This window comes from Durio zibethinus, chromosome 6, assembly GCF_047325235.1.
Source record: "Durio zibethinus cultivar Kanyao isolate XHJ-2024 chromosome 6, ASM4732523v1, whole genome shotgun sequence".
Classification (NCBI taxonomy): Eukaryota; Viridiplantae; Streptophyta; class Magnoliopsida; order Malvales; family Malvaceae; genus Durio; species Durio zibethinus.
Genome location: NC_143167.1, coordinates 8684002 through 8755326, shown reverse-complemented (window position 1 = coordinate 8755326; position 71325 = coordinate 8684002). Strand labels below are relative to the sequence as shown.

Genomic DNA, 71325 nt, shown 5'->3' with positions numbered 1-71325 from the left:
AAAAATAAGATTTTGATATTCGGACGAGGATAATAATCAAATAAAAGATTTCGAGAGAAAAATTTACTTGTTTAGTGATGAGAACTCAATTTAGAGAACAAATGAGATTTTTAAAGTTATTGAGCATCTACTTAGAGGAACCTTTTTCAAGATAAATTTTTAAAGTTGTTGAACCTCTGCTGAGAGGAAATTTTTCAAGATGAATTTTTAAAGTTGTTGGGCCTCTGTTGAGAGGAGCTTTTTCAAGATAAATTTTTAAAGTTGTTGAACTTCTGCTGAGAGGAGCTTTTTCAAGATGAATTTTTAAAGTTGTTAAGCCTTTATTTAGAGGAGCTTTTCCCAAGATGATTTTTTTAAAATTGTGGAGCCTTTGCTTAGAGAAGTTTTTTTTCAAAATAAATTTTTAAAGTTGTTGAGCCTCTGCTTAGAGAAGCTTTTTCTCAAGATGAATTTTTTTAAAGTTGTTAAATCTTTGCTTATGTGAGCTTTTTTCAAGATGATTCTTTAAAGTTATTGAGCATCTGCTTAGAGGAGCCATTTTAAGTTTTCAAAAGTCCTTGAGCCTTTATTAAAAGGAGCCCTTTTAAATTTTCAAAAAAAAAATCAAATCAAAAATTGAATCTCTGATTAAATTAGCTTTTTCTTCTTTCCAAATAAAATGGTTGTCAATTTATCTTTACTTTATTTTTTATTCTCAAAAATAGGCAAAGAGGGGTAACTGTAGACATCATTTAATTAATTATTAATTATTTAATTATTTTTCTTTTTTTTTTCTTTTTTCTTTTTTTTTCTTTTTTCCTCTTTTTGCCAGCTTTTCTATCTACCATCGACGGTCGCACTGCCAGTGACTCTAATAACTACCTACAGCTACCAACTGCTCTGATAGCTAACGATAGCCGTTCTGACAGCTGGTGGCTACCCTAATCATAGGCAATCAAAATCTTAAAAAATTTAACATTTTGATATTCTTTTTGCTCTATAAATAGAGCTGTAAAAATACTTACAAGAAGAAAAGCCTAGAAACCCTAAAAAAAAACATAAAAAATAGATAAAAAAACACACTACTAGATTCCAAAAAATCTCTATGAAAAAAAAAAAGAGAAATCAAACACAAAAAAAAACACGATCCCTGGAACGGGATCTCATTGCCAAAACAAAAATAAATAAAAAATCCTTTGGCCGAATCTTTCAATCCAAATCAACATAGTTCAAGGTCTTTTTTTGCAAAACTAAGCTCGAATTCGTGTTTAAGGGTGTAAAGAAAAGATTCTTAAAGATTTTAGATTTTTTCGACGATCGATAAACGACGGCTAACGACCATCGACAACAGTCAACGCAACGGAGCAGTTGTCAGATTTTGGATTGTTAGAGAGAGAAAGAAAGAGTTTGAGAGAAAGAAAGAGAAAAAAAAAGAAGAAAACAAAAAAGAAACTGATTTGGCCTTTAAATAGGCCTTCAAAATGATGCCATTTAGGAAAGTAGCAAAACGACATCATTTTGACCCCAAAGGTTTCGTGCGTCGACCCACAACTCAACCAGGGATCCACACATCCGATCCGATGACTCGTTCTCCCTTTGCCTCTACTGGTCCAATTGAACAGGCCCAGATCGGTGTTAACCTGCTGAACCTAAACCAACCAGATTAGACTGAATCGAACCATTGAACTGACCTAAACTCGCGTTGATCGAACCGTTAATGGATCCGATTCGGGTAAATTTTTTTATATATATTATTATAAATTTTATTATTAATATTCATTCATATTAAAATGTTTATAACTGTTAGAATATTTTTTGTTGAAATAAATAAAAATAAATGATAAAGTATATAATAAAGTTTTTTTTTTGATAATTTTGTTAATTTTAGAATATACCTTATAAATTAATAAAAAAATGTAAGGAAAATGGGAAATTTTTATTCGATGATGAGATTCAAAGGTACTCCAAGTAGTGATACCTACGAAATCTCTAGGTGAGAAGATTTTTTCTAAAATACTACCAGTATATTGGAGTATTTATAAAAATTTTTTGATATAATAAAAATTTTCTTTTTATAAAAACTAGTAAAATAAAATTAACTAATTTATAAAAAAACTAAAATAAAGTGATAAAAAATGAGAAAAAAGAAATTTTATCCAATGATGAGATTCTAAAAGTATTTCGAATAGCGATGCTTCACGAAATCCCTAGGTAAAAAGATTTTTTTTAAAATATTACCAGTGTATTGAAATATTTATAAAAAAACTTCAATATAATAAAATTTTTTTCTTCAAATTTTAAATTAAAAATAAAAAATCAAATAAAACGATTAATAAAATTTCTAAAAAAACAGAATAAAATGTGTGCATCAACATGGTAACATTTTGCATTGCATACATGACATAGTTTTTTTTTTTTTACGAAAAGTAAATTTGAGCCTCTAAGGATGGGATTCTAAGGTATTCCAAAAAGTTATGCTTAAGAAATCTCTAAGTGAGAAAAGGTTTTTCTAATGTTACCAATGTACTGAAACATTTTAAGAATCATTTTGATAAAAGGGTTCTAATTTATTTTTTTCCAAATAAAATTTGAATAATAAACTTTTTTAAAAAAATCAGTTTCCAATAAATGAAAAAACAAGAAAATTATTTTTCAAACACCGAAAATAAGACTGTTTTCTATCAAAATAAAAAGATAACATGTAGTTAAGTCGTATCGTTTTAAACGGGCGTTGTGGGGTTACTAATCCTTCCTCACGTGTAACCGACTTTTGAATCAAGACTGTTTTGCACACCATAAAATTATATTTTTAATAAATTTTAATAAATTTTAATATTTTATTAAAAGGATAAATTTTAATAGGTGGCCAGTCGCACCTAGCCAAAAAAGATTGGTGGCGACTTTGTTTCTATTATTTTATTTAGTATCCAAATTTGTCAGACGGATACAAAATCGTTACGACAACTGTCATAACGGTTTTGGGATTGCTAGACGTAAAATATTTTAAAATTAGAAAAAAAAAAAAGTCACCACTAATCTTTTTTAGGATGTGATTGGCCATCCAAAAACTTTATCTTTTAATAAATCGATAAAAAGGGTTTAAAGTTTATCAAAAAGATAATTTTTGGTCTATGAAAATCGAATTATATTCAGGAGTCGATATGCGTAGAGAAGTATTAGCACCCCTATAATGCCCATGAAAATTGGTACCCAATAATCATGCATTATTTTTAGTGTTAGATAAAATGGTTTTGATTTCAAATTTAATAATAATTTCCTTCATTTTTTTTTTGAAAAAAAATAATTTTATTAAAATTCTTTATGTAAGAATATCAAGAAAATTTTTAAATTAAAATATTATCTTAAAATTCTCAAATGTCTAGGTAGAATTTACAGATGACTATTTTCACTTAAGATTTACCATAATAGACTTCAAAATGAAAATAATATTCTTTGTTGATGACAATTGTTGGTGACTTTTTAACATCTAGATAGAGTACTAAGAATTATTTTTTTTTAAATGTTAATTTGGTTTTATTTAAAAATCTATTTTTTTGAATAATACTTTTCATAAAAACATCTTATGCAAAAAATTGAGGATGCTATAATTAACTAAAAAACAATAATAAAAAACATAAACATATGGAATGAATGCAAGTAATAATAAATAAATGCATATATACCAATAGATGATATGTATGGTGATGAGATGCCATTTTGAAATTAGGTTCTTAAATATAAAGTGACCACCCAGACTTCCCAACCTATAGGCAGAGTTTATGTGTGACCATTTATGTTTAAGATTCTATTTTTTATTTTTTTCTTTTATTTAATCTTAATATTATTATGGGTTAAGGACTTATACAAAAAAAAAATTATTGAAATAAAGTTTCCTAAATAATCTATCCTTTAGGTGACATTCGGGAACAAATTATTTCATATGAGATTTTCATATGTATCCTTAGAATTTTGAAATGGTTTTATGTGTGGGCTTAGGTCGAGATTTTTAAGGTTTGGATGAATTTTTTTTAGGTAATGATTTAGGGTTGCGAGTTGAATTTAGAGTTTGGGTTAAATTTAAGGTATTGGTGGATTTTTAAGATTTTGGGTCTCATTTTAGTGTTTCAAGATTTTTGAGGTTTTAGAGTTTAGGGTTTTGGCTTTAGAATTTAGGGTTTTAGGGTCTTAAGTTTTAACGTTTAAGGTTTTGGGATTTAGGGTTTCGAGTATTTAAGATATTAGGGTTTCATGCTTTTATAGTTTTAGGGTTTTAAGTTTTATGGTTTAGAGTTTAGAAAGTTTCAGGGTTTTGAGTATCAAGGGTTTCAAGGTTTTAAGGTTTAGGGTTTCAAGGTTTTTACGATTTAAGGGTTTAAGGTTTTGAGATTTCAGGGTTTTGTGATTTTGAAGGTTTTAGGGTTTGACAAAATTTTATTTATTTATATTTAATGAGAGAAATGAGAATTATCGATAACTTGAACTTTATTAATTATTTTTAACATTTAGGCTGACTTTTGAAACAAGTTTGATTTTTATAATTCTCTTTTTTGCTTACAATTCTATATTAATGGGACATGGAGGAAATAAATTATGCAAATAAACACTAAAAATTAGAATAATTGATCTAATCAATTTTATACATATTTGATTCTTATTTACTTTTTACCATTTTCTTTCCAAAATTAAAAGTGAAATAAATTTTATTTATTATTTAATTTACTTGTGAAAATTTTTACTTCATATTTTAAATTCAAATTTAATCTAACTTAATTAATTTTTTTCATATATTTTTTATTCTTTAATTTCTCAATATTTAGGTGAAATTAAAATTTTAAAACACAATTTAAATTTTCCATAACCTCTAGGCAGGGTTTTCAAGATCCTTTTTTTTTTAAATATCATTTTATCCTTATTCCTATAAAATAGTTTTTCTAAAGAAAATTATTTTAAACCATAAAATTACCATCTTTCACCTTTTATTCAATATTCGTTTTTTTATTTTATCAATCATCCACCAATTAGCTTTCTAAAATATACCTACATGCATGTTTTCACAATTTCTAGGATAATACAAGCATAAAAATATTATAACATAATAGAATGAATAGCAAAAAAAGAAAGAAATATACCTAATCAAGACTTTAATAATAAAGTCCAAAATCCGAAATCAACTAAGTCCAAAAAACTAATTTGCTAGGCTAAAAAAGATCTAAATCTTGTCCAAAAGGAATTTAAAAGCTCATTGGGCTTAGGCCAAGCTGGGTAAGGCATGGATCTGGTCTGCAGTGACTGGGCTAGTTGGGTCTAGTTGGCGGTTTGACTTTGTGGGCACGGGTCGGTTTGATGCCTTTTTTTTTTTTAAACCACTATAAATATCAAGATTTTATTTTTTAAATTCATTTAATCTTCTTTTTCTAAAAAAAAAAAAAAAAAACTTCTTCTCCATTCAAAGAGAAAAAAACCAAATAGCCGACCATCTAAAAAACGATCACCGCTCTCATTGCCAGCATTGATACAGGTGGTCGATCGCCACCACCGGCCAGTCCCCTTTCAAGCCTAAATTTCACCCAAAGCTTCTTTTTCACCCAATTTTCACGAATCTAGCTCCATTTTTCACAAATCAACCTTCATGCTTCTAAATCTAAAGACCAAGCTGGAGGCTTCAACCCCTAAAAGCACCAACTTTCGTCATTCCAAATAACCCCAAATTTTAGTATGTTGTTTTCCTCATTGCGGTCTTCCTTTTCATCGGTTTAGATTAGCTAAAATCTCCTAATTGTTGTTGACCTCTGTGCATTGCCACACCTTGTGGTATCGTTCACACCATGCCACACCGCTACACCGTTGACCTTTTCTCCCTTTTTTTGACAATCAAGGCTTATGCCTGTCGTAATTTGCCCAAACCGAAACCCCAAAGTTCATCTTTTTTTCATGCAGTTTGCTTCTAATTCTTTTGAATTTTTTGTTGCTTTCAGCGTTACTTCTCCTCGCACCCAGGGGATGCGTTTTTATTGTGTTATTTTTTTTATTCAGGTTGTCAAGGCAGTAGGGGGCTATCGATGGTTCCGCTTTGGTTAGGATGGTGGTTTGGGGATGGTGATGAGGGGCTGATGGTTGTTTGTGCTGGTGGCTTGGTGTTTCAGGCAGTGTTTGGGTGGTGGTGGGTAGTTTAGGTTGGATTCTGGTTGAGGTGAAAGAGCTAGGTTTTGGGCACGTGCAAGAGCGATTTTTACTGATGGAGGTAGTGAGATGTGGGACAGTGGTGGCACTTGTGGAAGGGGATTGGGTTCGAGGCTATAGGTTCTCGAAGGAGGCCTCGGTGTTGTGTTTTCTGCTAGTTGTGTTTTGGTGGCTCAGGTGTGGAGGCAAGGGTAGTTGGAGGCCATGGGTCTGGTTGGTCTTTAAATAATTCTCTGCTCTATGAAATCCTTTCTGTAATTATGTTCCTTTCCATTTTTATTACAAATTTCAGACTAGAAAAGGCTAGGTCCCTGGAAAGTAGAATCATTCCGAAAAAAAAATTGGAATTTTTGGAATGTAGCTACAACGGCCAATAATGGACACGAAGGCAAAAATATCCGAAATCGATGGTTTCGATTCAATCTGATCCTTTAAGGTTGATTTTTTTTTTTTTGAAATCGAGTATCGGGTCGAATAAGGTCGAGTGTCATAAAAAAAATTTTGGGTTCGGGTCAGGTCGGGTTTTAAGCAAATCCGACCTTACCTGACTTGATATATATAAAAAAATTATTTTTTTAATTTTATATTTAATTTTATATATTTATATATATATTTAATTTTATATTTATATTTAAAATAATATTTTATTAATTTCGAGTCGGATTCGGGTATTAAAAATAAAAAAAATTATCGGATTGGGTACGGGTACGGGTTTTATATGTTTAAAGTCGGATCGAGTTCAAGACGAGCAAAAATTCGTCTCGATCCGATCCGTTGCCATCACTAATATAGATGCTGATTTTGGGAGATTGGAATGATAAGTTTTAGGGTTATGGGTTTGTTTGATCAATTCATGCTAAGAGTAAAATTAGGATAAAATTATGGTGAAAGTAAAAAATGGTGTATGTCATTGGGAGCAGAGAAAACTAGTTGCCACGGCAGACCAACTTCAAGCTTTTCTTTTTTTTTGTTTTTGTTTTTGTTTTTGTTTTTGTTTTTGTTTTTGTGTTTTTTTTTTTAATTTATCAATTAATAAAAATAATTAAATCTAAAAAAATATATAAATAAATAAATAAATTTGGCCCTTACAATCAAATATTGAATTTTCAAGTTTTGGGCTTTAAATTCAATCTTGGACTTTGGGCTTTCGAGCTTATATAGCCTAATTTCAAATTGATCAAAATTAAATTATACTAAGCTTGGCCTATACAAAATCGACTTGAAAATGAATAATCTGGATCATAATTCAAATGAGTCTAATTAAAACACTTGAACTAGTTTAAATTGAAATGTTCAAATCATATGTGAAAATTAAACAAACTTGAATTGATCGAATAAAATTAAATGTCTAAATTCACTACAATGAGTCAACGTGAACTTTACAATGAAATCTGTCAACATTTAGGATTTTAAGACTGACCTGGGGACTATATATAGGTTGAATTCACTAAACTCTACTATCCGTTAACTTATTCTTCTTTATAGTTCTAGCTTAACTTATTCTTCCTTATAGTTCTAGCTTCTGTAAGACCTTCCTCAGTAGTTGGTTAGTCAATGCATGAATCGTGTAAGCTTGAAAATATGACATGAGTTTTTAGACTGATGTAACAACCACATAGGCTAATTTTTCTATCTTGGTATAGTTTATCTTTAACCTTGCCAGTACCTTACTCACAAAGTATACCAACCTCTACCCCCCTTCTTCTTCGTGGTTCAAGATCAAGTTAATGGCCTGATTCATGGTGGCTAGATATAAATATAAGTTCTCGTCGGATCTTGGCTTGGAAAGAATGGGTGGAAAATATAGAAAACTTTTTAAATTCATCAAATGCTTTTTTATATTGTAGGGTCTATATAAAATCAGAGATATTTCTAAAAATTTTAAAAAATGGTAGACATCGCTTTGTCGACCTTGACATAAACTTGCTTAGGACAGCTATTCTTCCAATTAGCCTCTACACTTCTTTCATCAAGGTCGATGCTTTCATGTCCAAGATTGTTTAAACCTACTCTAGGTTCACCTTTATCCCCTCCTCATTGATTATACAGTTTAGGAATTTACCCGATGTGACTCTAAAAGCACACTTGCTTGGATTAAGACTTATGTTGTATTTTTTAAAAGTGTCAAAGGTCTCCTCAAGGTTTTTCAAGTGCTCGACCAGGCTCATGCTTTATACTATCATGTTGTCCACATATACCTCCATGTTATGATCAATCTAATTTTTGAAAACCTTGTTGACCAATCTTTGATAGGTTGCCTTTACATTTTTCAAACCAAAGGACATTACCTTGTAGGCATAAAAACCCTTCTCGATGATTAAAGCTATTTTTTCCTCATCTTTCTTCAACATTTTAATTTAGTCATAGTCGAAATAGGTGTCTGTAAAACTGAAGAGGTCGTGCTCGGCTCTGTTGTCTACTAGTCAATTTATGCTGGGGAGAAAAAAAATCATCTTTTAGGCATGCTTTATTAAGGTTGGTAAAGTCAATGTAAATATTTCATATTTCACTATATTTTTTTATCATGACAAGATTGGTTATCAACTTGAGGTAGTAGACCTCCCTGATGAAACCTACTTGCAGTAGTTTGCCGACCTCTTCCTTACTAGTTTTTTTTATCTTTTTGGGGTAAAGGTTCTCTTGTTTTGCTAAATTGGTTTCATGTTCGGGTTGGTGTGCAACCTATGGACCATTACCTCAATGTCAATCCCAGGCATGTTAGATGGTGTCCAGGTGAAATAAGTTGGCATTATTCCTTAAAAGTTGGATTAACTACTCTTTATGTTCGAGTTTAATTCCAATATGCATGTATTTTTCAAGGGTGTTTTCTTAGAATAGGATGGATGCAAGGTCTTCTACCAACTTAGGTTAGTTTTTATCTGCCTCGAGTTTTTGATCAATTATTTTTTTTTGTTTAGTTAGGTTGGTACTGCTTCTTATGGAGACAAATATGATGTAACATTTAATATATTATTAATAAAATGAGCAAAATGTATAACTAAACAAAATATGTGTATATTTCATTTCAATTTGTCAATTTTATTTCTTTAGCAAGAGTGTTAGCTCAGTCAATTAACACATAAATATTCGTGTCGACTTAAGAGCACAGTCACTTTTAAGATCTATTCAAAAATTGTAAAAAATTATTGTGTATCTTTCATTGGAGTGGAGCTTAAGGGCTCATAACAGCTTAAAAGTGTACTTTTATCAGGTCGATTCTTTATTGTTGTGGTTGTTTACTCTTATTTTCCTTTTTTCTTCAATTTATGTTACTTCTTTTTTTTAACTTTCTCAGCCTTAGTCGAACTACTCGTTTGCTTCCTAGTCCTTCCCCTCATTACCATGACGTAACATTGTTGTGCCATGTATTGGTTTCCCCTCATCTTTCCAACCCTATAAGGCATTAGAAACTTTACTTTCAAATGGGAAACTGAGCCTATGAACTGTTTAATAGATTGGCTAGGTAGCCTAATATCATATTATAGGTAGATGAGATGTCTACAACCATGAATTCGATGACCGATGTGATTGTCCTCAGTTTTATTTTCAAAGAGATTAGTAATTTGATAGCCCTTTTTACTGGTACATGTTCATCCCTAAATTTGATCAGGGTTGTAGTGATCGATTACAATTGATCTTCCTTAATTCTAATCTTTTGTATGGTGGAATGGTCCATGGTGTCGGTTGAGCTCTCGTTATCAAACTAAATCCTTTTGACCACGTAATTGTACATTATTTGTGTTATCACGATAGCATTGTCATGGGGGCATTGGATTCATTCAAAGTCTTTTGAACTAAAAGAGATCGGTTCATTTTTCTAGTCTTTTTTTTTCTTTGTTGAAAATCCAATGGTTATGACCATTCCTTGGACAAACTTCTTTTGATCGAGATAAAGCTTCCCCTAGTGATCACGTTAATTACCTTGACAATTGGTCTATTATCGCCAACTCAACCCTCTTTTTGCCTTTGCTCATATTTTCAAACCTTTCTTCTCCTATTTTTTTCTAGCTTGTCATTCTTGTCCCTTGTAGGTTTTCTTCAATCTTTTTTATAGTCTAGCCTATTCTGCCTTTACCTTTGTCAGTCTATAAACCTCCCTAGTTGACCTCTTCTAAATAGAGCTTCAATCTCATTTTTCAGGTTGACATAGTCGTCAGTATTGTGGCTTATGTCTCTATGAAAAGTATATATTTTGGTTGGATCCCTCTTTGTGTTTTGCCTTAATGGTTGTGGCCATCTAAGCTTTAGATTTCTTTTAATTTGCATCAAAATCCTTTCTTGGGAGGTATTCAATGGTGTGTAGTTTTTTTCTCCATTAAGGCTCCTAGTCATATGGTCTCCCTTTTGGAGGAGGATCATATAAATCCTTACCTTTTTTACGATCGAGGAGGGGGGATGAGCCTCTCTCACCTCGGCTATTTATCATTGTAGCTTCAGCATTTATGTATTTCTTAACTACAAGTAGGACGTTGGCCAAAGTTTTGGGTGGCTCTAAGGACAAGGTCAGCTTGAAGTGATACTCTTTATCATTTAGTCCACTTGTTAGGGTAGCTATAACGACCATTTGTTCTAGGTCTTTTACCTATAGGGCTTTCGTGTTAAAACACATGATATAATCCTTTAGAGATTCATTTTGGCCTTGATGAATCGATAACAGGCTTAACATTATCTCTTTCATTCTTCAGCTACTCACAAATTGGGATAATAAATAGTGGCTAAGTTTTTTAAACGTTACGGTCGACCTCAGTTTTAAGCTGTTGTACCAGGATCGAGTTGCGCACTTGAGGGTATTAGCAAGGCCTTTACATAAAAGAACTTTGTCTGCACCCTGTATCATTATATTAGTTCCATACAGTTTCAAGTGATCAGAGGGATGAGAAGTATTGTCATAGGTTTCTAAGGTCAGCATTTTGAACCCTTTTGAACGTATAGCTCTGTCAATTTTTTTAGTGAAAGGGAATGTCTCAAAAAATTTAAGCTCATTCTCAAAAGGTACCACCTTTGCTTTATGCTCTTTCTCTATAACTTGCATCCGAGCTTCTAGGTCTTTGTTTGGTTAGGGTTCCAAATTGGTTTGTTTTGATATTTGGATTGTCACGTGTGTTGAGTTGTGACTAAGGTAATGGTGAGTGGCAGGAATATCATATTCTTTTTCCTTGACAACCAATAGACTTCTACCTCTTCAAAACTTGGTTGCTTTTCCATGGCCTGTTAGCCAGGGGTAACCAGGTCAAGTACCTTTAAGGCTTATGGTGGGGTTATAGTTTATAACATTTGCTTAAAGGCTTATATTTGTTTGACTAGAGCTTGGAACTACTTCATGGTCGGACTAGCCTATTGTGAGCAGGTCAATTTAAGTGCTGACTATTGTGTGTTTTGTTCCGACCAGGACGGTCGTCTCTTTTTCCTCCAAAATTTTCTTCCTAGATGGCATTGTCTTATGCTAGGCTAATAAATAGAAAATTCCTTACCTAACGCACTAAATATTTGTGCTGAGCTCCAACACAAGGGTATTCTTGGAAGGGCAAGAAAGGAAAGAAAGCTGTTAGGTGCAAAAGCATGGAGTGTTCTCTGTGTTTGTACTCCAATGCACAAATTAGATATCAAAATAAAAGAGGTCAGAAGGAGAAAAAAAATATAGGATTGGGGCAAGATGGAACCTGAGATGATAATGATTGGATGTTTATATTTATAGATGAGAGACAGGAGACCGACGAAAGACAATAATAACATGACCGAACTGATATGACACTGAACATATTAGATTGACTTAACATGCTCAAAGGTCTGAAATACCCTTGGTTATGTGTCAAGAATCTCTAATGGAGAGAAAAACAATCATGTCCTTTGGATCACTAAATCCCCCCAGTGGTATCATTGGATGTTACGATAATGTATAATGTTGGAGGCATCTACAAGTATTTTGCACACTTTGAAATTTCTACTAAGAACAATGAGATCTTTTTTATATCTGTTTATTATATCTGGTTTGCAAAGTGCCGATTGATACAATAGTAGTATAGTTTCTGCTCTCCACCGGTATTGCTAGAGAGCACCATAAAGAAAGCATTCTTGGGTCAATGGGCATCCCTCTTGCCATTAATGCTAGAACAATATGCAGATATGAGAAGAGAAAGGAATGTCAATGAAGAAGCGCTTGAAAAATAAGGCTGATATAGCTAATTTGTAAGTAATGTTACTATCATCCTTTCCCTTGTTTCTGTAATGGAATTATAATAAGAGCATTACTAGAATACTTATGATCTGTTGATTCTTCTAGTTGATTGGAGAATTTAGACCCTCTTGAGAAGACAGTGAATGGAGAACTTGGTGCCTCTTGGAAGGAAAGGCCGATGTTTTCCTGAAAGAAGGTCTTTCTTTTAGATGCTGTAAAGTTCGCTTCACATAAAGAGTTCGAAACAAAGGTGAGACGCTTTCCTTGAACTTGATAATGACAAAGAAAAGAAGTCTGTAAGCTATCAAAATCATTATAACAGCTGCTAAATCCCACCACTTTGAATGATCCAGCCGAATGCCAAGCATGGTTGTGAGGACAACATCACCTTTCAGTTTTGGACCACCAGGGATGAATCCATCAAACTCCAGCCCTACCATATCGTTTTTGTATGCTCCCTGCATTCTCCATTTTACAGAAAGTCAACTCAAATAGTTTGATTGGGACATTGTTGCGTTCAGGCTTTAAGTGCTATGCTTCATTTCCTATGCATAATTTAACTCTTGCCCTGTTGCTTTAGATTACAAGGTAAAATTTTCAAATAGAAGACTCATTTTGGGGTTTAGGAGGAAAATTACTTGCAACATCCAAATAATTTTCCGGAATGTTTTCTCCTTTAAAGTGGTTAAATAAGCTCCAAGAAAAAAAATGATTTTTGTTATTTCTCATTTAAGGTATTGTATCAGCAGATAATCCAATTAGGTTTCCTTTGAGTCCACAAAAATATCAAATTAGCAGACATTTCAGGCCCTAGACATAGAGCAAATGAAACATCGAGAAGTATAGCCTTTTCTTTTTATTTTTTCAGGATGCATCGAGTAGTATAATCTTGGTTTGTGCTGTTGAGTAAGCATCCTTTTTCTCATGTTTTCATTATAAACTGCTGTAATGTTGCTTGTCAGTTAATCTCTGCTCAGTGAAGTTTATTTCTTGGTTATTTGAATTAAATATCTATTGAGGTTTTCCTAGATTTAGTTTATAAGACATGTTCTAAAGCATGGCACTCCAATAAAAATTACCTGTAATGCCCATGCACCATAGTTGATATATGAAACAGGGTAACGCCAGAATATCTTAGGGAGATCAGGCAGCAATCGGAAATACCCGGCCGTCATCATCATTAAACCCTGTTGTACAAACATAAATTACTGATGATTATAAACAAGTATGAAATAGTTTTAAGACATTAATGGAGGAGCTCTTAAAAAATTTCTGAAATTACAGTTCTTACAATATATCCAGCTCCAATGATGACTCCCATCATGAAGTTAGGAACTAATGATGCGATCATCATCATGCAGCTCTCTACAGTTGCAATGGAGATAATAAGATCAAGGGAGGCATACATATAATGTGAAATTCCTGGACGAAATTTCACCATGTAATAAGTAATTGATGATGTAGCAAGGGACATCACAGTCAAGTATGGAAATGAAGATAGGAAATTTGAGAGTATATAAACAGCAATCCCATAATGTCCATTGCGTCTTTCTCGATGAAAAACCTATGTTAGAACACCAAAAACAGAAAAAAGAATTATTGAAAGCTTAGTAACATTAGTGTCATGTTTGCCTAGTAAATCTTTGGTTACTTTCATCATCCCTTAACCCTCAATGAGATTACTTACCTTAAGTTCTTCAATGAAGGATGGGAAACCTCCTATAGACATGAATGTCATGAAACCTGATATGAAACCGCCACAGGCCCCACGAGCTAAAATTGCATTGTAGCTTGTTCCAATATTGAAAAAAATCGTGCCAACACAAATAGATAAGGCCACATAGATGGCTATCCTTAACCAGTAATACCCCAAATCTCTAGACATGTTTACAAAGGACCTCTGTGTCAATGTTGATAGTTGCTTCAACCATGTTGCTTCGCTGCTGTGCCTTTTTTCAATCTTGAGTCCCTCCTGAAATGCAAGTAAGTAAAGGCTTAGGAACTATTCATGGTATATTCTATCTACTTGACATATTTAAGCCAGTTCTGAGTAAATCATAGGCCTTGTGAGGAAGGAAACTCATGTTTATCTATTTTATTTTTTTGGTAAAATGTTTCAGTTTGTTTAACCAAGGCCGTTGAAGCTTGTATAGAAATGCCTTTCAACTATAAATCATATTAATTCACTAAAATCAGTGGCATGGGTAAAAGAAGTGAAAAGAGTGAGATAACTTGCATTTTAAATAAACTAAATTTTAGAAGTCTTGCTTGCCAACAAATCCAAAGGACATAGGTAGATGGTAAAAACTAGTGCATCTTAGAAGATGTTTCATGACTAAGTTTGAAATGCTTACAATGGTTGAGATTTCTTGAATTCTTGCTCTTGCCTTTGCCACATAATCTGAGCTTCTGTATTTCTTAACAAGCAATGCTTTAATCTGTGCTGTCGCTAAGTTTGTCAAAGGATCCGAGGTATTTTGAAATTCCTGCAGTTCATAAATGAGAAACATTTTTAACCATGACAAAATTGAGATTTATCAATTGCAGGATCAAAAACAAAAATTCTAATTGGACTTTGCTGCATAATGTAAGTTCCTATGGTTTCACTTTGAAATGATTAGAACTATGTTGTATTATGAAAATCTATTTGGCTCATAATGAAGAATATTGATTGAAAAAAAAAAGGTTTCTAAGACCAATAACAGTTAGTTATAGGGTTTTTGTTTGGCCTGGGACATTGGTTTATCATTCTTGTTCCTTATTTAAAATATGAAACTGTCTTATAAAATTGTGATACTGTACTGCATTTTTTTGGTTGCATGTTAAAAATACAGGGAAAAATAAATTTCATAAAAGCGCAAGGAAACTAAGGGACTGCTAAATGGGTAGATTACTATGTTGATATCTCTAGATAAATATGAAACTGTCTTTCAACATTGTGATACTATACTGCATAGTTTATTTGTTGTATGTTAAATCCAGGGAAAAAGTTCATAAAAATGCAATGAAACCAAAGTGCGTGCTAAATGGGAAAATTACTATGTTGCTATCTCTTTGAATAAAGAAAAATGAAAAGCAAAGAAAATGCTACCGCATGCATACAGATATTCTATGAGATCCCTTCAGAGCCTCTGCAACAACATCAAAATCTGAATTTATGCAACGAAGGAAGTGATCTGAAGGATTTCTCCGACTTGGACATGGAAATCCTTCTTCAGCAAAGAACTGCAAAATCAATTCTATAAGTAGAAATGAACAAATTTATTTTCATTTATATATTTTTAAAGTGATGAAACACTATTATATAGGAACAAGTTTGATGAGATTGTCGAGATATTTAGAGTTCAATCTTGCATATAGGAAAATATGTATTATCTCATACCTTTGCAGCCATTTTTGCCTCTCCAAAATAAACTTGTTCTCCACCGGAGAGTAAAAACAGGTCATCAAAAAGTGAGAATACTTCACTACTTGGCTGATGGATTGAAGAGATGACAGTTCTGCCATCACGGCTAACATTCCTAAGAGTTTGTATCACAAAAAAGGCCGAGGCACTGTCTAGGCCACTAGTAGGTTCATCAAGAAACAAGAGATGGGGCCTTGTGAGGATTTCAAGTGCAATGCTTAGTCTTTTTTTCTCCCCACCGCTTACACCCCGTAGGTGCCAGTTTCCAAGAAGCCTATCAGCGCACTCTTGAAGACCCATTTCTATGATTGTTCCCTCCACAATGCCATCAATATCTTTTCTGGTCATTGATGATGGGAGCCTCAAATGAGCAGAGTAAGTTATGGTTTCTCTCACAGTTAGAGTTCCCAAAAGTATGTCCTCTTGAGTCACATAAGCCTGAATTTTCAGAATAGACAACTCTTTAGTGAAGAGCAATGCCTTATGGTTATATAGTTGGATTCATTGCTATATTGTTCTTGCCACATGGAATCCCAAATTTTTCGAGGCCATTCAATTTCTCATATTTATAATTGCTATTAGGATTTTCATATCAAGTTAAAATGGTGTGTTTGGTACTTACAACACTACCGTAGTCTAGCCTCTTCTTCCCGTTAAGAAGAACATTTCCCATCATGACAACATTTCCAGAGAGTCTACCTGCATAAATTTCAAAGATTACCTTGATGTTCAACACTAGAATGCAAATGTCTGCGCACTCATACAAATGCATGTAAATGTAGGTCACTAAGTCACGCTCTGTTTGTGTTCTCATCATTCTTCTCAATGTAAAGACAGAATAAAGGGTAAAATTCAGTTTTATAGTTGCATAATAACCATCGGAGCTTTAAAAATGCTGAGACCATTCTAGTAATCAAACTTTGGTACCACAGGACCTGGATCATATATATACTCATTCAGCTTATTCAATCCTAGTGGGCTAGGCTAGACCATTTGTTATGAGACATATGAATGAATTTGTCTTGGCTCTTTAGGAAACAATGTTGGAAGGTGGAACCTCTTTTAATACGAGCACTCTCTAGTAGTATATATGGATTGTACTCTCTCTTTATTGTACTTAAACAAATTCATCCCAATCTATTGTGGGTGGAGAAAGGGAAATGGCGAGAGCGAATTGAATTGATGAGTGATAAATCATTATTCATTTACCCTATATACTTTAATTTTAAATTCTTAAAAAGATTTAACATTAACGGTAAGGATGAAGATTGAAGACTGGTGTTAAGATTAGTGTGTGGATCACTGCTAAGTTCATGCCTCAAATGATTGGATAGATGCTTGTATAGTCATTTGGAGTCCAAATGAATATGATTAGGGTTGCAATCATACGCACAGTTATCTGAAGGTGTGTTTAGCATAGTCTTAACATGTACTTACTAAGCGATACCTATTTGCATCTCAACCACATATAATAAGCCAAGATATTTACTAGGAGATCGAGCATGGAATAGGATGGGGAATGATGTTTTCTCTTGATACTGACATTACAGGTTGTAGTGGCCTAGGCATTGGATGCAGCTGCAGCCTACAGCACCCTAAGCCTTTCTTTTTTCTTGAATCAGTAAATTCTGTGTTACCCAAATTTATTGCTGCAGTTGAAGCAAGAATTTAAGGGGGTAGCGGGATTAACAGTATTAGCCGTTTTAATGGCTCATCTTTGGGTGGTTAGATCAGATATAAAATTTCGCAGCTGTTCCATGTCGTTCAACCAGCAGTAAATTAAAATAGTACAATCCAATCAGACTAGGGAACCGGAATCCCTTGTCAGTAAAAAATGGGCGTAGCAGCAGAAGAAGCATTTTGGTTTAAATTTAGCCAAGTGCCTAGTTTGAAGTATATTGCAAACTACATTTAGGCTCTATTTTCATTCTAGTTAAAGATTCTTAGAAACTCTGAAAATATTTTTGTTGTGGAGCATTTAGCTCAATGGTTTGTGCTTGTATTCTCTACTCACAAGAGTGAAGTTGGAATCCCATTTTCTCCGAAATGGAAAAAAAAATGCTTATAGTGTCATGAATGTGTATTAAGAAGCTAGGGGCACAATAGCCTAGCGTGATCAATCCCCGACTGTGACAAGGTCATTGATCTCCTATTTTTTAATATATAAATAAAAAAAGAGATTGTAAATATTGAAATTTAAATGTCAAATTTATTAGTTATTATTTCTCACGGTAGTGTTTGATATCTTTTACAAAATTATCATGATAATATAATTACTGAAGTGATTTTATTATCAAGATGATCTTAACACTCATGATTTGAAATCACTTTGTTTGATTAATAATGATTAATTTTTAAAAATTAAAAATAATCATATTTGTTGTTACTAAAAATCAAACATTAGTTTGTTTAAAAGTACGAAAATAATAATACATATTGTAATAGGTACATAAAATAATAATTTTATAGTTATTTAAAGATAATAATTTGTAAAATATTAATAATATTTATTTATTTTATAATAAAATATAATAAAAAACTTAAATTAATAAATATATTAGTGATAGGTAATTTATTTTTATAATATAAATTATGAAAAAATATTTAAATTAGAAAATGAAACCAATTTATTAACTTCATAATAAAAGAAAAATAAAAAATTATATTATATAAAATATTAAAAAAAAATCTGATCATTTTCAGTGATTCAAAATTATCGTCATATAAGATCATAAAATGCTTATCAAGTACAATAATCTAATTACTATGTGCAGATCGCTTTAGTTTTTAAAGTAATCACTTTTTATCAAATACTACTTAAAAATAATTATACGAATCAAATGAATTAAATTTCATATATATATATATATATATATATATATATTTTTTGTTTTATATGCTATAGTTAATTCAACTTTAGGACACCAATTACAATTATGATAACATATACTGGCTTCCCTGTTAGTTTGATTTGAATGAATGCCGCCCTAATTACCATGTTTATATTCAAGTTTCATACCATTTAGGGAATGAAGTAAAGAGCATCCCGAGAAGGATGTCCCAATAATAGCCTTTTCTCAACGACCCAAAGAATGGATTTATTAAGACAGAAGACTGCAGTACTCAAGCATTTGGCTGAATGTTCGTTGCTTGTATTTCCTTGCTCAAAGAGCTAACCTCAAATCCATCCTCAAATCCGAAAAGAAAAAAAAAATTGCAGCATAAAAGATTGCATGAAGTTTACTTACCATAATACGTGCATGCTTCAACACAGGCTAATGAATGAATGAAAGAAAAAAAATGGTAATCTGAAAAAGCTATTATTATAAATCTATAATCAATATTCTTGATCTGTGTTCACGTGTGGGTGCATATGCATCAATGCCTGATAGATGCATAGGGAGAGAGAGCGAGAGAGAGAAGCCAAACCTGCTAATGCATCAAGTAGAGTAGATTTTCCAGACCCAGATGGACCCATGATTGCCATGATCCTACCTGATTCAGCAGACCCAGTTAGTCCATTAAGCAATCTCCTGGTAGGTCCATTGCCAAAGTTTGGCAGCACCACCGTCAGATCTTCCCAAACCAAGAACATATTTCCTTCACCTCTGCCTCTTGGCAACCCTTCCTCATGAGGTTGTGCTCCACCATTAACGGCGTCGGATCCAACGCATGGACCGACATGTACCTCCTCTATCTCCTCCTCAGCCATAAAATATCTATCAAAAGGAAAAAAGCAAAGAAACAATGCAGCATGTATAGCGGAAGAAATGAACAAGCAAAGCAGCAACAATAAATATTTCTTTCTCTACTTTCAGGTCACAGAGTGTCAGAAACAGATATTTGGCGCTGGTGAGGAATTTAGTTCGGAGAGTAAATTTGTCACCAAACCTTAATGAAGAAAAGAAGAGAGATAACTAAATACAAAGAACAAATGGTGTGCTAATCTGCTAGGTTGCTACCATATGGTTGATCCGTGAGTGCAGTGAAACGCATCAACCATGATCATCAAAACCTTCACCAATGTGCTTCCTTAAATAGAGAGATGTGGCAACGAAGAAATTAAGTGAGTAGGTAGTAAATAATATTATTCGTTGAAAAGGGAATACCTTCACTTTTAACACGCTTCTCAGACAACCATAAAGATTTATTTTTTATTATTTATTATTTTTTATAATAGAGTTAAAGGTGTCCTTAAATTTTGCTTCAACTTAATTAATATTTCCTAATGTATTTCACACTTTCGATTAAAGCAATGAAAATCTTTATTACTTTTCAAGTAATAATGGAAAATAGTGAATCATCTCCACTATTTTTTAGTTTTTAAGTGGTGAAAAAGATTTTTTTTTTCTTTTTATGAAGATAAATATATAAAAATATTAAGTAAAAAATTTATTAAAACGAATATTAAATTTATATTTAATTGAAAGTGCATAACATTATTTTAGATAAAATAATAAAAACTTTCACTATTTTTAAATAATAAAAAAATTTGGCCGAAAAGAAGCAATAAAAAAGTATTTGAGGGAGATGTTTTCCTTAAGGTGCTCTATTTTACATCAGTGTCATATATTCAAAATTTTATTTTTAAAATACTCAAAATGAGTCACTAGTTAACAAGAAAAGAGAATTCATTTCTCAACAGTATTACTTGTGGTAATCATAAAAATTTATAATTGCATAGTAAATTTCATAGAATATATTTTTCGGGTTTTATTAATAGATGTCAGCAGTGTCTTATGGTCACTTACTTCAAAATTTTAAGAAGCAACAATTTATTTATTAAATATAATGTTGACATTTTTTAAAAAAAAATAAAGAAGATAATGGTTAAGATGATATTCAAGAAAAAGAAAAAAAATAATTGTATTAGTTTTTTGAATTTGATGAAAACAATATATTAAATATAATTTTTTAAATAATATTTCAGCTAATATATGTACCTGTAGACATATATTTACAAATATATAATAAAATGTCGAGTCAAAATCCTTGTTTTTCGTTGTTTAAAGGTAAAGGGGTGATATTAAATGTAATATTAACAAACAGAGGTCAATTTTGTTGGAGTTAGTAATTGATACAGCTGCAGGTGAACTAAATACAAAGGTAAATTTAATATTAAAAAATGCAGCAACGAGGAGTTCTTCCTGCCAACTAAACCTCTGCCATGTCGAACCAGTGTTTTCTTTGGGCTGCCTCCACGGCACATTAAAAGCATACGCGTTTTCTATTTTTATTTGAGAAAAAATTATATGAAAATTATTATGTTATGTTAATAAATATTTTTTATTTAAATTATATCATATAATTATATTATTAAAAAAATTAATTAATTATTATAAAATAATTAATTAATTTATTAAAATAAATGTTTCTAATTTAATTATTAGATATTATATATAATAAATAAATATTTTTTTATTAATATAATTACATGATTTGAATAAAAAAATATTTAATATAATGTAAGTGTTTTATACAATATTTTTTCTATTCAAAGAACACCATAAGTCGGTGATGGTGCCATAAAACACACACAAATTATTTTTTTTCCTAATTTTCTTTCACTTTTTTCTTTTATCTAAAAATTATAAAAAAGTTTCTATACCTAAGATAATATTTGATATATAAAATAATAGATATGATAATATGATAATTATTTTATATTATATTTTTTTATCTAACTGAAAGAGATAAAATTATAAGAAGAGTTGGTGGTGATGTCATAAAACACACATTATTTTTTTCCTAATTTTCTTTTGCTTTTATTATTTTATCTAAAAATTATAAAAAAGCTTCTATACCTAAGGTAATGTTTGATACGTACGATGATGAATAAGATAATATAACAATAATTTTATATTATGTTTGATTTGTATTTAGTTGAAATGGATAAAATTATAAGGAAGATTATTATCCTTTTGGTACAAGATAATTCAATTTTTTCAAAGTTGAGATAGTTATTTTTAATCTATAGGATTAAATTTACATATTATACTATACCTTTAAAATTACATTAATAATTTAAATTATATAAACTATGATAAGGTATAATTTTGACCAATAAATAAATTATCCTATGTTAATTTTTGCACATATTAAATATAAAATAGAATGATATTATTTAACCTAATTCTATTCATAATATCATCTTATTTTATTTTATCATAATTTTGTGTAACAAACATGACCTAAATACCTAAGATATTGATTGGGATTCTTTCCTATATTGAATCAAGCTCAAGTAACGTGTTTAAAAGTTTATTTAAAATATAAGTTTATTTAAATTTATTAATACAATATTAAAAATATTTTATGTCAATAATTTATTATTTTAAAATTTATTTCAAAATTAAATTTAAATTAAACATAAATATTTAATAATAAAATATTTTCACCAATAAAGTCAAATTAAATTTGAAAATTTTTGTTTAAAATTCAATTCTGGTCAAATCAAGTCTCACAAGTAATTTGACTCTTGAACAAATATAAATGACATGTATATTGGATAGACTTTTGAAAATTATGTGTTTAAGAATATTTAAGTCTATAATCTCATCCTAAATGAGTTAAAGTCAATAGATATGGTGGGTTATGAATAAATTAAAATTTCTAAAAAATAATTTTGTAGTAAATAACTAATAGTTGATATGATAATGTAAAATCTTATGGATAGACATTTTCAAAAGAAATATGAATAGACAATAGATTAATTATAATTCTTTTTATAAATATCACTTCAACTAGTGTATAGTGACAATGCTTAATAACTGTCAGCTTAATATAGTGAAGTCTAAAAATTTCCATTAATTTGATAAAGTTATATTAATTAGATGAAATTGTTTATCTAGGTAATCCATTGCGTTAACTGTTTTGGAGCAAGAAAGTTTTATGGATTTTAGTGATTAAAATTTAATTTTTTATAATCTTAAGTAAAAAAATAAATATTTTCAATATATTATTAATATAAATATAAATTATTTCAAGCGCAACAAAATTTTATTTATATTTATTTTGGGTAGAATATTACTTTTATCTTTACATTATGGATATTAAAAAACTCCGCATAATCAAACGTTGATAATTGACAAGAAAAAAAATTTTCTTTTTTATCTCTTGAACTAATTTTAGTAAGGTATTATTTTTAATATTTAAATCACAACTCTCAATTAGTTTAATAAAATATGAAGACATTTTTTTCGCTGAAATCTATATTTAAATGTTGATTTCTACTTTTTAAAATATGAATAAATTTTTTGCTGTACGGAAAAAATCCTAAAATGAGTTCCCACTGTGGCTGCAAATGATAAAACCCTAAGTCCCATATCCCTCTAGTTATTTAGTCTTCTCAGTCCCATATCCCTCTGATTGGTAAAAGTTTTTTGTTTTGTTTTTTTTTTTTTTTTGGCAAAAAAATTAGTGGAAAGGTAAAAAAATTGAAAACAAATAGCAAAAAACAAACTACCAAAAAAACGGAAGGTTTCATTCAACCTATGGATCATGGGTCTGAAACTTTGATGTTACATTGAACAAAATCTCATATGCCAATATTGCTTTTAATTGATCTGTTTTAACACCCCTAAATTCACCTGCATACTTCTTTTTCTTGTGTTTCTTCGTTGAGATTTCAATGACGGGAACTCCCCATTCCCTCGAGTTAAATTAATAAAAAATAGGAGTAGTTCAGTGCAAAACAAGAGAATTTGGAAGAGAAGGGAAGATAAAATTTTATGTATTTAATGTAAATATTATGTAACGTAATAATTGGACAAAGAAATAGTGAATTTTTAGTAACGAAGAAGATCCTCTCCCATTAATTTTAGTCACTATGTCAAAGTTCATTCAGGTTCTAATTAATTATTTTCACCAAACTCTCATCAATACAATCATGTGTGATGTTCCGCCCATGGAGGAATTGAGAGTGAAGTTTGACAATGAAGGCTTCCCTATGTTAATTTCTATCTGCATTTTAAGTTACGATGATATTATTGGGTTGAATGAGTCGGTAAATATCTAATACTTTATTTATAAAATTTAAATTTAAATTTTATTGTTAATAATCTTTTTTTGGATGATGTGTAAATTTAATTTAAATTTTTTTAAGCTTGAGGTCTATTTGATTTTAGAATAAAAAATCTCCTCTCACCTTATTTTTTATTATTTTTTTAAAACTAAGTTTAACTAGAAGCCAAAGAAGGAAAAAATGAAATTTCATTTTCCCTATGTTAATACATTTGATATCTTGGTAAGGGACAAGGCACGTTGGTTTTTGTTTCCACATTTATAAATAATTAATTGTTAACAATGCTCCATTTTCAAGTCGAAGTTGCATCTGGTCGAACATTTGGTAATTTAATGGAAGATGCAAATTATCTCTTGATAAAAAAATAAGTTCGGATGGATTTTTTATTTAACAAATCTAAATGAAAGGCATGTAGTTATGTAGATATGGAGCTTACAAAAGAACCATTGTGATGTCCTTTGAAGACGAACTAGGGTTAAGTTACACAAGACATCATAATAATTCTATGTACTAAAAAAGGAGAATTTATTAATTAATATACCTAGCTTCATCCATGTGTCTAATAGAGTATTACCTAACGTTTGTAAAGATGCTATTTATCCAATTTGATAATGTTGGAGCTAAGCTCAAACTGAAGGATAAAAATCTAAAAGTATAAGTATAAAGTCAGTTAGGAGCAAAAGTTGGAATTGTTTCTAATATTTGTGCTTCGATATTCAAGTCAGTGAAGTAAATGAGAAGAAAAAAACCTCAGAGTTAAAAATGAGAGAGTTAAGAGAAAAATTGGCTCTCACTTGAAGGGAGTGAAATGTATTTATACTTGAAGGATTTGTGACTTGCCAGACTATCATTGATGAGACGTGCTCAAATCAGTTTATCATGTTAGCTCAAACCAAATTACCAAAATAGCACCAATCTAATTGTGAGTAATTCTCTTATGGTAAAAGATAATTATATCCTTATGATAAAAAAAATGCTTTAATAATTTGTCCTTCTAACAAATAGTTTGAAGATTCAGACGATGGTTGAGCCGAGGTGCTCGACCTACTATAGGTTTAGTCAATCTGTTGAACTTTAAGGTTACATCCAAGTTAAGACTTTGAGTGTCAGTTTTGTTGTCAAACTTTTAGTGACAAAGCGGTCTAAGGTACCGATGTGATGAGTTGTCATTTTATGATTCATCTAACATGGATGACTATTAGGATTGTTATAACGTATAGATCAATGGATCTATCACTAGATATTAACTTAGGAGTCGTTACCTATCTTTTTTGTTTAGGTGAAATTGACCACCTAATTGAATTTATCTCATATTAAAAAGGAATCTTAAGCTTGACTTGAGTATCTTTAAAATATAGATTCTAGTTTTCAAAATCGAGCTAGGTCCAAAAGTACATAATCATTATCATCATTGTCTAAACATGCATCATTTGGATTTTGATAATGGGAATAAAAAGGGTATAGAAAATAACAAAGTATAGAATGGTGGTTTGGATGAAAGAGAAAATGTAATGAAATACATCGTACTTGCCCATTTTATTAAAATGATAAAAAAATGAAATCTTAGTACATAAAAAGAAATCCTAACATTATTCCAAAAGAAATCTAAAAATGATAAAGAGCTTTCAACTAGCCTTTCATATCTTTTCCATAATTATGCCCTTGGGTGATCGGGTAGAGGGTCTTTATTGATATTCAACCTCCCTAATTTGTCGAAACTCACCAAGCCAATTCGAATCAAACTTTGCACCTTATGTTTGAAAGTAAGATAGGTTTCTATAGAATGACCCACATTCCCATTATGATAATTGCTTATAGCATTAACATTAAACTATTTGGGATATGGTGGCTTCAATAGTTCTAAATGGATTGGAGATACCAAGTCATTTTTGACTAGTTTTGGGCATAGTTCAATATAAGTTATAGGGATAAGATTAAAGTGAGCTCTCTCTTGATTATTTCGAGATCTTTTCAAATCATTTGCTTGGTTGTTATGCCTTAAAGTTAGTGTAATGATATGACTAGGCTCATATACAGGTACTTGAAAGGCCAACTGGTAAATTGGTTAATAAGTTGGTAGAAGAATAGTTGGTAAAGGGCTTACACAATACTATTAACTATGGGTTAGTAAGTAAGATAAACAAATGGTGGATATAAAGCATAACTTATGAATTATTGCCCTTGAAAACTCATAGCTTAGGCTTCGGCTTCTTTTCATTTAGGCATCCATATTTTCTTTGTACTTGTGGTCTCTTTTTCCTGAAACTTGCCACTTTTGATGACATTTTCAATAATTTCTCCTAAGATCACTATGTCGGTGAAGTTTTTTGTCATAGTCCTTATCATCTTCTCATAGTATGGTGTCTTTAAAGTACTAACAAACAATATCATGGTCTTCGTCTTAGTCAGAAGTGGTTAGACTTAAACAGCCATGTCCTTCCACCTTTGGGCATATTCTTTAAATGACTTTGTTGCTTTTTTTTTCATATTCTGTAGAAAAAGACGATCAGAAGCCAAGTCTATGATGTACCGATATTATATAATGAATGCCCAAGCAAGCTCCAGGAGTGGATATAGGTTTTTATCTAATGAAACATAGTACATTACAGTCGAGCCAATAAGGTTATCTTAGAACACATGCATCAATAACTTTTCATCACTTGTATAAGCAACCATTTTTTAGTAGTACAAAGTAACGTAAGTTATTGAACATTTCATACCATCATACTTTTCAAACTTTAGGATCTTAAATTTTGATGGGATTACAATATCTGAGACTAAGCAAAGGTCAACTGCATTTATAGAGCCATAAAAGTCTACCCTTTGATTGCTCATAACCTTTCATCTAATAGGTTCATTTTCCCTTTGACTTTTGAGTCCTCTAAACTTTCAACTATTTTCCACTTCAAGTTCTCTTTCTTTTTTAGATCATCTAGGTTATGGATTGGCTCGACTACTTTTTTTGTGAAAACAAGATTAACGAAGCTTTGGAACTACCCTTCAATTGATGTAGCAGGTATCCCATAATTAGTATATCTAGCAAGGAATGCAAATTGTTATGGATGAGTTCTTTAAAAGGACTACACTTGATACAAGCCATACTCAATAAGGCACAAAAGATCAACAATGTCATGTGATGGATGGTCTATGAGTTGGCATCTTTCTTTATATCTTTCCCTTTATTTAGCTTATTCAAAGCTTTTAAAATTGTATTCAACCTTCTTTTGAGTTCTTCTTAGGCTTTTTCTACCTTCTCAAAGTAGTTTACGTTCTCTTATTCCATTTGTCTGGTTTAGGCCCTACTATTATATTGATGGTGAGTAAGCTAAATTAGATTCTTAGATGATAGAGTTATCCTAAAACTTTGTATACCATAATTAACTTACTCATATTATTAAGTGTTTCAAGATAAACCTAACTTGTTTAAGAATCTTTTATGCATAATGAATAAATACATTGAATGCTTGACATAACAAATTATGATACATAAATATATGAAAGTATGCACAATAATGTATGAATGGGTAAATGAATGCATGTACTGATATTTATCATATTATGATACATGGATGAATATATATGTTAGTGCTACTGCAATAAAATACAACACACAATATAAAATAACTTGACAATAAATAAGAGATCAAATAAAATAAAAACTAAAAAAATTCACTCATATGTCCTAACTAAGGTTACATTCTAATGATTGGTAGATATAGCTCTAACCTAAAGTTAACTTCTTATGTTTTACTACATGTTTGGTTTAACAATCTAGAGGTTCTCAAATTGTTTCTCTCATCCTTGTCCATCATAGACTAGTAAGGCAATCCTCGCCTATTATAGGCTACAAGTGGAAAGAGTTCAATTTGAATAAGAGTATTTTGCTACTCATTACAAGTGAAAAGGGTTCAATTTGAGTAGGAATATTTCGTTAGCCATTGTGAAGACATTAAAACATCACGAAAGCATATGTACTTTACTCCTTCCTAGTGAGATGAAGCTTGACTATAAAACTAATGTTATGTACATGCAGGTAGATGACAATATGAAAAAGTAAATAAAACATTCAAATAAAAATTTTTAATTTTATTAAGTTAGGCTTGGATAACATGTTTTTACTAGCCTAACTTTCGGTTGTTCCCTAGTGCAGTCGCCAAACTATCATAACATATAGATCAGTGGACCTATCTCTAAATATTGACTTAGGAGTCACCACCAATCTCTTTTGTTTATATGCAATTTGGCACCTAATTGAATCTATCCCATTTTAAAGAGGAATCCCAAACTTGACTCATATATTTTTAAAATATAGATTCTAGTCTTTAAAACTAAGCTAGGCTGGGAATACAGTTATATATAAAGAAGATTATAACACCCTCATAACGTCTATCAAAAGATGGTACCATTATTTTGAGTTGTCCATTGAGCCTTAAAAAATCTTATTAGATAATTAATTATTATGACTGTTCTTAATTGACTCAAATACTTTAGCAAAAAATTAAAAGAATTCTCTCACTTCAAGAGTATAAAAGAAAGCTATTGTTTCTCTTGTAAAGGTTCCGTTCATTGGATTATTTAATATTTTAAAAATTAAATTTCAAGAAAAAATTGATACTTTAACTTTTTCCTAAGAATTCCCTTTTTATTTTATTTTTAAAAAATTATGCTTTATTTAAAGAAAAATTGATATTTTTAATTTTTTTCTAAATATTTTTGAACTATTTTATTTTAGGAAAACTAATATTTAACTTTTTTTCAAAAACTTTTTTTTTTAGATTTTTTTATTTAAGAAAAATTGATACTTCAATTTTTTTCTCAAAATTTTTTTAAAAATTTTTAAAAAAGATTGACCCTTAACTTTTCTTCAAAACCTTTTTTTTTAATTTTTATTTTTAAGAAAAATTAATTTTTAAAATTTTTTTTCAAAATTTTAAAATTATTTTATTATTATTATTATTATTATTATTTAGAACAAAGATTCAATAAAATAATTAAGTAAATAAGTAAAATAACATAAAAAAATACCCAAAAAAAAAATTCTCAGCTTGGCTTGGCTCAAAAAGGCTCAACTACAGGAATAAAATGAGGTTCGATGACTTGGTCTTTAGCTTAGCTCGGTTTACAGTTAGCTTATAATTTGAAATAGGTCACGATCGGGTCAGGTCATCTGTGGAGCAGTGTGTGAATCCATTTAAACAAATCAACATCATTTTATCTTACTTATAAAATAACAAAATTTCGGCTTCTTCTCATTTGTTTCAATTTTTTTCTTTTTCTTTTTCTTTTTCTAATTTTTATTCTCTCCCTCTCTCTTTACAAAATTCTTTCAAAAACCCAAACAAATTAGGGAGACTATGGATTTTTTCTAGATTCTAGCAAAATACCATTGTTGTTGCCACCGCTTGGTGCCTTAGCCACCGTTCACCAATGCTAAACTTTCTCTAAAACTTTCAAGAAAAAATCTTTGACACGTTCTCATTTCATTTTTGGCCTTGGTTTCCCTGAAAACAACCTTTAAACTTGTAAATCTATAGAGATATCTCACTGTTTTAAAGGCTTGAAACACCTTATCCCACAACTCCAATAAAAATAAATTTTCACTATGTTGTTCACCTTTCCTCACTCTATATTTCCATTGTTCCAGATATTCCAAAACTTACACTATCACTACTATCAGTGGCCCCACTACTTTTCTTTTGCTTTCTACTTTTTTACTAAACCTTACTACACCTCAAAGATCCAAAATGCAACCGTAATCTTCCTCTTCTTTTCCTCAAACCAAACACCAAAATAACATAAAAGCTCAAAGTAAAACAAACACTGCTAGTAGGGCTATCTCTGCATATTTTTGTTCTTTATTTTTGTGTTGTTGCTAATTTTTTTTCTAGGTATTATGGTCACCTTGTTATCTGACTGTGCCTGCCTTGTGAATGGAATATGTATTCTAAAAAATATGAGATGTTTTTATGTTGAATTTCTGTTGCTAATTTGTGATCTTTCTGATTATTGGGTGAGTGAATTGTTAATGGTTGTGGTGATGTGGATCAATCTCGACTCAAAGAGTTAGTAATGGCAAGTTTCAAATTGGTGAGGCTATTGGGTTGGTGTTGGATTTTTGATACTATGCGTGTATGGTATTTGTGTTTCTTGCAATGGATAATGGGATGTGAAAACTTGGTAAAGAGATTTGCTGATATTTTGGCTGATAGTTGGTTTTGAGGAATAAAAGACTAGCTAAGAATTAGAGCCGATTGTCAAGTGTTGCTCGATTATTCTATGTGTATATTTTTTTTTTTGTTTTCTATGGCTTTTACTATTTTTTTTTTTTATCTCTTTGAATATCAATCCATTTATAGTGCAAATTTAAAAAAGTTTTAGATCAGATCCAATTCAATTTAAGAAGCTAAGGATAATCTCATACTTTCTCAATAATAATTATTATTAAACTTCCAACCTTTTCTTTGAATGCTTGACACAACAAATTATGATACAAAAACATATGAATGTATACACAATAATGTAAGAATGTGTAAATAAATACATGTATTGATATTTGTCATATTATGATGCATGAATGAATATATATGTTAGTGATGTTAGATTAAAATACAACATATAACATATAAGAACTTAACAATAAATAAGAGATCAAATAAAACAAAGCTCAAAAAGTTCATTCATATATCCTAACTAGGGTTATATTCTAATGATGAACAAATATGGCTCTAACCTAAGGTTGGCTTTTTATGTTTTACTATTGTAGTTTGGTTTAACAATCTAAAGGTTCTCAAATTGTTTCTCATATCATTGTCCATTATAGACTAGTAAGACACCATATCCTTGTCCATTATAGGCTACAAGTGGAAAGGGTTTAATTTGAGTGGAAGCATTTCACTAATTACTGCGAAGGCATTAAAACCTCACAAAAGCATAGGTACTTTATTCCTCCTTAGAGGGATAAAGCTTTTATTATAAAGCTCATGTTATGCACATGTAGGTAGATGACAATATGAAAAAGTATATAAAACATTTAAATAAAAATTTTTAATTTTATCAAGTTAAGCTTGGATAACAAGTTTTTATTGGTTTGACTCTCAATTATTCTCAATGGAGTTGCCAAACTGTCATAATGTATAGATCAGTAAACTTATCGCTAGACATTGACTTAGGAGACATCACCATTCTTTTTTATTTAGGTGCGATTGATCTCCTAATTGAATTTGTCCCATTTTAAAAAGGAATCTCAAGTTTGACTCGGGTATCTTTAAAAGGTAGATTCTAGTTTTCGAAATCAAACTAGGTCCAAGAGTACGATTATTTATGAGAAAGGTTATAGCACACTCATAATGCCCATCAAATGATGGTACTAGCTATTTTATGTTATCCATTGAGCCTTTAAAAAACCTTACTAGATAATTAATTATTATGAATTATTCTTAATTGACTCCAATACATTGACAGAACATTAAGAGAGTTCCTTCACCTTAGGAGTGTAAAAGAAAACTATTATTTTTCTTATAGACGCTCCATCATTAGATTTTTTAACATTTTAAAAATTAAATTCTAAGAAAAAATTAATGCTTCAACTTTTTCCTAAGAGTTCTTTTTTTTATTTTATTTTAAGAAAAAATTAATACTTTCAACTTTTTAAAAAAATATTTTTGAAATATTTTTATTTTAGGAATATTGATATTTTAACTTTTTCTTAAAAATTTCTTTCTTTGAGATATTTTTATTTAAGGAAAATTGATGATTCAACTTTTTCTTAGAATATATTTTTTAACTTTTTAAAAAAGATTGACTCTTAACTTTTCCTCAAAATAATTTTTTTTGAAAATTTTTATTTTTAAGAAAAAATTGATACTTTAACTTTTCTTTAAAACCTTTTTTTTTATTTTTAAAAAAAAAATTGATTCTTTATTTTTTTTTCTTAAATTTTGAAATTATTTTTATTTCTTATTATTTTTTAGAACAAAGATTCACCAAAAAAATAATTAAGTAAATAAGGAAAATAACACAAAGAAAATACTCAAAAAAAAATCTCGACTACAGGAATGAAATGAGGCTCAACGGCTCATTCTTTCACTTAGCTCGACTCGCAGTTGGTTTGAAGTCTAAAACCAGTCACGACTAGGTCAGGTCACCCGTGGAGTAGTACACGAATCATTTTAAGCAAAACAATGCCATTTTAACTTGCTTATAAAATGCTCAAATTTTAGCTTCTTCTCATTCGTTCCAATCCCTTTCTGTCTCTATTTTTTATTCTTTCCCTTACTATAAAAAATTCTTTTAGAAACCCAAACAAATCAGGAAAATTGTGAATTTTTTCCATATTTTGATGAAGTACCACTGCCACCACCACCATTTGCTACTCCAACTACCATTCGTCGGTGCCAAACTTTCTTCAAAATTAAAAAAAAAAAAAAAAAAACTCTTTGACATGTCTTCCTTTTGTTTCTAGCATTGGTTTCCCTTAAATGGAGTTAATTACTGTCCAAGCATAAATGAAAATTGTTCAAAGTAGTTTTCAATTGATTCTATTTTCTATTTACCATAAAGTGGAGCTAATTATGTCCAAACTTAAATAAAAAATTTCATTGATTCTATTTTCATTACCTTTATAATTTTAGGAGTGTTTATATATTAAATAAGCATTATTACTAATTGAAATATTTTGGGTGTAATTACTCTTAATTCTAATGTTATTGTTAGTCAACCATTAGCATTTTATATTTATATTTTACTTTATTTCAAAAAAAAAAAAAAGAAAAAAAATCTACATTTTACATTATCTCTATAAAAAAGATTCTTGGATTGCCTTACATTATCAATGGAAAAGGATGACCACTAGAAATAACATGTTTTATAAAATCAACTAGAATTTTGAACCCATCTTTTACATAATTCACTACATGTTTTATAAAATCAACTAGAATTTTGAACCCATCTTTTACATAATTCACTACATGTTTAAGGCCTTCTCTTGCTATAGAAATCTTAGCCAACGTACTATTATGTTTGCCTTAAAGTTACCCACCTCCACCTTTGCGTCAAAGGCAAAAGCTTTACATCACAAGTAGACCCTCCCTACCTAAGTATTGTTATTCCTATCACCCAATAACTCTGCCAACTATTTTTTTTAACCTAAATTTTCAAATTCCTATTGATATTTTCATAGTTATCATTTCTCTTAATCCATTACTTTTATTCTTATTTGATTTATACAATGCATGTTTGTCAGTACATTCATACAATACAACTATCACATTTACTATATTTAAATAAATAGTTTTCTTTCATTAAATTATGTTAATCGATTGAAATGTTGTTGTTCCTTATGTTACATAAATATTTGTTTTGATTAATTAATTTTTTTATTTTAGAATCAATTAACAAATCCAATTTTTAATGGATTAACAATTTCTCTGTCTTAGTTTTTTAGTAAATTTGTTTCAAGTCTTTTGTGGTATTGATAAATTTAGTTATTCCCCAAAATGTGTTTTTTTATAATGATTATTTTATGTTGAACGCAATTTTTTTATGCATTTTTTTAATCAACTTTTAATTTTAAAATTTTAACAAAAATTCAACTAATAAAAAAAATATTGGATTGTAAATTTTCAATTTTTAACTCTAATTGCAAAGTTGTAAAAGTATTTCTTATAAGGCGTGAGGTTTTCCATTTACTAACATATGTGGGTTTTGTTTTATTGATTAAAAAAAGAACATAAATTTTGAAGAATAATAAGGTTTATGACATTTACTTTTTTCCTAGGGTAATTTAATGATAAAACTCCATTTAAAATGTTTCTTATAATTCTTTTTTATTAATAGATTATTTTTTTCTTCATTACATCGAATTTTTTTAAAGTTGAATTTCATATTAGCTTTTTAGTATGAATGAATTGTTATTACATTTTAATAGTTCAACTATTTATTTTTTATTTTTCTTTAATTAGTTGTTTTATAGCGTTGATAATTATTAAACTTTCATTAGAATTATTTATTTTTTCGGTTATCAAAATTTTAAATTTATTGTTTAATATGCATACAATTTTAATTTTTTTCAAACTCTTTTTATATGACTACTTTTATTTTATTTTAAAAAATTATTATAAATTGAAATTATCAACTCATGCATTGGACGGACTTAAATCTTATAAATGATAAACAATACAATCAAAATTATTAAAGTTCTGATGAGATAAGTTTGAATGTAAAGCATATATATTCTAACCTTATTACATGCTGCATGTCGAGATCCAATCACTGTAGATGGTGGTCTCTCGTACCAATATTATGTTATGAAAAAAATTGAGAAAGAAATGAAGATTGGCAACCTTTGTGCCGAAGGGTTAGAGTGAGAGAAAGGGAAAAAGAGAAATTAAGCTTTTATTCTATAAGTGTTCTCTCTAAGATCAATATTTGAAGTCTAATTCGAATCAAAGGTGAGTAAAATTCATCTTATAATTTGAGCATAATTATTGGGTAATTTACTTGGAATTGGAGAAAATTAAGATTACATGAGAGTAAGATAAAAATCTATCTCGCAACAAGTGATTTAGTATGATGCATAGTTTGGACTAAATCGTGTATTAATCCACAAAATATTTAGTCTCTAAAAACATTTTGAATGGATTTTTTATTTATTAAACTCAACTTGCCATGATAGTGGCTTACCGAATTTTCAATTGTTTTATAAATGTATAAGTAAATATATATATATATATATATTTGAAATAATTCAATATGATTCTACTTTTTATATGAAATTGGATTTTCGTTTGTATTATTTTATATTTTATAAATTTGAAAATGATTTCTAAGGGGTAAATCACTTAGGACCTAATAAATATTGGTAAGATTGTTGAATTGGTAATCAAACATTCCCAAATTAGTATTGTTGAATTAATAAGATTCAAATACTTCGTTTATAAAGTTTATAATTAAATTTTGAGTCAACAATCTTTACTGACAAATTATTTGTAAATTTAATATAAATTCTTTCTGAAATTTACAACATGCTTTAAACTTAAATTGAAAAAGCTTGTCCTAACCTTAAAAAATTTTTTTGTATATAAAACAAAATACCTTACTTTTACTGCAACATTATAGTGTTTATGATTGATAACAATTTGGATTAAATTGAATTTAGTTTAATTTTTTTAATAATGTATACTATTATAAATTTTTAAAATTTTATCTGAATTGAATTCAATTGATTAAGTTCGATTATCTATTTTTGAATTTTTATTTTTATATATTATTTTAATATATTTTTTAATATATAAATAAATTTATATATAAATAATTATTTTTACTTTATAAAAATTTAAAATATAAATAAAAGTTGATAAAAATATATAATTTGATTCATTTTTTTTTAATTTTTGATTTCAAATCTAATCCAAATTTAGTTATATATTTAATATTTAAAGAACTAAATAAAAAAATTAATCTAAAATATTATAATTTTAAATCAATTTTTAATTTTTTCGAATCGTTAACGATGTTACGGTGTAATGTAAAAATAGTCTAATTTTTTTTTTCAACTTTTTGATCTAGTGGCCGAAAAAACCTTAAGAAAATATCAAATTGAGATTCGACTTCAGTTTTCTCCCTCTCCTTTTAACGTAAGACTCTGCCCCTCTTAAAAAAAAAAAAATAATAATCTAGTTTTTTCAAGCATCATGATGCAGCTAAGCATATAGGAAAATTATTTAGGCACGCGAGTCGAGTAGGTCCAAAACTCACGTTCAGTCAGAAAGAACCTTTTGTTTTCCATTTCTTCAATCGAAATATATATAGGCTTTTTTCCCCTTACACTTTAATTCCACTTAATAACTGCTGTTATATTCTCAAAAGTTAAAGAGGTAGAGTTGGGGGCCTTGGAGGTATAGAGGGTTTGAACCAAATGAACTTTGATTCTGAGCAACTTGACGGTCAAGCATCTGTTCAAGATTTCTCAGCAACTGTACTTGCTTTATGAGAGTGGAGGCAAAGCTGAGAGAAAAGCACAAAAATACATCTATGCTTCAATTTAGCAGAACAGAGAAAAACTAATTTCATAAATTAAAAGTATTCTAAGATACTTGGAAACCAACTAACTATAACCAGGGTCCATAACAAAAACTAACTACAAACCATGCAACCAACTTGGACCCCAAATTGAGAAAACCTAAATTCCTAGAATAATGAAACTTTTGGGGGGTGCAGAATTTTCAGAAATTATGATTCTGCACTGAACAATAAAATACAGAAAATTCTAAATTTCAAAATTTGAAATTACACAAGAAAGAAGTAATGAATAAGGATCTTCAAAGGCTGCATCTACATCTTTCCCCTGATTCCGCATTTAAACTCTTACTTACCAATAGACTGGTTTTGTTTCTCTCTAACATTAACACTAGTAGAAGTAGGGTGGCGCTTGATCTTTCGTAATGCTCTTTCTGTGTTGTACACTTCAACCTACATTGATGCATAATGAAACTCAAGTGTGCAACGAATAGTAGAAACTTAATAGGTAAAGTATTATTTGTAAAAAGCAACTTGACAGAAAAAATAACGGATAGTAGAAATTTTACATCAAGAAATGAAATAAGACATACCATCCAGTTTCTATAGTTATTCCTAAGCAAATAATACCTCAAAATGTCATACAGCTGCACATCAACAGCTAAATTTTACAGAAGGGGACAAGATTTGTTCGAGGTTGAATATCAATAGAAGCTTTGATCTAGGGAAGAAGTAGGATTTGGTTAACCACATAATACAAGACTCCTTTCTTGTCCTTTTTTTATTTAATTAGTCAGGTTTACAACATAGTTTTCTTTTTCTTTCTGTTTAGTAGTTGGAGACAGGCAGCAAAGTATTCATGTAATTTATACAGAGTTCTCTACTTTCAATGGTTATCTTAAGTGATTTACTTTCATAGAGCATTGCTGCATGTTAACAAAATTTCAAAGTTTTCTTCCTCCCTTCACGTTTTGCACTTTAGTACAACCAATTATAATTTCAAACATCCCAACCATAGATTTGTAGAGAAATTTTTATAAGATGACAAGACAAAAAATTAAGTAGCTAAGAAGAAGTTAGACGAGTTTCAGAAAACTATTTTGAGGAAAACATTCTTACTGCTTCTTTTATTTGCTTTGTTATACCCACAGCCTTTGCTGTAGCAAGCTGCAAGCATTGCATTATAACTCTTGGAGGGACACCTTCTCCACCAGCTTTTTGAATTGCACAAATATCACCATTTGCATTAACTGTTGTAGTCATTCTTCCACTCATAACAGCTTCCTCATTGTGGGTTGGATCTATTACCTGAATTTCGTCACATTGAAGGAGAGCATGACTTCAGCTGTGAACAAGAGGTGTTAATAAAATATAGTTAGAATATCCTGATCACAAAAATTTACTTACCAGGATGCTCTCATTACTAAAAAATCCAAAGGTTATTGCAATTGGAAGATGATGCACTGTCAAAGGAAGAGGCTCCCTTATCTGTCAAAAGAGAACATATTTTCAACTACCATAATTAGACAGTCAATGGAGTCAGAATGAAAAGTGTGATCAAAATGATGGGAGAGGAGAGGAAGAAAAATGATAACAAATAAGTGAAGTAATTAAAGTGATATTCAAGTTCTCACTAGTTCCAAGAGAAGGTTAATGAGAAAAAATAAGATGAGTATACCATGTTTCAAATCTATTTATTTTACAAGTAATCATGACTATTTTGATTCATCGCATCAGGCATACAGTTTTATGTCACATAGTAATCATGGAAGATTGTAGTCAAACTTTAAAACATTGAGTTGGATAAGGAACTTTTTTTTTTTTTTAATTCTCTAAGAGTTGGATAAGGAATTTAAATGAAGGTTTTCAGTACCATACTAGTGAGTGTCTTGGTCTTCCTCCTAAAATGGTACATGCTATTACTAGTATGTTTTGGTGTACCCTTTCAGATTTATCAGTATTCTAATATATTTAGATATATACATATATATATATTCATAAAGTATATTTTACGTATGTAAATATATGTATAAATCACTATAAATAAAATTCAAATTAATAAAAACAACATCTACATTTGTTTGTGTTGATATTGAAATAAAAACATAGAATTAACACAATTATAAATTTATATAGAAATATAATATCTTTTAATACAATTAAATTGTTAAATTGGATAGCATATCAAACAAAAAATCAATGGGTGAAGCTCAAGCTAGGCCAAATTTCTTTGCATCAATTGATCGCCAAGCCCACTAAAGTGAGTCAAAGGGTAAAGATCAAATTTTGTAACAAGGAATGATAGAAACAAGATGCAGCGACACAACCCTTTTTTCTTCTTTTTGCTTAGCTTCTCAGGAACATCTACAGACCCATTTTACGCAATAACATAAGAATCCACCAACTTATCTTCTTAGTTTTCGGTAGTAGCATCAAAAGAAGCTGCTAAAGGAGGATGAAAGAAAGAAGGAAGAGGATTCACATAAAAAATATTTATTCACCAAAGATCTGACATTAGTTTTGAGTTTCTCTGAATGTGGTCAGTACTGGCAGAAAAGCCTTTTTCAACTGAAATGGCCTAAATGGACTGGTACAACCAGTGCAAGCTGGCACAGCTCGGTATTAGAGCTGGAAAGGATTTGGGGAGATGTGTACTGGTTTAGGTGAAAAAGGGCATGTTCCGGCCACTACCACCATTATGGGAATGGTACTAATAACACTGACTTAAATGCCTATATAGCATCTATCACGAAGCCTGCATCAACAGCCCACAAGTCAACTGACTCCAAAACATTATAGAATTGATTCTCTCCACTTTATGCAGATTTGATGAACATATTTCCTTTTTTAAAGTAGCAAACATGTAAAGGAAGCAAGAAAATTTTCTTCATAATCATGCTCAGGACTCATATTCTTAAGTATGAAATTCACCTAGTTGAAAAAGCATCAAATTTAGGTTTCAACACTCACTAAATTCTTCCCATCTTCACAGTAATTCTTTTTTAAGAAGCAAAGTAATATATACGAAAACAAAAACACTAATATTAAAAGCCCAAACAGTTAAGTATCTGACCTCAGGTGGATGCACTATTACTTCCTGACCATCTTCTCCTCCTAATGAGCATTCAGGCCTCCGGAATGTCAGTAGAGCAGCCAAAGCAGCAATATTAGCAGCATCAACAAGGTTTCTGTTTCCACAAAATATATTAAGTTGAACCGAACATGAACATCTAATATTAGCAGAGAAACAAGTTATGAAATGATATTCAGTTTAGGCCTTAGGGTAATAAAATCATAGAAAGATTGCAGTAGTACCCTCCATTATCTAGAATGTGGAGATCAATCCGAATAGCCCACACAAACTTGCCAGCTAGAACACACAGTGATTCAGTATCCACAGACCTGCTTTCCCTGTGAGATGACTATAAACATTCAATTACCATTATTTCAATAAGAACAGCACAGTGACAAACCAGTAAGTAAGTTCCGCCACATTCCACAAAAGCTTAGTAAAGGTCACTCTAACCAAGAAGAAATATGCATCGTTAGCAAAACACCATTCGTAAAAGAAAATACATGCTCATTAGGTGACATCTAATTCTATAGAACACGAAAATATTAGTGAAGAATCAAACTTATAACAACATAAGAAAACTAACACTCTATAAGCCTAATACATTCAAAGGAACAAAGAAGACAAATCTGACAAAATCAAGCTTCAATCAAGTCTTTTAAAATATAACAGTACCTTAGACCACGATCGATTATGCGTCCCAACTCCACAGCCAATTCTCCTGGACGGCCAGGCTCGAATGAAGGATCAGCCATAGGAGAAAATTCCGTATAGATTGAAAGTATCCCTTCCTTAGGTCGGTCTCTATAAGGCTGAACCAGTTGAGCAGTAACAATGCCCATAACATGGGTCTGGCCTAGCTGCACCTCTGATGACCCATCCTCTCTGTAAATCACCATGATAATTAAACACTCAATTTACCAACAATATCCACCAAACAAGCTACTCACATTAACCGAAAAGAGGAAATCAAAAGAATATAATATTAAAATTTGATATCATCTGATTATGCAACAAAAAAAAAGTAGTATGCATCTACCTGTTTCAACTAGAAGAATAGAATCAAACAAGACATGATCCTTCGATTAGTAAAAGAAAAATCACAGATAGAAATCTCTCCTAAATATGAACAAACATTTATCAAATTATTCTCATAAACATACACTTCATACATGCATGCCTGTAAACATAGATAAATACTATTAAGGGATGTTAACCCACATCAATTAAGTTTAGAATTTGTTGTGGCCTTGTCTTCAGGTTGAGCATCTCCACCTATTGTATATAGGTTTTAGCTTAACATGGTATTACAGGCTAGTTTGTTTGTCCTTGTTTCTTATCTATTATGTTATTCGTTGCATGTATTTTCCACAAAATTACGCTCCTTTACTTCAGTTACCGTATTAAGCATAAAGCGTGAAACAGAGTAATTATAAGCAGAAAAGAAAGAAACCCATTACCGTAAATATCCAAATACATAAAAGCTAATTCTTATCTACATACATCAATAAATGATGCTAGAACTTGCCTGCCAAACTTGATTGCAATCTTACGGTATTCATAGGGCTTTCGACCATCGATTCGAATTTCTGAAAGCAAAGCAGTTTTGATGAAATTCTTGTCGTTCGCTGTCAACCGCCACGAATTCGCCAGTCTACCTTCCATTGTTTCTCAGTTTCTCTGCAACAATTGCTCAGAAAATTGTTGTTTTCAATTAGCCATTTCATCAAACAGTTTCATCCTTCTACTTGAACTAAACTAAGTAATTATTAAAAAAAAAAATTTTTAAAAACCCAGAAACTAGAAAGCATTGAAACTTACAGCTTCTATCGTGTTCTGTTTTCTTTTTATTAATGTATTGGTTTTGAAAGGTTGAATTTTGGATATAGAGAAGAAGAACTAAATGGTTAAATCCCTAGGGTTTTTGTTTTATTTCCTCCCCCCCCCCCCCCCCAACCCAAATTTTTCTTTATTAAAAAACCAAAATTACAAATCAGGTGAGTGATTTAAAATTGAAAATTTTGTTTAGGTTACGGAAACACCCATTCACACAAGCCCAGTTTATCATAATGCAATAAAATGAAGGCAAGGATGATGAGTTTTAAACAGGTACAACAAGCCCAGCAAACAAGGCAGGGTCATAATTCGGAATTGGGCCCATATTCAATAACTCCATGGACAGAGCACATAACCATGTAAAAAGAAACTTGGCCATTTCCACTCACCAGTGCTCGTCATATTAATCGAAACCCAACTGCCTACTCACTTTAGAATACTGAAAAGCTAAAGAAGAAAAGAACTATCACCCTCTCTAAACAACCCTATCTCCAACCTGGTACTATAATGCAATAGGGATGACTTGTTTTATGTTTCATCCATCTATCCATACGTTTAATTTTACCAATTTTAACCAAAATATTCACCATTATTTAGCTTCTCCATGTGTCGTCATTTTATCACTTTTTCATTTTTTTATTTTTTTATTATCTTTAAACATAAAGATGATGATATCACCAAATAGTCTCCGAAAAAAATTTATAAAATAAGGTATTAAAATAAAATTATTTATTAATTAATGTTATAATAAAAAATAATTAATTAAACATATCAGTTTTTCTAAAAAGTAAATTTTTTAAATAATGAAAAATATAATTATTTTTTGTCCTTATACTCAATTAAATATAAAATTATAATATATCAAAAAATATATTATATGCATGCTTAATAAAAAATATAAAAATATACAAATTTCAATAATTTTATGAAATTAAAGTAAATATATATTTAAAAATTATGTTTTAGGGTTTAAAATACTTTACTTCGTCTCACCTTCGAAAAGATATAAGAATATATATTTATTATTTATTTTATTTTATATTTATATATATTATATTAATAAAGCTATTATTTAATATTTTAATTTATTAAAATATTATATTTATATATAATTAAAATATAATTTATAATAAAAATAATATTTTCATAAATTTTATACTATTAAATTTATTTTTTTATTTTAATTTGGATCAACTTTTATTTATATATATATATTTTATCTAAGACTTTTCGATATTTAATAATCACTTTAAATCTTGAATAATTTAAAATCGAGTTGAATAAAATCTCATAAAAAAAATAAACTTTTTATCTCTCAAATTAAGGGATATTAATAATCCATTTACATATTTATATATGTGTTGAGTTGGAATCAGCGTAAAAAATAAACAACCTTGTCTCAAATCAATGTCAAGATAAACATAAACCACCGTCTATCTGACTGTTTGTCATTCTTAAGTGGAAGTCCTACTTGGCACTCTTATTTGACTCCTTTTCTTTTTTTTTTTTTTTTTGGGTCTTTTTTTTTTAGTTTTTATTTTTTTTAATTGTTTATTTTAATTTTTTTTAATTATATTTATAAAGATAAATTTGAAATAGTAAATATGGATTTGATTTGTTATATAAATTATGAGAATGAAATGCATATATTAATAAAAAATTAATTGATAATTTTTCATTAATTATTATTTTTATCAAAAAATTATAAACAAAACTATACTTTATTAATTTATTAAATTTATTTTAAAAATTATTAATTACAAATAAAAACTTTGAACCTGTAGCAACGTGCGAATATATTACTAGTAATTTTATTAAGATAAGAAACTTTTTTCACAGGGAAGGCAAATAGCTTTTCCTTTTCATCAAAGTGAGGTCACTAGTTTAGAGGTCTTTGTCATACAAATTCTTTCTATTTCGTCCGTGGATGGTCAAAAAGGCCTCCTTTCTTCAAGGGCTCTTCTCTTTACAGTTTCCCACCCAAATTCCATGTCTCCATCCACAAATTTGAGAACAAAAACATTCTTAAAAAAAAAAAAAAAAATGTAATATTTTTTTTTTGAAAATGATTGAAATTAGAAATCAATTCATTAAAAATAAAAAACACAAATATTTATTTTGGGTGTTTTAACTGAAAGAAAGGAGATGAAGTTGAAGAAGATGATAGCTATGACCTACAACCAGAAAATATAATCAAAAGGCGTCGAAGTTGTTACTCTAATATACATTCTAACATTTAAGTCAATAAGATGCCTGAAATAAGATAAAAGAAGGAAGAAAACAAATGAAAATTGTGAAGTGAGTGAAGTAAACTTCAATAGGGGAGAAGCTCTAAGTGTATGGTAGGTTTAAGTGTTTTTAACGTGCTTCCCTACCGGATCTTCAAATTATCTTATACACGAGATCAAGAAGTGATCATCTAAGTAAGACAATTGATAGCAAATGAAACGTCTGGATGGAGCTTGAGATGGTTTTTTTTGGATAAATATGAGTCGTATTTAATAATAAGTAAATATCAATTGCATTTAATAATTTTCAACATGTTAAATGTCAAACGATTAATTCTGAAATGATTGTCGTAATAGGTTGTAAGTGGGTTAAACGAATCCTTCTTTTGGTGAAGGGCAAGCCTTTTCTCTAGAGCTAATGATGTGGGCGTGACTCATCTAGACAACCCCAAAATATGAATATGTTAATCAAATTTTAACAAAATTAATAATTAATCAGTTGATTTAAGCGTAATAATATTCATATTCATAATTAATATATTATCTAATAAATGAACACGCATGAATTACATAAATTCCTATTGTTTGTGTATAAATTCCTATTTTTTTCATAATCATAAATGTAATTAACATTCATTATTTTTCAAGTTGTTGAAATTATCTTCAACCACATTAAATCAACCGAGTCTGCTAGCTAATTTTGAATACAAATTAGCAAAATTTGAGATGTGACCTTGATGATTTTTATCCTTTGAAGCAAAACAATCAATAAAAACTATGTCAAAGGACATTGAATTGAAAACGGACAAAGCGTTGTTAGCTCGAGAAGGAAGATCAAGCTTTATGAGTCCATTTGAAATTGCAAACAGATCACTTAACTCGTAAAAATATAGAACAAAAATTGTAATTAACCACTAAGTAGAATTCGATAAAAATTGAACTTAAACACGATAAACAAGAAAATACGAAAACTTATTGATTTAAAGCTCTCTGTCAAAATTGTAATAAAATAAATGCTGATTGCTTGAATGGTTTGAGTGTTTACAGATCACCAATATTGAACAAAATAAAGGCTGATTAGAAAGGAAATACTCCACTGGTTATGGCTCAAGCAATGGCTGATTGAAGTTGGTTGCTCTTCGCTAAGTATTAGGAAGTTGGTCACCAGTCGTTTTCCTTGACTAAATACACCAGGATCAAACAAGCACTTGATACGACTGACTTGGCATTATTAATACTAATAACCGTTTTAACAAATTTCTAGTGGCTGACATATATAAAATCCCCCACATTAAAAACGACATAATTCAAAATCATCGAATTAATTAATCTTTTAATCAAAATATTAATTGGCTGACTTGGATTTAATCAAACCACATGTATCTTGATGATTGGCCTCTGAGAACGCAAAATCATCTTTGTTTTGCCACATGCCCTTTCATTATTGGCAGGTATATATTTGGTGCAAACACAAGTTACAACTAAAATTATTGATTTCATGATTCCAAAATGAGGAATAAAAATAGGTGTGAGTGAGAGAGGATGAAGGGTAAAGTTACATATAATCATGAATGCATGATATATAGTTAAAGCTGTCATTTCTTATAATCGAACCACTACCACTTCCACAACCCATGCCCCCAATCACTTCTTTACGTGGTAACTTATTTTCTAATATATATTTTAATAAAATATTAATTTTTTAAATGTATTTCAAGTTCAATAAAATAAAAATAAAACAAAACAATGTTTCAAAAACATTAAATATAAAACTATAAATATATCAAACGATTCATAAGGTGCCTTTGAGTATATTAATATGACTTTCAAAAATTTTACTCCTCAGGAAAATTTAGTGGTTGACTTTTATTTGATAAAAATTTAAAATTTAATTTGATTTTTTATTTAATATTATAAAATTTGTTCGACTACGTCTGGGATCAATTTTTTTATTTTAAAACAATATTAATTATTTAAATTTAAGTGTATATATTTTTTATATATGTAAGAAGATATAAAAAAATCATAAGTTTTAAAATTTTTTAAAATTTCATTTTAAGATTTTTGTAAAGAAATATATTCAACTATTCAATTTAATTTAGTAACAAATAGGTAAATTGATATATTTTAGTAGGTTTTTTTTCTAAAAGATCTCAATTTCCATTTTTTTATTGAGTTATTATTTTTTTTATTTTTTAAAGCAAATTTCAAGATAAACAAAAGGCAAAACCTAAACGAATGAAAATTGTCTTTCCATGATATCTTTAATTTTTAAAACAATATAAATTATTTGAATTTAAGTGTATATATTTTCTTATTTATGTATGAAGATATAAATAAATATAGACTACAACAAATTAAAAAGGAAAAGTAGTCTCCTAAGAGACCAATTACTTGACAATCGTCAAGCGATTATTGATATTTAATAATTCGTTTGTAATTTTTTTTTCATAAAAATATTTATCAAAAATATTTTTATTATTTTTAAAAGTTTTCACAATTTTTTTTGTCATTTTTTTCAAAAGCTTCTTTATCTTTAAGTTTCTCACTTTTTTTTCATAGTTGACACTTTTCGATAAATTATTGATATTATGTAATTTTTATTATAAAAAATTTTATTAATAAATATTTTTATTAATTTTTTATAATAATTTTTTGTAATTTATTATCCAAAAACTTCTTTATCTAAAAGCTTCTCAATTCTTTTTTTTTTTTCAATTTTAAACAATTTAGTTTTACATTTATTTTTAATTAATATAAAAAATTATTGAACATATAATCATAAGATGACTTTTATCACTTTTAATATTATTTTTATCACTTTCCTATTCTTTTTATCTTTTTCGTTGTTTGCTTCTTTGTTTGTTTAAAAGCAATTGCAAATCTTCTACTATAATTGCAGTAAAAAGGAATGTCTTTGGAGCAGGATTGAAAGTTGAACCGATAGGATTTTCAGTTTACTATTCAATCGGTTCAACCAACCGATCCAATTTTAAAAAAATAATATTAAATGCATGATTTTTTTTCTTTAATAAAAGTGATCTCTGAAAATAAAAAAAAAATTGCATGTATATCTTCAATTTCTTAACCTAAATTATTAAGAAAATTTAGAAAAACATATAAAGTAGAAATTTAATTTTATCGTTACATCGCTTATTTTTTATTTAATGAATAAAAAAAAATTACATGTGTTAGGATTTAAACTTCAAATCCTTTTTAAAATAATTACATGGAGCAAAACTCTTAGTTCATTACTTTTGATATTAAATAAATATTAAATATAATAAACACTTAACAAAAATATATTTTTTATTTAATGATATGCTTTTTAACATAAAAGTAGAAGATTAGGAGCTTTAAAAATTCGAAGTCCACTGCTCATAAAAAAATTATACAAAATTAACCCTAAATTAGATTTAAATACCAAGTCAAATCCGGTTCAATTCGTGAAGTCGGATTTTTTAAACCTTGGTTAAATTGGTTAAAAGCATAAAAGTCTAATTACTTGTTCAATAATTTGTCTTTTTTCACTACCTATCCGTAAAAGTCAATCCACGCAGGTTCCATGTAATTGGTCACTATTTGATTAATCAATAACATCTTCATGTATATTGGTGAAAACATTATCAAATACAAAGGGATGAGATGTAAAATTATTATTATACTTACTATCAATTGTTTAATTAATGTAATTTGACTATCATACTTTAAATTTTGAAACAATTAAAGAATATTCCAAAGTAAATTTATGTTAGCAACTGTTTTATAATTTGAAAAATAATTTTTTCTTCAACTGTTTGATCTAATGATCAAGATAACATTAAAGAAAACATCTAGGTCAAAATTCGAATCCCAACTTTTTCTCTTCCTCTTTAATGTAGGATTCTGTCTCCTTGATAAAAAAAAAAAATTTTTTTAATAATTTGATAAAAAAAATTATAAAACTAAAAACATAATTTTTTTTATTTTTTTTATTTTATTTTATCATGGTATTTTCTATTAAATATAATGTTACATAATTCAAAATTTTCTTTTTTTTACTATGCATAATATCATTTCATGCTTTTTAAATTGATCTTGGTCTTTTTCCCTATCGTGCTTTTTTTCAAAACCTTTTTAAATTATAAAAAAGTTTCTAATAGAAACTTTCTGTTGAATATTCTTAAATTGCTCTAAAGTTTAAGGTATAATGGTAATATACTAATATAGGAATAGCAAAAGAGGAAAACAAAGAAGTAACCCATTTCTTTCATTTTTAAGAGATTAGAAATCTTCAAATTCTTTGTAGCCAATTTCTAGTGGCCGACCCAAGATTCCAATGCTCAAGGATGGCACAGGTTTAGGAGCAAAATGCAAGGCCATAATAACTCCTGTAGACCCCACTTTTAGCGCCCTCGAAAATCAATGATGAATGAATGCATGCTTTTAGATTCCTCCAATGGAATCCAATTGATGATTTGGGGATTCACATCACATCTATCCAAATTGAAAAGGCCAATGATCATCCAAACATGAAACTCCTTTGAAAGAATTGCCCTAAGAAAATTTGTCATTAAATTAAGTAAAACCTGTGTCTGTTTCATTTACTACCAATGATCATAGAATATTAGTAACACATGATACCTCAGCTGACACAGTCACATCACATGACCATCTCTTGCATCCTACAAATTAAATGAAAAAAAAAAATAGAAGAATTCTACTGAAATTCCATGATTCCATGCTTGGAACCAAGTAACCAAGTACCCTTAAGGACCCCAAAAGTTTGATCTAGAGACTGTAGTTGTAATTTGATCATTGGCAGAATAACTCTCCTGAATGCAACATATAATACAATGAATCTATACCATGATGTGGAAAGTGAAGTTAGTAGAGTAATTTCAAGAAATGGATTTACATTATAAAAGCAAGCAAGGATTTTTTTTCCACCAGCATGGTTACCCCACTGGTTAAACTTTAAATATACTGACCAAAAGTCGTATAATTAGGTGAGAAAAAGCTTCACTACCGGCAAACAACACATGCAAAGTTAAAAACAAGTTAAATAAAACCTACTGAGAAAACCTGACTTTGCTGTTGTTAATTCTCACCCCAAAAGTTTTGACAAATACAGATGCCCAGCAATATAGGGGTAGTTACAATCTAAGAAATCTGTAATATGTAATTATTTCTCTCTTCTTTCTTTCATGGACCCCCACAACCATAATCTTCCTTCTATAGCTCTCATGGCAATAGAGTGGCCAGGAAAGGAGCAGTTGTCTTTCCAAAAGTGATGGTTAGTTTTTAAGTACTTCGGGATAGCCTTTTCGACTACGGTCCATACGGGGCACCACAAACTGCTCAAAACCAACCTAACTTGCTTATGACACAATCAACATATCATAGTTTGGAAGAGTTCTGTTATATCTGGCTTCCTCATCCCCTTTTTCACGTTCTTCAGCTGCCATGTCTGTATTCCATTTAATAATTTTCATATGGGTCCTTTTGTCAATAAGCTGCGTTATCTTTCTTACTTCTGCCTCATGGTGCCCACACTTTGTTCAACAAACAACTCGACAATTCGAGCAGAGAACAGATCGGTTCTGGGAGTTTCAAGAGCAATCCAACAGCTGGGTTGAAGTGAAACTTCCGTTTGATCTTATGTCTTGTGTTAATGATAACTGTACTAAAGTGGGTTTGATTCATCAAACAACAAAGACCAAAGAAGAGCAATTAGAATATGAAAAAGAAGTTTCTAACCAAAAGAAGAACCTAAAAATGAGGGATGATATGGGAAAACTAGAGGAGAACCCTTATACAGTTTTGCCTTTAAGAAAAAGAATTTCCTTGACTAAAATGTTGGATACATCCATTTGGGTCACCGGTGAAAGTGGGTCTATCTATGAGAGGTTCTGGAATGGAGTTCAGTGGGTGATAGTACCACGTGACTTGCAGATATCAGCAGCTCATGCAGTTTCTGTTTGGATAGTCAACCAGACAATCCTTGCTATCTCAGAGGAAGGAACTCTATATCAGGTACCACTAAGAACCGATTGCTTTCAAATTTAAATCAGATGAAATAAGATGAACTATACAGGAATCTATAGTCAAACTTGAGTATTTTTAAATTCAGAACAATTACAGTACTGTTATATAAGTAAAGAAACAACACTAGAATCAAACACCCTATTCAAATTTTGGTTTCTCCCTTTAATTTTTTTTACCAGTTGTCTGGTTATCCTAAAGTTGGGTGGGGTAAAGGTTGAAATTTGGATGAGATGAATTTCTTCTTGTGGTAAGTGAACAAAGTCAATTGCAACTAAACAATATTTGGATCATTTTCTCCCTTGTGTAAGTGCCTGCTATTCAAAAAATTTCTATAATTTTCTGGTAAGTATTTTAGGAGTCTAGTTTTACAGGCACTAGATTAGAGTGAGAAGTCATGTTAATAAGAGTTACACCATAGAGCAGAAATAGAGCAAGCACATAGAACCACTTTGATCAAAATAAGGCAGAATTGCCATCATAGTCTACTTCAAAGCCTCATTCTCAACTTTTTGAATCCATAGCCACAACAATATTACACATAACATCTTGAAAAAGTGACTTACTTAGATTGCGCCCACAAGGGTTCCTTGCTGCAATTATTGGCTGATTTATCCTCCCTTTTTCAGATGCAACTCAGTGACAGCTCACAGCCAATTTGGGTGGAGTTCAAACCTGAATTCAATCAAAGTACAAATAAAGCGGAAAAGAGTTCAGTGATTCAAATAAAGTCTGGTACTGTTTCATATGATGGGCTGTAAGTAATTTATTCAATATTGAGAATTTTGATTCAGGGAATAATGCATAAGGGAAAGGCATGGTCAAATTTCATGGCAATATAAACACAATGTGTCTCTACTAATAGTTTCTTTATTTTTCTGAACTCAATGCAGGAGAGTTTATTTCTGCACAAAGAATGGCTTGTTGCTAGAACTCAGTGAGGTTGAGCCCCCAAGGTAGAACTTTTTTCTTTCGAAGTCTTAATGCAAGTAGTGACCTTCAATCATCGCTACCATTGATGCCTCAAGTCTCATATGCCAGTCTCTATAAATGACATTTAGATTTCAGTAGAAGACTCTAATATCCAGTTGGATTATGTGCTGTAAACATAGTACAGATGGGAGAGTCATGGCCGACCACCAGGAGCAGATGTTGCAGCAATAGCTAATGCAGCTAGAATTAGAACAGAAGTAGTATATACAATAAGGTGCTCTCTCTTTCTCTCTGTAAGTACATGCACACATCCACAATCCTTTAGGCTTTGCTTGGTAGAGAGGATAGAAAAGAGTAAGGATGGAAAACTTGTTAATCTAATGGTTAAGCTTCAAAGTAGGAAAATAGTTATGAGTTTTAATTATTAGATTAACAAGTTTTTCATTCTCACCTCTTTCCATCCTCTCTACCAAGCAAAGCTTTAGTCTGTTTTCTGTCCAGTAAAGAGATACAGAAATCCTTGGTCTAACAAGGCATATTTTTTTTTCTTTTTGGGATAACATTCAAATTTACCTCTCTAGTTTGGATGATGGATCAAATTTACAACTCATATCTGTACAGGTGCAATTTTACCACTATACTTTCTAATTTGATTCAAAGATAGTCAAAAGTTAAAAAAATTTTGTAGAATATTCTGTTATTTCTCACAGAATATTCTTTTATCATTAACTTTAGACTATTTTTGAACCAAATTTAAAAGTATAATAGTAATGTTCAAAGATGAGTGGTAAATTTGATCCATCACCTTAAATAGAGTAGTAATTTTAGACCTTATCCCATTCTTTTTTGACAAATACACAACTCAGAGTTTTGCTAAATGAAAGAATTGTCAAATTGAGAAATCAATGTACAATAAAATAAAAAAGTCGATAAAACAAGTTCCTATGATCTGAAGGAATGAGTTTGTGTGAATGTCATGAGTATCTATGTACGTTGTTATCAGAGTATAAATTACAATCTGTTTTTTATTTTCAGTTTTAATTTTACCAAAGTGAGCTAAACATGATTATCCAAAAAGAAGGAAAAAAAAAAAAGGGGGTGAGCTAAACATGAAATGGTGCAATAGTTCTACAGGTGATCTCTATGAATATGATAAGAGCTCAAGGCCATCATGGAAGAAGCATATACAGAATGAAGAAATAGAAAAGGATGGTTCTCTGTTACCATTACTGGGCTGCACTGTACATCGCTTTAGTGGAGATCACTTTGTATCCTTGTTTCTTCTAACAAAGGTACTCTGCATGAACAATTCATACTCTCACATATTACCGATGCTTAAAAACTAATTACACATTAGAGGACCACAAAATGTGTACACATCCTATTATCCTAAATTTGAAGTTTATCTTACAAACTTCCTCAAATATACAGGGAGGTAAATTGGTAGAGAGACGACTACATCAAAGGAAATGGAAATGGATAATCCATGGAAGTCCAGAAGATCATCACCTGACGTCTATTACTTCCTTGCTGGAAGATGAGCCAAATGAAAGGCTCTTCTCATTGTTTCTCACTACATCCACTGGATCAATATTTGAGTATCGAATACCAAAACAGTCAGGTAAGTCAAGTAGTGTTGTAAAGCAACCCAGTACTCTTTCTCTTTTTTCTTTTTTTTCCTTTTAAAGGGAAAACAAAAAAGAAGAGTTAAATAGTTTGATAAGTAATCTCCCTTAAATGATATCTTGAAAACATATTAGTTTTTTATGAGGTTTAACTGTATGCTTCCCAGATATTCGTACTATTCTTTCTCTCACTATGTTGCTCTGACCCTTCATTTTCTAGTATCCCCCAAATATATGAAAAACTTTTAAAAATTTTGAACATACCTATCTTAGACAATACCAATAACCAACACTCACCCCCTGAGTTCAAGTAACATAGTTTTTTCATACATCAAGAGGTTGATGTCAATGGCAATCTCATTCTGGACCACATCATAGTATAATTCTAATAAACATTTTCTCTAAGGTGCCGCCACCATATTTCTTGCTTTGCTTGTGATCCAAAAACCAGTTAAAATATGTGGAAATAAGAGAAGCTGATAAGATCCATCAAAAAAGCACAAAAGAAATAATAAGATTTAGAACAACACAAGCAAAGCGAACTACAAAATGTGGAAACCAATAATATAAGATATTTCCACATCTAACTATATATATGTCGGTGTCCTTGAAATTGAAGTATTGTCTTAGTCACTTCCAAATACTCCTGTATATCAGAGCAATCAGTTATAGATATAAAGATGAAGAAGCATGAAAAGGACTAAAAGAAAAATATTTTAAGGGGCCAATCATTACAGAAGATAATTTAGAAAGTCGAAATAAGGGAGTAGATGATAAAGCAATCAGCGTTAAGTTCAGCAGTAAAAAAAGTTACAAAAAGATTTTGAAATGCAACCTGTAATTCAATGAGTTTAATTGAACAATGAAGATGACTCAAATCTCAGCTACAATCTAACTACAAAAGAAGTCTCTAAGTACCTAGAACCAAATTCACTTGCAAAAACTCAAAAGTCAATCAGGGAGCACAAATGAGGTTGTACTTTCTTATGCACCTATACTTCTGGGAATTCAAGGCTTTTATTATATAAGACCTCCAAGCATGATAAGATAAACGCATTTAATTGTCTTAAAATAATGGTAAATGCATTTAATTGTCTTAAAATAATGGTGCATTTGCACAACCTACTAGTTACAATTTTCAAGAAAATCTAGCAACCATACTACAAATCTTGGTATAACTTTTGCATGTGAAGACAGGTACAGCTCAAGAGAACCAAATTTCAGAAGCATGGCTGAATCACAATCATCCACCGAACACAAAGGCTGCAAGAGGTATTCCAGGACTAAAATTTCAACTTGGCAGGACACTGTTTGCACTGGATGACGGTAGACTTGCGGAGTTACATATACCTGGCCTAGGTGGTGAAAATTCAGGACCAACACATCAACTTAACGTGCGGAAAAAATTATCATCCAAGTATGTCTGGTCAATATTAGATGCCCCTGAGACAGAAGGATGGAATGCAGAGTATTGCACAGAGGAACGTGGACCTACGAATTGCATAGCAGGTATAAAAGATGAACCAAATGATTCAGGAAATACAAGATCACTGACAAGAAGGAGAAAGGGTAATAAAGCACAACAGGATTACTTATCTCTAGTCACATCTAAGAGTAGATTAGCGAAAGCATCAAAAGAATATAGTTTCCCAGATAACTGGATCAACATTAACTTCCGACTGAGGGTGATGCAAGCAGGTGTATCATTTTTTATCATAACAGATGGTGGTTTGACCTTCGAATATCTTTACACTGAAAGTGCATGGCTCTGGTTAAGACACGATCATTCAACACCTATGAAAGGTGCCCTAGGAAACTACAATGGAAGTTTACTTTTTGTTGACATGTATGGAACCTTGCTTATCAGAGAGAGGAGCAGCAATGAGCTGGCATGGATAAATTGCACCGCAATGAGGAAGGGAAGACAAGTTATTGGAGGCCCGCCTTGGGATGGTATGCCTGGTAAACTGAAAGTCACAGCAGAAGATTCACTCTTCTTTGTGAGCAAAAGCGGAAAACTACTGCAGTTCACGGTAAGTTGCAGAAATCAAATACAATGAAAAAAGCAAACAGATTAATTACATCATGGTTTGTTTAGTTTTCTTTTTCTTTTCCTCCTAAAAAAAGAAAAACAAAAGAAAGACACAAGGGCAAGATGACAACAATGCTACTTTATCATTTTTAAAATTCTTTCATAAGAAATACAAGCCTTGAATTAAATATTTAACTACTGACTCAATTTATCTCATTTTCACTATATTATACCTAAACCATTTTACTAGGCAAAATTTCACATTATCCCTTAAGCAGCAGCAGATACTGAGGAACCAAAATGGTATTATAATGTCTGGTGCAACTAAGTGCTACTTAAATTTAAAAAATATAAAATGTAAAATTTAACACTTGAAACATAATTCCAGCATCTAGACTCCGAGAACTAGTTATACAGATTCTATGAAATGTTCTCAAAGTGTTGCACTAACAAACATCCTTAAATGCCCTGTAGGTTGCCCAGAGGAAGTTCAAATGGAAAGATTGCCGAAACCCTCCAGAAACCAAACTTGCATGCATAATAGACCAGGAAATCTTTAGGGAAAATATAGTGTTTGTGGTTGGAAGAAATGGCAGGCTCTACCAGTATAACAAAGTGACTGAGTTGTGGCATGAGCATCACCAATCTCAGCATTTGGTTCTATCCATGTCGCCAGGAACTGCTATGAGGCCTTCATTCTTTTCACTAATAGGCTCACTTTTCATGCTTTCAGAAAATGGTGGACTAGTTGAATATCACTGGAATGCATGGGATGGCTGGATCTGGGTGGAACATGGCACTCCATGTAAAGATGTTACCTTGGTTGCTCCTCCCGGCCCATGTTTTGAAGGCAATCAACTGTTTTTGATAGGTTCAGACGGAAATGTATACCTAAGGTACATGGACCAATTGACATGGAGATGGAAAAACTGTGGTTTTGCACATAATGGAGTCAAAGCTACCGAAGATCAAACAGAAATGGGAGCACAAGATAGAAATCAAGAAGTTTGTACTGATAATGATCTCACAGCTAGTTTAGATGACGAAATGGAGAATTCAAATGACCCCAATGGAAACTGTGACCCAAAGGTTTGTATCCAGCTATTCACATACACTTATTCCTACCTCTCAGTAGAAAATAATAATATTAAACTGACTTTTAAATCTCTACAAACACATACAGGTTGCTCCTACAAGACCAATTCCATTTTCTGAAGATTCGGTTATATTCGAGCTAAGAGATGGCAGAGTAAGTAATCAAACAATAATTCATGCCATGGTTCTAATATCCAACATCTTATTAATTATCCAAACTGAACAAAACATAGCCATACGCGGTATATAATAAACTTCATGAACCTGCCATATAAAGAGACAAATTCCAAAAAAAAAAAAAATGTCATCACAAATTATAACTCTCCAAATAGCAGGAAAAAATAAAGTTCATTAAATCAATTTCCTCAAGTTTCCCAATAAAAAAATATGTCAGGATCAAAAAATGAATAAGAAGCTAATGCAAATTATTAAATGGTGCAGTTGGCAGAAATTCGGAGAATTCAGGACTCACAGTGGGTTTGGGTGAGGATTATTAGCACTCCAACAAGCTCATGCACAACAAGTTATTGGACTGCTTTGGCATCATGAACAATTCAACAACACCCCCCCAAAAAAAAGGCTTTTTGTTAGTCTAACAATTATTACTGCAGCACACATTAGAATTAAGATATAAACTTGAATTGAACGTATGTTAAACAAACTACAGAATTTTACACATTGTACGGCACTATAAACTTAAAAAAAAAAAAAAAATCCAAATATGAGCAAAATTTCAGAATTTTATTTTTTCAACTCAATTAGATTAATATCAAGAATTTTAATTATGAGTAAATTCAAGGTTCTCATGTCACTAAAGAATAAAAAAGAATCAAAAGTTTTTGTTAAAACGGTCTGTTTAATTCAAAAACAAAAAGAAATTTACCTAAACTTGAAATTGGAGAGATTGAACAACTTGAAGCATAGCTTTCCAAGTGAAAAATCAAGCTCTTTTTGTTTTATATTTTCGAGGAAGCATAAAAAATTCTAAGCAACAATTGAGATAATATTTTTCATTTTTTTTAAAGTTTGGCCCTTTTCGCCTACTTCGGGTTGCGACCCGGGTTTAAAACTGAAAAAAGATAACAAAACGGCAACGTTTTCAGACCTGTTCTGTTTTTCATTTTTCTCTTTTTTTGGGTCTGGAAATCCATTAATGGAATCATCAATGGTGGTTTCCAGGGATAGAAGTAATAGTAGTAGGTTAGCAACGACGACTTTTTGGGGGTGGTTGTTGGTTGGAACCGGATCCCTTGTCTTGCCTGGATTTCTCTTCACCGCTTTTATCTCGAAGGTTCTTCCGCCGTCGAATTATCCTCTTATTGCAGCTATCCAAAAAGACCGGTAATTTCAGCTTCTCGTTTGTATGTTCTTTAATTGTCCTTCGGTTTTGTTGCAAATTTTCGAGTGACCGTTGTCTCGCTGTTGCTAAGGTTTTTATTTTAAGGTTGCCGGTTGTTAAGGTTATGTTTGGATGGTAGAAAATTAGAGGGAAAATAATGAAAACCATTGCTGGACTGTAGAAACCTCTTTTTTCCTTTTTTTTTTTTTTTTAATTTCACTAGCTTGAAGATAGAGAAGGGGTTATAAGAGTTAGGATTTGAATTTCAAACTTATTTTATTTTGAAGGGTGACTTTATAAAGTTGAACTAAGCCCTGATTCTAATTTTTATTTTCTATAAAAAGAAGGATTTTACTCTTACATAAAACAATTATGTTTGATAATATGTTAGAAGTAGTACATTTTAATCAACTTAGGTAAATTTTAAGTAAAATAGAGGGTAAATAAGAAACAAAAAGTAAAATGCTATCATACTCAAAATAACAAAACAAATTAAAACTTACTGATTTTTTTGTTAGGTATTATTTTTTATTGATAGTAGTATAATCCCATACATGTTTTAACAGAGAAGTATTAGATCAATTATCTCAGTTTCTTTTTCACCGGTTTATGTGTGCAACCGTGGTAACATTATACACACACACACACACACACACACACACACATTGTGTTTATCCTCTCCATTTTGATGCATTTGGCTTTGTTGGCATGCTTTTATACACTTTGGTTGCTAGCCAGTTTGCTTGATGCGGCTGATGTTTGGCTGTTGACTGCACTGTTAATAATATATGTCATTGGTGGGATAAGTAGCATAGTTTTCTCCCTTTTTATCTTTTTTTTTTTTTTAATTTCTTTTTTCCTCTTCATTTTAATGTCTGGGGTATATTGGATGCATGGCATTCTTATCTTTTGTGGTCTAGTTGATGTTGGTAAATGTATAGTTGGGTATTCTTGTTGCTAGTGCTACAACCTATGGAAATAAAAATATGGCAAAGCAGATATGTGTGTTGATATTCTGCCTACCTTTATATGCCTGAATAAAGGTAGCAAGGAAAAGGGGAAAGGGGAAAGTGGGGATGGGGCAGAGAAGAGAATTTCCATAAAGGAAACACTCTCTGATTAGAGTTCCCTGAAGTTGAACTTCTGCTTTACATGATTTTTGTGGCTTGTAAGAATGAGCATGGTGGATATATGCATTCTCAAGTTGACAGATATCTTTCCGATGTGTTGATGATCGATCATATTAGTTTTTGTTAACCAGACAGAAAAGAAAAAAACATCAAATTTATTTGGCCTAGTTTGCTTTTATGATGCGAGTGTTGCAGTGGTAGTGGTGTAGTTATATTACTTGCCTACCAAGGCAAAATCAATTAGCTTTGTGCTTGGCTGAAACTTGAAAAATGTTATAAAAAGATTTTCTTTTTTTCTTTTTTTTTACACTAGAAATTTTAAGTTTTGCAGGCACTTTTTTAATTATTAATGATGTTAAAATATTGAGATCCCTAAATTTTTCCTTGATTTTTTGCTTCCCTTTCTTTAACAGATATTACTGCTACTTGGTGCCCTTAACAATTCCTGTACTTGTGGTTGCTGTATATTTCCATTGGCTTAGCATGAAATTATTCAAGCATGCATGACCAACGAATCCGAGGAAACAAAGAAATGATTATGAGAAGCAAACTGAGTTAGCTGCTCCATAATGGCAGTTTGGACATACGAGTAATTCGAGTTCTTTTGTTTTTCTTCTTGTTGTGTGCGAATAAATAGAAAGTTATCAGATAGCAGAGGTAGAATTAGATGGAACATTTTGCAGTTCCTTGCAATAATCCCTTCTTCCACATAGGTTTATGCTTCTACTTTGTATTAGTGGCGGGCTTTGCTGTTTGATTTACGAGTCTCATTTGTAATCACAATGCTGCATTGCAATGAGAAGCTGGTTTTTGTTTACTTCACTGCTTATATTAAATCCAACGCTGGAATAAAAAAAATGAGCTTGAGTTCTTTATTTTTCCTTGATTTTTTTGCGGTTATAAGTTGACACACATTGTTTTTATTATTTAATGTTACTTTTACCCCAACAAGGAAAATTTGTAAAAACTAAAATTAGATATGATAATTTGTGAATATATATTTCATATTAAATATATATAAAATATAAAAATTAATATATTATAATTTATGTTTATGTCAAATATAAAATATATATTTTTAAATTTATATTAAATATATATATAAAATATAAAAATTATCATATTATAATTTATATCGATATATTAAATATAAAACATATATTTTTAAAAATTTATATATTATTTTTATAAAAAATTTAAATTATTTTTTATTATTTTTATATCATATAATTATATTATATTTAAAATTACTAAAGCTAACTAAAACCTACGCTCATTTACGTTATTATCTCCTTATTTGGTGAAATAGTAGGCCACTTTGAAATTAAAGTTATATATATACTAGGAAATAGTTTTTTTTTTTCCCTTCAAATTCAATTAGCTTCAGAACTTTCTTCATTTTTTTTTTCATTTTACTGAACTTACTCAGGCCACTCAGCAAGCTCTACTCTTTCTGCCTTTCTTCAAAGTTGCTGCTGCCATTCTAGTTGCAGCTACGTGTCAGAAGGCAGTCCTTTGTTATCTTCACAAGATAGATTCAAGTTCCACTGGTCGTCTTTGTATTGGTTGATATAATTCATGCACACATGGCAAAATCCAATCCACAAAAAGATAAGCTATTAATGTAGCTCCACCGAGTACTTTAGTTCTGCTCCTACAGTTCCACTAACCTTATCTTCCCCCCCCCCCCCCCCCAACATGGCCATTTCCAGCTTCCCAGACTGGTCCTTAGCTTCAACTGATACCTACACATCAAAAACCAGAAAGTTTGGCCTATTTTCATCATGCAAAACCCTTCACTTTGTCTCCTTCCCCAGCTCCAACCTTCCATTATTCCACATCAACTCCTCAGGTTGTCCATCTACCATCCTAGAGGATGCATCAACCAATGTGCCCATCACCAAGTTGGGCCTAAAATTTCATGATCCTCAACAATTTTCTCTACCAGATGTGGATAATTTAAATAGGTTTTTGTGTGGGTTATTGCAAGATACACAGAGTGAAGAGCTAGCATATGATTACTATGAGAAAGCAAAACAAAGGCCAGGGTTCATACCAGAAAAACCATTGTTAAAGCTTCTAATCAGGTACTTGGTCCAATCCAAGAAATGGGATCTAATTATGTCTCTTTCAGAGGATTTTAAGCATTACCATGTCTTGCCTGATACTTATACTTGTTCTAGATTAATTACTACTAGTATTAGAGCTAGAAAATTCAAGGTTGTGGAGACTTTGCTCGACTCATTTAAATCAGATGAGGAAGTTGCTGTCATTGCATTTAATTCAGCAATGGAAGGTTACAATAAGTTGCACATGTATAGAAGCACAATTGCTGTATATGAAACAATGCAATTGAATGGAATTTTTCAGGATTCGGAATCTTGTTGCCAGGTAATGGAAGCTTATCAGCAAATTGGTGATATGGACAAAGTTTCCTCATTATTTGAAGAATTTGAAAATAGGAAGTTAAATTTGACACCAGTTGCACCTCGTGTATACTGTATCCTATGTGCGTCATTGGCGAAATCAGGTCGAGCATACGAGGCTCTTGGATATTTCAGAGACATGAGGAAGAAAGAAATTTTTGTGAGTCCTTCAGTTTACTCTTCCTTGATACGATCATTTGCGAGAATTCGAGATTTAACTGTTGTTGAAGAACTGTTCAAAGAGGCAGAGGAGAGGGGAATGGTAAGGGACCCAGAAGTGTTTTTGAAACTGGTGTTGATGTATATAGAAGAAGGGTTATTAGAGAAAACTTTGGAAGTTGTGAGGGTCATGAAGGATGCAAACATAAAGGTTTCTGATTGCATTTTCTGTACAATAGTCAATGGATTCTCCAAAAGAAGAGGGTTTCAATCTGCCATTATAAATTATGAACAGCTGCTTTTGCAAGGCTGCAAACCAGGTCAAGTAACTTACGCCTCGATCATAAATGCCTACTGTCGTATCGGTCTCAACTCGAAAGCTGAAATGATATTTTCAGAGATGCAGCAGAAGGGGTTTGATAAATGTGTCGTGGCACATTCTAGCATGATAGCAATGTATGGAAAAGCAGGAAGGATAGGAGACGCAATGAAGCTTGTGGCTAAAATGAAACGAAAAGGGTGCAAGCCAAATATATGGATTTACAATTCTTTGATGGACATGCATGGGAGAGTCAATAACTTGAGACAGGTAGAGAAGCTGTGGAAAGAAATGAGTCGAAGAAATCTGGCACCGGATAAAGTCAGCTACACTACTATCATTACCGCTTACAGTAGAGCGACGGAGTATGAGATGTGTATGAAATTGTACCACGAGTTTAGATTAAAGGGCGGACTGATCGATAAGGCTATGGCTGGCATCATGGTTCGGGTTTTCTCTAAAACGAGTCGGGTTGATGAGTTGGTGAAGCTTCTAAAGGACACCAAAGCTGAAGGAACAAAGTTGGATGGAAGGCTATATCATTCGGCTATGAATGCTTTGAGGGATAGTGGGTTGGAAAAGCAAGTTCAATGGATGCAAAAGAATTTTGATGCCATGTAAAAATTATAAAACATGCAAGAAAATTGAGGTGCTCAATAGAATGGCACATAAGATACAAGATGGGCTTTTTTTTTTTTTTTTAACGATGATAAATTTATTTTACTATTAAGACATCTCTAGTTCTACTTTATTCTTGTTTTGTTCCTTCACCACCCTGCCTTTTTTTTCTACCATGCTCAAGTAATGTCGGACATATTTTCACAATATTTTCACAACTCTTGACAGTAGACCAGAAAGTAGACCAGAAAATATTAAACAGACCATTAGAATATAATACTGCTGACATAAAAACTATACCAAAAAAAAAAAAAAGCACAAAAATGATATAACAAAAACATAAAAATAACAAAAACCTTATTAGTTTAAAAAAATTAAAAATTATTTTTGATGTTTGATATATCAATACAAATTATGAAATAATAATTTTTATATTTACACATATTTGGCATACGACACAAAACTGGAATTGTCAAGACTACTTGAAAGGACTCCTTTTCTCATCCTCCAGTCCACTGACAAACCAGTAAGGGCTCCAGTTTCTCAATTTGAAAAACATGTTGATGAATCCAAAACTTCGACGTTAGAATTGTAGTTAAAAGAAATAAGCTTTATTTTGTAATTAGAAACCAAAAGAGAGAAGTAAAGTAAGGGTAAAATAAAATTATACAAAGGCGACATAAAAACCAAGTAGATTATATAGAAGACATACAATTACTCTCACCGCATTTAAAAGTATTATAATACATTCAACCATAGGATGGAGCCAGACATTCATCAACCATATCCAATAGGTTTGGGTTTTCTAGTGCTGCTGCAACACGTTCTTTATCATTCAGTTGTTTATTAACTGCATTAAAGAAGAAAACGGAGATGAGGTAGCAAACAATGTGAAGACTGTACCATACTTCTTTAAAGTTAAGCTATACATCTCTCTACCTCCACAACTAATTTTTTGAAACGAAGCTGGCATTAAATAACAGGAAGAAAAAAGAAATAGGGGAGAGACAGTACCTGCAGCTTCAGTTGCATGAGTTCCAGGAGCGACCCTTATATCCATCTAAACACAATAAAAATAAAAAGAAAATAAAAAAGAATACAATCATTAGCAAGGGGAAGGTAATAGAGAGGCTGAGACAGAAAAAGAGTGCAATAATTTGCAAAGAGAATCTGCAGAATAAGAACCATGTATGATTTATGTGATCAACAGAATACCAAACATGACAGTTATGAACTAATAACCCCTAATAATTTGATTGAATCATTAATGAACAAACCCAGCAGATGCAGACAATTTAGTGAAACAGGTTTTGGTATAAGAACCTAAAAAGAACTGATCGTTCATTGATTTATTGACCGCTCATTTGAACTATTAACTATCAGTTGAGGTATGGGGTTTGCAATGATGAAGCGCAGCATATGGGTTTGAAAGCCTCATATCCTCATGTGGACAGTATAACCAGACAAGTAAAGAGTTTCACAAATCAACATATTGCTACGGTTAGATGAACCTGCTCTATTTACAAGAACAAACTTCAATCTCAAACTAGTCTAGCAACAGAATTCAAGCAGCAAATTTAAAAGTATTTAATATGCTATGAAGAACCCCAATGGAATTTTTCAGTGGAATTTCTGAAGCCAAGCAAGCAGCTCAGATCAACAGAGCAACACTAGTGAGATAAGAATCAAAATTTAAGGTCTCACACTTAGCTATTAAGATGAAAGAACAAATTGCAGGTTATAAGTCTGATAAGCAAAAAAGTAATGATTGCCTTTTTATTTATGGAACTAATCCAACAAATTTAGGAAATTCCCTTGTTCCCAATTTTCTACCATCCAATCACCAAATAAAATGCTTATGATCAGGGATACTCAACATTCTTCAGAACTAAGCTCTTATCTATCCATTCCTTAACCAAAGCAAACAGGAAAATAAAAAGATTTGTTTTTACATAAAACATAATTCATACAGCAATAGAAATTACATGTTAGCTCAAAACCCAAAAATGAAAAAGGTCAAGTCAGAAAGATTAATACCTTGTAGCGAGAAGGGAGACTCCTCATAAGTTTGACTCTCAAGCAAAGACCAATAACTGTAGCCATACTACAATGTTCAACGGTAGGGGTAAATGTGACCCTGAATAACAAACAAACCAGTAAGAAAACCATTTTATTAAACTGAATATGATAGAAAATGAGAAAGAAGCATAAGAATGAGAGATAATTTGATCATTTTACCTAACATAACTGCGCTCATTGTCTACTTCAATGGCGTCTTCAGTTATAACTTTAAGCTCTTCTAAAGAGTAGGGGTGCTCAGGATCCTTTATATCTCTAATATGATTTAAGAATGCTAAGAAAATCAAACTTGCTCCGCATAATTTAATGTAAAATATGGAAAACACTTCTCAAAAGATGCAGCTTTTATTCAAAGCAAATTATATTTGGATATGAAAATAATACAAAAAAGTAAACAATAACTTGCATGAAGAAAAGGAATTAACAAATAATAAGAAGAGCAGAAAAAGGATATCAAAAATTTCTTGTTGGTCAATAGGTTCGACGGCATATTCATCAGGTATGGTTGCTATGCTACGAACCCGCCGCTCTTTCTTCTCGTAGACAACAGGATTTGCATTTATTAAACCAGACACCATAATTTCTGAATTCAATCAACAAAATAGAATCATAAAAATAAATCAACATTATAATCACTGCAACTCTTTTTTTTTCAGCCACTACATAAAAATAAATGTCTTTGGTTGATCAATATTGCAGCTCTATAGTTCCTACTAGGGGTGTAATTGAACCAAGACAAAACACTGCAAAACTCAAGCTTGGATTAGACTCTTATCTCGCAGCTCGTAGAAAACAGGATTTGCATTTATTAAACCAGACACCATTATTTCTGAATTCAATCAACAATATAGAATCATAAAAATAAATCAACATTATAATCACTGCAACTCTTATTTTATCTACCACTACATAAAAATAAATGATTTTGGTTGATCAACATTGCAGCTCTATAGTTCCTACTAGGGGTGTAATTGAACCGAGACAAAACACTGCAAAACTCAAGCTTGGACTAGACTCCTATGTCACAGCTCAAAGCTCAGCTCGAACTGGATCAAGTTTAATTTTTTTTAGCTCAAGCTCAATTCAGAATAAAATCACTCAATTAACTTGGGTCCTAGTAAAAAATTTCAAAATTCCATACTAAAATTCTGGGTATGAAACACTGCAGTAAAAATGCAATACAGATAAAAGTAAGAAATTAGACAGGGACAATTAGGAACACTGCCTCAACAAAAGAGAGAAAAAACAGATATTCCAAGATATATAGCCCCAGAGAGCTATGTGGTGAAAAAAAACATATTAACCATCAAATTTAAAGTTGGCAAGTCAGATGACACCTAAAACAAGAAAGTTAATCAGCCGCATAAAACTTTGATATTTATAGGATCTTTTTTCCAACACAATGTAACTCCTCCCCTAGCGTTTGAATATAAGCTAGTCGCAGAGTAGTAATGCACTTTAAAAATATATAATATTTGATTCAATTATAGATTCTAGGAAACAAAAAAAGAGAGCAGAGCTACCAGAATGAAGAGTCTCTTTAGTAAACAAAAAATCCTAAGCAACCTATCAGACTGAGGTAGATGGCTTTGATGATGGATGAAGGATTTGAAGGAGCTGATGAAGGTGGAACCCTGGAAGGGCTGGCTGGCCTCTGGGTGCGCGAGGAACACGGCTGTTATAGACTATGGAAGAATAATTTTAATGAACAATTAGGGTTGTAAATTGGGTAACGTTGATATTTTCTATTTTTGGCTACAAATTTTGATCATCAAGCAAAAACATAAATATTAGTATGTAAATTTAGATGATTTTATAATAAATTAAGCAAAATTCTCCCAAAAGTTCCATAATTATGCAGAAACAAACCCTAAAAAACAATTTTCAGCAGAAAAAAGATAAACAAAAAATCCCATATCTTAGCAAAACATAACATGTTATACAAACTTCAAATCAAATCTGTTAAAAGAAGTTAAAAAAAAAAAAAAAAAACGTTACGAGCTAAACTTAAACCATACAGAACCAACAATTCATATGCAGTTTCTAAAACAAATTTAGTATTTCAAACACAATAGTAGAAGATTAGTGGGCATGAGTTACCGATTAGAAGCGGCGCAACCCGGGAGAAAACCCTAGAAGACTAATAAAGGGGCAAACTAATTGCAGGAAAATTGTGGAAAGACACGAGATTAATCTTAGAGACTAAGTGTTTTGTCGAAGAATCGAAGATTGAACGGATAATCAACAGACAAAGAACCACTGCGAAGAGATGGAAGAACAGAAAGGGCAATTGGACAAAATCAAAGACAGAGAGCCAAAGGATATCGTGTTTGAAACGACTGGGCGTTTATAGGAAAGGTATTTTAACCTCTGTCCGACGGCGTTTGATCCGATCCGATTTTTTAGCGACGGATTTTAATTTGATTCAATTTTCTAGAGTTAATTGTTTTTTTAAAATTGAGCGTCGAGTTGGATGATAAAAAAAAATTTGAACTCAAATTTTAGATAAATTTGATTTTATTTAATTCGAAATAATTATTTTTTAATTAATTATTTTATTTTATTTTAATATTTATTTAAATTTTTAATTTTATATTTATATTAAAATAATATTTTATATTTATAAAATATTATTTTATTAATTTCAAATTGAATAATAATTTTAAATAACATCATATCAAACCGAGTTAAGAGATAAAAATTTAAAAAAAAAAATTAAATCAAATTCAAATGTTACATGTTTACAGTAAAACCCGATCCATTACAATTTATAAAGCTTCTCTCGACGTAGTATTATGGAAGCAGGTTGAATCCAACGGCTGAAAGCCCAATCTGTTTTGGATATCGGTCGGCTCAAGAGTTCGAATAAAATGTTGTCTCATTTCAGCTTTATATTAATACTAGTGTATATGTCATAGACCTAAGAAAGAATCTTAAATTTCACATAAAATATAATAAAAAAGTCATTAAGATATAAAATAATTCACATCACTTTTTTTTTATGAGGTACTTTTTGTATGACAAAATTGTAAGTCATGGGGTCAGAGCGGATAATACTTCATAATGGTGTGAATCGTGATAGGAAGATTGATCTAGGACGCCAGATGAGTGAATGCTCGAGTCCCGAAACCGCACGGGTTCGAAGCTTAAGGTTCGACTAGTGACAAATAGTATCAAAGTCAGCCCTAAATCGTTCGATCCACGTCAAGCACCTCAAGAGAGGTAGGCAGAGTGACCAGCCTTCGTGACGAGAGCATCACGAGGTTGGATAGAGGAGAATGTCACAGACCTAAGGAAGAGTCTTGAATCCCACATCGAATATAATAGGATGGTCACTAGGATATAAAAGGGTTCACATCAACTTTTCCTTGTAACGCGTCTTTTATAAGATAAAATCATGAGGTCACAAGGATCAGAGCGGACAATACTTCATAAGGGTATAAACCGTGACAAAAAAATTGATTTAAAACGTCAGATGAATGAATGCTCGGGTCTCGAAATCACACAAATTCGAAGCTTAAGTCTCTACTCGTGACATATACACCCTGCTTCCCTCGGTTTATTATAATAACTTTTAATATATTCTACTGAATTCGTGTTTGATAGAATTAAAATTAATGAATTCCATTTTCTAAAAAAACATTATTAATTTCAATCATCAAGAACATTTTTGCAGGGTGAAAATGAGAATAGCAAATAAGACTGTTCAAATCAGAAACAATGATAGTTATAACCAAACTCTATCAGAAAGAAGAGACCCAATATCCTTTTAAGTGATCAGAAAGCATCTGTTATTCTTAACATCCTTTACAAACCGAGTAACATGGTATACAATGAAACTTCTAATCAATATAAATAGTAAAAGTATAAAACCATAATTGGAGACTCCATGGAGGATTAAGCAAATCATACTAGATTTTGTATTGCTCAATTACCAACATAATTCAATCTCTCTTAGCTGGGTTTAGAAACATCGCAAGAGACCCTATAATTAATTCTTTGTGTTCTGCTTAGGGTCTACGTGTTTCTATATTTGCATGGTAGTTTGATCGTATTTTGCTGCTGAGTATAGCTTTGTTTGTGACTATAGCAGCAATTGTTGCCTCTTCGGATAAATAAAACGTTTCACTTATCCAAAAGAAAATTCTGGAAATTGAGCTATATCTGGTTACTTAAGAACAGAAAAGTAAATTAAACTTGTTAGTAGACCAAAGTCAGTAACAATATTAAAAGCAATGAATAGAGACACATAGATACAAGAAAATGCTGCACACATAATTTTTGTGAGATTGGAGGAGAAAGATCTTACGTAACGGAATACTATGGTATCAATTTATGCTTATGGAAGCTCTGGCATATCAGCAATTTGGATCTACACGGAAATGCAAAGGTCAGGGATTGAACCCGAAGAGTTCACTTTCGGAAGTTTATTGTCATGTTCAGAATTCCTAGAAATGGGTGAGATAATTCATGCTTTCGTGTTTAAAAATGGACTCATTTCAAGAATCCAGGTTTCCAATGCATTGGTTTCTTCATACTCTTAGCATGGGAGGATGAATCATGCCTATCAATTATTTCCAATGTCCTTCAAGAACTTTGATCTCCTGGAAAACCATTACATCTGGATTCTTTCTAAATGGGTTCGCAGCTTTGGGGTTAGAGCAATTATCCAAGCTTTTGATGTCAAACCTCAGGCCAAATGCATATACGCTTAGCATTGCTATGAGTATTTGTGCCAGCATCTTTTCCTCGAGTCATGGGAAACAACTTCATGGCTACATCCTGAGGCAAAATCTTCATTAGAAACATCTTTAAGCAATGCATTAATCATTATGTATGCAAAATGTGGCATTTTAAATTGGTCTTTGAGAGTATTTGATAAGAAGATTGAAAAGGACGCAATCTCTTAGAATGCCCTCATTTCTGCTTTTGCACAGCATGGAGAAGGTAAAGAAGCTATCCATTGTTTCAAGGCAATGAAAGATGCAGGTCGGGTGAAACCTGATCAAGCAACATTTACTACTCTTCTTTCAGCTTGCAGCGGTGCTGTTTTAGTTGATGATGCCACTTGGATATTCAATTCTATGGTAAATGAGTATGGCTTTGTGCCTAGAGAAGATCACCTTTCTTGCATGGTTGACCTTCTTGGTCAGGTAGGGTATCTCGGTGAAGCAGAAAGAGTAACAGACAGTCAGCATATTGAACCTGATTCTAACATCTGGTGGACCTGATCAATATTGTAAAAAAAAATTCGATTGTTTACCCATAAGAAAGAAGCAAAAACCCAAAAGCATAACTAACAGAAGCTTTAATACTGACCTATAAAAAAAGGAAGAATAAAGAATCAGTTTTAAAAATGCACTAATTAACATTAAAGAAAATTCAATTTTTGACCCATATAAATATTCAAATTTGAATCCATATAAATGATCCAATATAACAGATATCAAGCCAATCTCCATTCTTATCTACATAAAAGAGCCTAGGAAATGCACATGGAAGCTTTGAACATACCAAGGTACAAGCAAGCAAAATAATCTGTAGAAGTTAAGCAAAATAACGAAAATTACCATGATAATCTACATATATTAGATGCTGATTAAACCAAAATTACTACCTTTTAAACATCCACAGCCAAGTACTCTGGTTACCATTCATCATAATTTTCAAGTTGCCACCCTCTTCATTTAGAGGCAATTTTGGAAATGGCTCAAGTAATAAACTCCTCCACCTGCAATCACAAAGTTCAGTACAAAGGAAAATAAAAATATTGAACCAAAGATCTAAAAGTGAACTAATAAAAGAAATTGGCAATCCTGAGACAGTTTTTATCAAACTTGTAACAATTGGATATAGCATAATGGCCGAGTCCAATAGAAATTATAATGAGTACATGTCATAATCCCATACTTGGGTTACACAAATTTCACTTTTGATTGTAATATTTGGATGAAAAAATCTTTGTCAGAAAGTAGCCTTCAATAAAAATGTTTAGACTTTAGAATATCCACTAATGAACAAAACAAAATATATCTATAACTATATATGAAAGGACTCTCTACCAATTTCTTCGCAAAGAAATGTCAAAATTTACAAATCATATATAAAAGATTACAAAAGCTATCAAGTCCAAGAAACTTTCAATAAACCCATGCAACAGTTCAACAACCAGGAGCCAAAATTCAAAATTTTTATTACTAAATTCATTAATATCTAGAAATTCATCATCCAAAGCATCAAAACTTACTTGAAACTCTATTAGTTCAAAACCTAGAAGCACAATTATCAACATTTACACAAAAAGGTTCAATATTTATCACCCAAATCTTGTTAATTCACAAAATTTTCAAAATTGAAAAAGAAAGGGGCAATGAATCGACCTACTAAATAGCTTCCTTATCATCCTTAATAAAGGCAACTATCGAATTCTTGGCGCAAAGAATCTCATCAAAAAAAGCACTTTTGGAGACTCTGATGAGCTTGAGCGCGTTTTCAACAGACATCTTGAACAGAGCCGAGTCATCAGCTCGTGAACCAGATGGAGCGGCTAATGTTCGTCGACAATGAACGTTTGTTGCGACTTCCCATGATGAACACTGCATTTTGAAATAACCAAAGGAAAATCATAAAAAATTTAAAAAGAATTTTGAAAATAACATTAAAAACAAATTGTTCGCCTTTCTTCGTCGAGTTATTGATCCGCTCAAGAGCCCATACCGATTGAGATGTTTGCAACCGATCTACTCACCAATTGTCACATTATGACTGATCTTTTGCACCGCTTTAACGATCGTTAACTTTGGCTTAATCTTCCTTCTAGCTCTCTTTTTTTTTTTTTTTCTTTCTCATTTGGTTTTCTGGATCTTCACGCTCCAAAAACACTCTTCCATTTTTAAACTTCCTGTCAATTGTTTTTTGGTCAAAACAAATCCACAAGCTTCTACCTTCCTTTGGAGTGAGCCACTCATTCCTGCCATGTTCTCTTTGATCAAAACAAATCCATAAGTTTCTTGTAAATTTTTTTTATTATATAATCATTTAACAAAGCAAGGCTTAAATGATTTGAAAAAAAAAATACACACGTCACGTAAAAGTAGAACAGGTGTTCCATAAATTTCTCTCCTCCATCGCCAATTCATTCACACCTCGTATCCAAGATCTGCCTCCAGACTAATATGACCCACAAAACTTAAAGAAACAAAAGCAGCTGCAATCACCAGAATCCTCAAGGGATTCTTTTAACATAGAGTACTATCGATATTATTTTAGGCTAAATTCTGATTAATATTATATATATTTTATTAGAGATTAAATTCTGATATTATTCCTGTATTCATCTGATATTTGAGAATTAGATTTTTATTTGTAAAAATATTATTTTTAAATTTAATTTTTGTAATTTTAATTCTAAAAATATAAAATATGAGTTTGACATTTTTTAGTCAAAAAAATTGACTCGTCTAATACATTGGTGTGCTACATGGCATATGAAAATCAATGTTAGCGTTATTTTTTGACAAAGTAAAAATTCCGTTTTGAAACTTATATGTAAAATGGATCAAAATGGATAAAGTTTTTGAATCTCACTATGTTTTGAACCCTATCATTGAATTTGAGGATGAATACAATGACATTAAATATTAGCATTGTACTTAATCTCTAGGAAGTTAATATTTTGAATATGAACTTTATCATTAGGGTAAAAAAGATGGTAACCCTTTGAATTTAAATACTAATATGTTTATGAATCTTTACGTTTCTATAAGTGCAGCATTCAACAAAACATTCCGTTTATTCGGAAGATAAAAAGGGAATATTAATGCATAGTATTATATTATAAGTAACATAATTATTTAATAAAATCTATTTATGTGTCATTTTATACGAACAATTTATAATATTGACACGTAAGATAATTTTAAATATTTTATTTAATAAATTATTTAATTTTTAAAAATTTTAAAGTTTCAAAAATTATATTTATCTAACTCTTTAAAGTATATAAGTTTTATCCTAATTTAAATCTAAAAAAATATATCTCATATTTCATTCTTATCCATGTATATTTATATAAATAACTAAATTCAAATAGTTTTTAAAAGTTAAATCCCTAAATCTTAATAATTATAAAAATCATATCCATTTAAATTAATATTTATATAAATTTAAATAAATAAAATTTGTGATTGAATTATTATTGTTTATCAATTGTTTTGCCTTTATTTTCTTGTGATTTAAAATAAAAAAAGAAAGATATCTTAGTTATACGCATATTTAAATTTAAAATTATATTAGCTTTGTCAAAAAGTAGCCTTCAATAAAAATGTTTAGACTTTAGAAGATCCACTAATGAACAAAACAAAATATATTTATAACTATATATGAAATGACTCTCTACGCATATTAAAATTATACGTATATTTAAATTTAAAATTATATTAATTTTTTTATTTTAATTTAAAATTAAACTTAAATAAATTATATTTTAAAAAATTTTAGCCTCCATTTGGTTTGAGAAAATATTTTTTAATTTTTGTTTTAATTTTTATTTTCTAGAAAATAGTTTTTATTTTCTATTTTTTGTTTTCTAAAAAATGTATTTGGTAAATGAAAATAAAATTATTTTCTAAA

At 30.7% G+C, this 71325-nt stretch overlaps 5 protein-coding genes and 2 long non-coding RNA genes across 16 annotated transcripts; 2 read left to right on the top strand and 5 right to left on the bottom strand.

Moving 5' to 3' along the window:
* Positions 1-12316: 12316 nt before the first annotated feature.
* LOC111285652 (ABC transporter G family member 13-like) lies at positions 12317-19750 on the bottom strand. The gene is made up of 9 exons (XM_022875205.2): positions 19170-19750; positions 16363-16439; positions 15717-16178; positions 15437-15559; positions 14689-14820; positions 14022-14306; positions 13626-13898; positions 13414-13521; positions 12317-12792 (listed from the first exon to the last, which is right to left on the bottom strand). The coding sequence occupies exons 1-9, from the start codon at positions 19450-19452 to the stop codon at positions 12436-12438; spliced, it is 2100 nt and encodes a 699-aa protein (XP_022730940.2). The 5' UTR covers positions 19453-19750; the 3' UTR covers positions 12317-12435.
* A 15773-nt stretch (positions 19751-35523) lies between these two features.
* On the bottom strand, positions 35524-40801 carry LOC111286120 (exosome complex component RRP45B-like). Its single transcript, XM_089762079.1, has 9 exons — positions 40673-40801; positions 40380-40543; positions 39527-39736; positions 39094-39189; positions 38852-38966; positions 37186-37266; positions 36898-37086; positions 36135-36231; positions 35524-35766 (listed from the first exon to the last, which is right to left on the bottom strand). The coding sequence occupies exons 2-9, from the start codon at positions 40514-40516 to the stop codon at positions 35747-35749; spliced, it is 945 nt and encodes a 314-aa protein (XP_089618205.1). The 5' UTR covers positions 40517-40543; positions 40673-40801; the 3' UTR covers positions 35524-35746.
* Positions 40802-47970: 7169 nt separating this feature from the next.
* Positions 47971-57490, bottom strand: LOC149518409 (uncharacterized). Of its 5 annotated transcripts, none has more exons than XR_016342805.1 (6): positions 55730-57490; positions 55097-55156; positions 51382-51551; positions 51097-51169; positions 49506-49614; positions 47971-48580 (listed from the first exon to the last, which is right to left on the bottom strand). It is a non-coding gene; the product is annotated as an uncharacterized LOC149518409 (long non-coding RNA). The 5 variants fall into 5 exon arrangements; XR_016342802.1 differs by lacking the exon at positions 55730-57490 and adding an exon at positions 55508-55722; XR_016342804.1 differs by lacking the exon at positions 51382-51551 and having other exon boundaries at positions 55730-56284.
* Positions 48228-55486, top strand: LOC111285590 (uncharacterized). Of its 2 annotated transcripts, none has more exons than XM_089762077.1 (10): positions 48228-48930; positions 49569-49696; positions 49833-49895; positions 50057-50146; positions 50999-51164; positions 51304-51493; positions 52695-53530; positions 54004-54618; positions 54713-54778; positions 55066-55486. In XM_089762077.1, exons 1-10 carry the CDS (start codon positions 48361-48363, stop codon positions 55171-55173), a joined length of 2832 nt encoding a protein of 943 aa, XP_089618203.1. In that variant the 5' UTR covers positions 48228-48360; the 3' UTR covers positions 55174-55486. The 2 variants fall into 2 exon arrangements, with proteins under 2 accessions (XP_089618203.1, XP_089618204.1); XM_089762078.1 differs by having other exon boundaries at positions 51274-51493.
* A 1259-nt stretch (positions 57491-58749) lies between the features above and the next one.
* Positions 58750-60626, top strand: LOC111285294 (Pentatricopeptide repeat (PPR-like) superfamily protein). The gene has a single exon (XM_022874658.2). It carries the CDS (start codon positions 58792-58794, stop codon positions 60616-60618), a length of 1827 nt encoding a protein of 608 aa, XP_022730393.2. The 5' UTR covers positions 58750-58791; the 3' UTR covers positions 60619-60626.
* Positions 60627-61210: 584 nt separating this feature from the next.
* Positions 61211-65156, bottom strand: AE7 (MIP18 family protein (DUF59)). Of its 2 annotated transcripts, XM_022874660.2 has the most exons (7): positions 64795-65156; positions 64218-64379; positions 63149-63277; positions 62854-62959; positions 62653-62752; positions 61630-61675; positions 61211-61465 (listed from the first exon to the last, which is right to left on the bottom strand). In XM_022874660.2, exons 3-7 carry the CDS (start codon positions 63270-63272, stop codon positions 61365-61367), a joined length of 477 nt encoding a protein of 158 aa, XP_022730395.2. In that variant the 5' UTR covers positions 63273-63277; positions 64218-64379; positions 64795-65156; the 3' UTR covers positions 61211-61364. The 2 variants fall into 2 exon arrangements, with proteins under 2 accessions (XP_022730395.2, XP_022730394.2); XM_022874659.2 differs by lacking the exon at positions 64218-64379 and having other exon boundaries at positions 64795-65154.
* Positions 65157-66410: 1254 nt separating this feature from the next.
* On the bottom strand, positions 66411-69940 carry LOC111285611 (uncharacterized). Of its 4 annotated transcripts, none has more exons than XR_016342798.1 (5): positions 69777-69940; positions 69443-69676; positions 69075-69290; positions 68312-68425; positions 66411-67921 (listed from the first exon to the last, which is right to left on the bottom strand). It is a non-coding gene; the product is annotated as an uncharacterized LOC111285611 (long non-coding RNA). The 4 variants fall into 4 exon arrangements; XR_016342799.1 differs by having other exon boundaries at positions 69443-69664; XR_002689747.2 differs by having other exon boundaries at positions 66415-67476; positions 67818-67921; positions 69443-69938.
* Positions 69941-71325: the final 1385 nt, after the last annotated feature.

What these genes read in the sequence shown, in the direction of transcription:
- LOC111285590 (XM_089762078.1), top strand. Translation starts at nt 48,361, where the DNA reads ATGTCTGTATTCCATTTAATAATTTTCATATGGGTCCTTTTGTCAATA. An exon ending in TCGAATACCAAAACAGTCAG is followed by an intron (nt 51,494 to 52,694) that starts GTAAGTCAAGTA and finishes ATGTGAAGACAG; the next exon opens with GTACAGCTCAAGAGAACCAA. An exon ending in ATGGAAACTGTGACCCAAAG is followed by an intron (nt 54,619 to 54,712) that starts GTTTGTATCCAG and finishes AAACACATACAG; the next exon opens with GTTGCTCCTACAAGACCAAT.
- LOC111285294 (XM_022874658.2), top strand. Translation starts at nt 58,792, where the DNA reads ATGGCCATTTCCAGCTTCCCAGACTGGTCCTTAGCTTCAACTGATACC.
- LOC111285652 (XM_022875205.2), bottom strand. Translation starts at nt 19,452, where the DNA reads ATGGCTGAGGAGGAGATAGAGGAGGTACATGTCGGTCCATGCGTTGGA. An exon ending in GGCTAGACTACGGTAGTGTT is followed by an intron (nt 16,179 to 16,362) that starts GTAAGTACCAAA and finishes CTGAAAATTCAG; the next exon opens with GCTTATGTGACTCAAGAGGA. An exon ending in TCATTGGAGCTGGATATATT is followed by an intron (nt 13,522 to 13,625) that starts GTAAGAACTGTA and finishes TTTGTACAACAG; the next exon opens with GGTTTAATGATGATGACGGC.
- AE7 (XM_022874660.2), bottom strand. Translation starts at nt 63,272, where the DNA reads ATGGTGTCTGGTTTAATAAATGCAAATCCTGTTGTCTACGAGAAGAAA. An exon ending in TGACCAACAAGAAATTTTTG is followed by an intron (nt 62,960 to 63,148) that starts ATATCCTTTTTC and finishes TAGCATTCTTAA; the next exon opens with ATCATATTAGAGATATAAAG. An exon ending in GTCTCCCTTCTCGCTACAAG is followed by an intron (nt 61,676 to 62,652) that starts GTATTAATCTTT and finishes TATTGTGTTTAG; the next exon opens with ATGGATATAAGGGTCGCTCC.
- LOC111286120 (XM_089762079.1), bottom strand. Translation starts at nt 40,516, where the DNA reads ATGGAAGGTAGACTGGCGAATTCGTGGCGGTTGACAGCGAACGACAAG. An exon ending in ATAATCGATCGTGGTCTAAG is followed by an intron (nt 39,190 to 39,526) that starts GTACTGTTATAT and finishes GTCATCTCACAG; the next exon opens with GGAAAGCAGGTCTGTGGATA. An exon ending in TAATAGTGCATCCACCTGAG is followed by an intron (nt 37,267 to 38,851) that starts GTCAGATACTTA and finishes CTCTTTTGACAG; the next exon opens with ATAAGGGAGCCTCTTCCTTT.